Source organism: Lolium perenne, chromosome 1, assembly GCF_019359855.2.
Source record: "Lolium perenne isolate Kyuss_39 chromosome 1, Kyuss_2.0, whole genome shotgun sequence".
Taxonomy (NCBI): domain Eukaryota; kingdom Viridiplantae; phylum Streptophyta; class Magnoliopsida; order Poales; family Poaceae; genus Lolium; species Lolium perenne.
The window spans coordinates 69,897,384-69,967,217 of record NC_067244.2 but is presented as its reverse complement, the minus strand read 5'-3'; the positions used below and the strand labels follow the sequence as shown (position 1 = coordinate 69,967,217).

The window sequence follows — 69,834 nt, the reverse complement described above, 5'->3', positions numbered from 1 at the left end:
TCATTCTGCAGCTTGAAATCCAAAATCCCTAAGCCTCCACTTTTTTTGGTTTGCATATCATTTCCCATGAAGCCAATGACTGGCTGGTATTACATTCTCCCCTTTTCTTTCTCCACAGGCACTGCCTAATGATTCTATTTAATTGCTTAATAATGCCAACAGGTATACTTAATGAACAAAGAAAGAATATCGGCATAGAGCTGAGACATGACTGAATTAGCTGTAGCCTACCACCATAAGCTAACAAAGAAGAACTAGCAGATAATCTCCTTTCCATCCTATCAACCATAGGCAATAGATCTTGCATATTTGGCCTTGTTGTACCCAAAGGTAACCCTAGATAAGTAAAAGGCATGACACCAAGCTTACATCCAAAATCAGCTGCTAAAACTGCCACTTCCTCCTCTGACAAATTTATAGGCAACATGCAAGACTTATGAAAATTTACTTTCAAACCTGTGGAGGAGCTAAAATCTTGTAGAGCCACTTTGAGCATAGATAGCTGAACAGCATCAGCAGGCACAATCAACAAAGTATCATCTGCATACTGTATGATTGGGAAGTCTGGATCACCAGTTTGAATAGGCAACGATATAAGACCTCTTTGCAATAGATCATTCACCACCGTTTGCAGCAAATCTGCCCCAAGCACAAACAATAATGGAGAAAGTGGATCTCCCTACCGAACTCCCCTTTTGCATTTGAACTGCTTACCAGGGACCCCATTGATCAGAACTGAAGAAATGCCAGATTCCAAAATCATTTTGACCCAAGCAATCCATTCCTTAGTGAAACCTTTCTTCCTTAAAATCTCATAAATAACCTCATGTTCAATAGTATCGAAAGCCTTCTCAAAATCAAGCTTCAAAATGACAACTGGTTTCTTAGAAGCTTTGCATTGATGTATATATTCAAATGTCCATGCTAGGCAATCATGAATTGTTCTGCTTTTAATAAAACCATACTGATTTTTGTGAATGCACTTCATAATAACCTTCTGAAATCTATCTGCTGCCATTTTAGTGAGAAACTTTAAACAACAATTTGTCAAAGAGATGGGTCTATAATCATTGACACTCTCAGCTGATTGCTTCTTAGGAACCAAAGAAATATAGGAAGTGTTAATATGCTCCAGATTCATGCTGCCCTGTGAGAATTCCCTAGCCAGATTATAAAAATCATGCTTAATAATCTGCCAACACTTCTTCATGAATAATCCATTGAAACCATCAGGCCCTGGGGCCTTGTCAACAGGCATACTTTTCACCACCAAATCCATTTCCTCAGTAGTAAAAGGAGCAGCCAAATTCTCTAAACCATCAACTTTACTCAAGAGAACATTCAAATCAAATTTCATATCAATTCCCTTAGAAGACCCCATACGATCCTTGTAGCAACTCCATACCATGCCAGCCATCTCATCATGATTACTGACCTGCCTTCCCTCATCAGAAACCAAAGAGGCAATACTATTTCTTCTGTATCTCTCTGTTGCCATAGCATGGAAGAATTTTGTGTTTTCCTCCCCTTGTTTCATCCATCTAATGGTACACCTTTTCCTCCAGTATCTATACTGCGCATGCAATAACTTTTCTTGGTGTAGCTTTACCAACTTTCTGAAATTTGCCTCAGGCAAAAAAAGGTACCTATATTCCTCCAAATTATCAAAGAACAATATTACCATGTTGCATCTAGCAATTAAATCTTTCAGCTTGGACAAACTAACTCTCCACTTCTTAAGGCTTGATCTAAAAAAAGGGGGAGATTGTAAGAGCAAGATCCATATCCCGTGTTTTGTGCGTTTGATAACAACACTCGAACAATTCTAACCGTGCACAAAGTTTGTCATTGATAGGTTTGCAAGATGCACGGTACCCTCGCCGAACACATTATGATCAGAAGACCGAAGCGTTCTTAGGCTTTATGGTTTTGTGTGTGTGTCGCGAGGTAACATGGTAGGAGAGGAAAAGAGGAAAAAGCTGTTTTAGCCATAGCGGTACTACCGGTACCAGGAGCGGTAGTACCGCTACCCCTACTGGTACCGCCCGAGATACCGCTCTGAGGATTGCACGTGAAAATGTCCCACAGAATAGGTTACGGTACCTTGAGCGGTAGTACCGCTTGAGAGCGGTAGTACCGCCCACGGTACCGCTCAAGTACCGTAACGCGTTACGGTCGTACCGCTGTGGTACCGCTTCGGTACCGCTTCGAGTCCAGTAAGGTCTGGACCCTGTTGCGGTACCTCGAGCGGTACCGCAAGCGGTAGTACCGCGATGTGTCCATGTGGACAAGTTCAGTGGGGATTCGAACTCAGAGCGGTAGTACCGCTTAGGCAAAAACAGCATTTAACGGTTGGATTTGGAGGGATCTATATAAAGGCCCCTTCTTCTCCATCCCGTTTCAGCTCTTCTCTCTCTCTCCTCCATTGTTGTTGAGCTCAAAATTGAGGGGATCTCCTCATCCACCCAACCAATCTTGCTCATACTTTGAGAGGTGGTGGACGAGACTGATACGTCTCCAACGTATCGATAATTTCTTATGTTCCATGCCACATTATTGATGATATCTACATGTCTTATGCATACTTTATGTCATATTTATGCATTTTCTGGAACTAACCTATTAACGAGATGCCGAAGTGCCAGTTCATGTTTTCTGCTGTTTTTGGTTTCAGAAATCCTAGTAAGGAAATATTCTCGGAATTGGACGAAATCAACGCCCAGCATCTTAGGATTGCATGAAGCTTCCAGAACACCCGAGAGCCGCCAGAGAGGGGCCACAGGGGGCCCACACATGGTGGCGGCGCGGCCCAGGGGGGCGCCGCCCTAGTGTCTGGTGGCCCCAGACCCCTTCTGACACCGCCTCTTCGCCTATAAGAAGCCCCTGACCTAAGTCTTCGATACGGAAAAGCCACGGTACGAGAAACCTTCCAGAGCCGCCGCCATCGCGAAGCCAAGATTGTCGTGGTATCGTCACGGCATATGCCATAGGGTGGCTAACGAAGGTGGTTCCTAGGAGATCTCAAGGCGGTATCCGGATGCGGGTATGGGGACGAGCGACACGGCGACGTACCCAGGTTCGAGGCCCTCCAATGGAGGTAACACCTCTACTCCTGCTAGAGTGTATATGATGATCACACAATACAAGGTTGCTCCTTGAGCTGTGTCCGGCTGCTCCTGAGAGGCTAGGGAAGACAAGAGTCTCTCTCACAGGGCAACGCTAAGGGTGGAAGTGAGGTGAGAATGATCGATCCCCTGCACGAGAGGGGGTAGTGCGGCTTATATAGGCACCGGCACTTTACATATAAGACCCTATAGTCTACTGGCCGGCTTGGCCGGCTCCGTCTTCCGCTCCTTCCCGAGGCAATGACGTCAGGAGCCGTTGAGGCCTCATGGCCTGTCCCATCCGGCTGCCAAGGTCAGCGGTATGGAGAGGAGATGTCCCTGTCGCCATCAGCCACTGTAGCCAGTACGGATCGACGTAGACCATGATGGCCTGTCCGGCGCGTGGCACTATTGCTCCACAGTGCTCCGTGCTTTACGGAGGATGAAGTCAGCGTGGACTTTGGGAACCCGGATCACCAACCCGGTTCCTTCCAGTGCAAGACTCGCCAGCCTCGAGTCGGTCTGAGGTACAAACCCCCAGTCGGATATGGCTTGTAGAAGCCGGCCCAGCTACAGCATTGGCGGCCGTAGCTAAGCCGACTAGGACCTAGAGCCAGCCGGCTTCCGGACCAGCCGGCCACGGCGCCAGCCGGCTGTTCCTCAGCCGGCCTTTGCCGCGAGCCGGCTGCTCCGCGTCCATTGCCCTACCCGGGGTCTTCCCCCCGACATTAGCCCTCGAAGCTGGCAAGGTCCTGTGTTTAGAAGGACCTAGGCAGGTTTTCCTGGCTTCTTGAATATACTTGACGGCACTTGGAGGGGCCGACTGAGAATTTCCATTCAGCCGGCTGCGCCCTCATCCGGCTCGTTCCGGCCGGCTGCTCCTAGCCGGCCACTATTTACACTTATGCAGCTTTTGCTTTCTCACAAGTTTTGGTGATGTCTCCGCCTTGCTGGACAAATTTTGGGCCGAGGTGAACTTAATGTCCGGCTCCGGCTTGCGGCGCGCCGGAGTCTCCGCCGCCTCGGGTCCTGCACCCGACTTGACCGGTCTGACGTCAGGGCTCTGCCGCCGGTTTTTCTGGTCACATCACTGTCTCCTCCGAATCCGGTGCGGTTGTGGGCGACGTGGTGTGGCAGTTTCCGGTAACCGCAGCGATCGTGGGGGGAGTTACTGCACAGAAGATCCGGGCGACGTGGCCACGTACGCCACTTGGAGCCCAACCGTCCCCCCCCCCCGGGCGGCTATAAATGCTGCGCAGGGGGGATCGAGGCGGCACTCCCACACTTCATCTTCTTCCTCGCGCCCGCGCCCTGCTCCGCTGCGCTCGAGCTCTTCGCTGTTTTCTTCGCGCCCTCGCTCCTTGCGGTTCCGGCGAAGGTTCTCACTGGCGAGCTCCGGCGAACGCGTCTCCGTCAAGCCGCCGCCGCCACTCCGTCGAGCCGGCGCCACGGGGCCCCGAGTTTCAACCGTGCGCCCTCCGCCGCCGTCGTCGCCGCCGCCGTCGCGAGGTTCCTCCTCTCCGTTCCGTCTCTCGTGGTCCTCTTCTTCTTCTTCTTCGTCGATGGCCTCCGCCATCGGATCTTGGAGGGGGTCGTACATGAGGGACGACGACATCGAGCGGCTGGTGCGCCTCCGCCGGATCCCGTCGACGGTGGCCACGAGGGCGCCCGGTGCGGAGGTGGAGCCCAAGCCGGAGCCCGGCGAGTGCGTCGTCTTCGGCGCGCACCTCGACCGCGGGTTGGGCCTGCCGGCGTCCAACTTCTTCCGCCAATTCCTCGACTACTTCGGCTTGCAGCCGCACCACCTGCCGGCCAACGCATGTGTCCTCCTCAGCTGCTACGTGGCCTTCATGGAGGCGTACGCCGGCTTGTGGCCAGATATAGATTTCTGGAGCCGGCTCTTCTACCTCAAGGCGCAGACCACTGACGGCCACCTGCGGACCTGCGGCGCCGCCTCGATCTACACTCGGCCGGGTACGCCCTTCCCCAAGATTCCAACCGTTGACTCGGTGAAGAATTGGCAGATGTCATTCTTCTACGTGCGCAACGAGGGCCAGCTCGTCGACCGGATCAATCTGCCGGAGTTCAACCCGGCTCCTCCAGTCAGCCGGACCAACTGGGGCTACAACGCCCGCACGACGGACCCGGACGCGGAGGTGAGCCAACTCTGGGATTTCCTGGGGGCGGCCGTCGAGAACGGGCTGACCGCCGAGGACCTCCTCTGCACCATCGCCGAGCGCCGGGTGCTGCCGCTCCAAATGCGCACCCACAAGATTGGGCACATGTCCGGCCGGTTTGACCCGAACCGGACGTCCAAGGCGCTGCTCTCCAAGGCCCGGGTGGCCCGCCGGGTGAATAACATCACCAAGGCGAACGTGCCGGACGAGTGGAACTACGGGCTGGCACCCCGCAATAGGGACCTGCCGCCCGAGCTGGTAAGCTTTATGTTCTGGCCGACTTCCGGCTTGCGGCTGCGAGGCCGACTTCTCTTTCTTTCTGCCGACTTCCGGCTTGCTGTTTGCTCATGTCTTCTGTTTTTCTAGCTCTTCGACCGCCAGAACGTCGAGGACGGCGACCTGGCGACAAGGAGGTGGACGCCGGATCACGCCGATCCGGCTGACCAAGCCGGCGACCAGGCCGGCGACGACGACCTGCTGCAGGCGCCTGACCTAGGCGGCCAGGGGGAGCACAATCCGCCCCCTTCACCGGAGCAGCAGGAGGACGAGGAGCCGGCGACGTCCGCCACGGGGCCAATCCCCGCCGTGCCCCTACGCGCGAGGCCGCCAAGCACCACGGCGACTTTGGCGCCCAAGGGGAAGAAGCGGGTCGGCGACCCCCGCTCCACCGTCGCCTTGGAGGCGAAGGCGAAGAAGCTCCGCCGGCAACAGCCGAAGAAGGTTCCGGAGCAGGCCGGGTGAGCTCTCTTTTTCTCTTGTTTGATTCCTTTTCTTTCCTTACTCTTTGTGCTTATCTTTTTCTTATTTGTTCGGCTAGGGCCCCCATCAAGTTCGCTCAGGGCGGCGGCTCCCGGCAAGCCCCGCGTGTCGTGTCGCCGCTTCCGCGACAGAGGAGGGAGTCGATGCCACAACCTCCGCCGCGCGCGCCTACGCCGCCGCCGCCTGCGGGTACTCCGCCTCCCGCAGGGGTGCCTTCCTTCGCCGTGCCACTGGCCACAGCGCCTGGCCGCGGCACGCGGGCCGAGCCGACGCGCCGCCCGACGCCGGACGACATGTTCCCGCGCCGTGCTCGTCTTCTCGGACCCAGCCGCCGGGCCGGCCGGGGCATGCCGCCATCGAGCGGAGCCGGAGCCAGCAGGGCTGCGCCACCCGCGACCGGAGCCGGAGTCGGGCCAAGCGTGGTGGTGTTGGTGGAGAGCCCGGAGGGGGCGCTCCAGCGCCGGAGATGGCTGCGCCGACCGGGCCAGCTGCTTCGCCCGGAGCGCCGCCGCCGCCGGAGCTGACAAGGGAGGAGCCGGCCAGGCGGGAGCCGGCAAGGGATGAGCCGGCGCGCATGGAGGACGCCGACTCGCGCGCACTGGTGAGGACGGAAGCCCCGTCGGCGCCGCAGCAGGGCCTGCACGTGGCCAAGGGCGCCCGGCTTCTGCATGTGCCGTCCGCCTCCGACTCCAGCCTTGGCTCGGCTGGCACTATGGAGCAGGCGTGGCTCCGCGCGGACTCCTACGAGGTGACCAGCCGGGAGGGGAACCCAGGCCAAGCGTCGGTGGAGATGTTTTTCTCCGGCTTGCAGGCCAACCTCAAGGCCAGGGCTGCCGAGGCCGCAGCCAACGTTGCCAAGGTGGAGGAAGCCAGCAAGGTAAGCACTTCATCTGTTTTTCAGTTTGATTATTCTCCTGGTAGCCCTCCGAGGCATGGGCCGGCTGCTCGGAGCCGGTCCGGGTTTCATCTAGTTGACTGATTTTCTTTCTCCTTAGGCTGTGGCGGAGCGGCGCACCAACTTGTACAACCGCGCCGTGACCCACTACCACAAGGCCAAGCTGGACCGGGCCGACTTGGCTCGCGAGCTGGAGGCCGTCAAGGGTAAGATCTTTTTCCTTCCGACTTGATGTTTTCTTTCTTTAGTCTTGGTTGGCTGACGCTTCTTTCTGGCTGCCTTGCAGCTGAAGCCGCTAAGGTCCCGCGGCTGGAGGCGGATCTTCGGGCTGCTCGCGCTCAGTGCGCCGAGAGCGAGGAGGCGGGCCGATCTGCAGCCGCCAAGCTCAAGGTGGCTGAGCTGGAGCTGACGCGGCTGCGCCGGCTTGAGGAGAACCACCTCAAGGAGCTTGCCCTCCTCAGGACGGCTGAGAAGGAGAAGGTGGAGGACCTGAGCTGGCGGCTGACCGAGGTGGAGAAGCAACGGCTTGCGCTTCAGGAGGAGGTCACCACCAAGACCACGGAGCTGTCGGCCACCGCCAAGCGCTGGGTGGACGAGATTGGCGCGCTCGACCGTGGCTTGTCGGGTGAGTACATTTCTTCTTTGTTCCTTTCCCTTTGCCGGCTTTCGGCTGTCGGCTGCCGGCTTTCGTTGGCAGCCGGCGGCAGAAACTCTGATTTTTTTTTTCGCTATCTCCATCTTCGGGTTGGGGGCGGTCGGTTCTTGCCGGCTGCCGCCAGGCTTTTCCTTTTATCCTTCGTAATTTCCATCTTCGGACTGGGGGCAGTCGGCTCTTGCCGGCTGCCGCCTGGCCTACTTTAGGACTTCAAAAATTTGCATTTTTCAGCTTATTTCGGCTTTGACGATTTCTGACGTGCTTCTTCTTGCAGTGGCCTTTCCGGAAACGCAGGATGCGGCATTAGCAGCCGTTGGCGTTGCGCGCGAGACTAGGAGGCGGGCGACTGGCGAGGGCAGCTCGGAGTACTTCACCATGGAGGATTATATGGCATCCATGGCTGCCCGCGTCGAGCCCATCACCAAGCTTGGCTGGGAGCTCCGGAAGGCGGCTGAGGAGCTGGTCCCGATGCTGTGGCCCGCGGAGGCGGTGCCGCAAGGTATCTCCAACCTCATCTCCTTGATGGAGCGGGCGCCGGATCGCTTCCTCGACTGGAAGGAGTCTGCCACGTGCGCTGGAGCCGACATGGCGCTGTCCTTTGTCCTCTCCTGGTACAACGAGGTGGACCTGGGGCAGCTCGAGTACCGGCGAGCCGGCGTGGAGGACAAGCTCCCGGCCGAACACAAGACTGCCCGGCTTGCCCGAGCCAGCGCCATCGCTGACTTCGTCGACAAGGGCCTCTTCATCGCGGACCCGAACCCTCAGTCTGAGGATGAGTACAAGATGGAAGATGAGGAGGCGGAAGACGCGCCTGAAGACGACCCGGCAGCCGGCTCCGCTGACGCTCCTCCGGCTGGTCCTCCTCCAGCCGGTGCTTAGTTTACCTGTCTTTGTTGTTGCTTTTGCCAAGACAATTTGTTAAATCCCCGGGATGCCGGGTGCATATGTATGAATATTATCGTCCTTTTATTATGTCACACTTTAATGTGTTTGTTAATCATTTATGTGCCGAGTTGCTTTCTTTCGACTTGTTCGCTTTTTCCCATCCGCCCCACTCTTTGGCTGTGCTCTTGCCGGTCGTACGTCCGACTTGCGATCCGTCGCCGGATCAAGAGCGGGCCGCTGAGTGAGGCTGACAGTATTTCAGTCGAACGAGCCGAGTTCGGCAATCCGGCACTTTTATGAAAAGTTGCAAGTCAACTCGCTTTTACTCTTTCCCTTAGTCGTCTTTCGCGTGCCGGCTCCCTAGGCCTTACTCCCGCCAGCCGGACAGCCGGGTTGCGGTCTGTAGCTGGATCGGAAGCCGGCTGTCGGAAACCGGATCACGTTACTGAGCCGGCCTCGTGAGAGGGTTTAATCCAATTGGCGGAACAAAGTAGAATACGCGAAAAACTTGTCGGAAACGGCGCTCTTGGCGCGTGCTTTTCATAACTTACAAAAGGGATACAAGGGATACATACATTCCTGCTCTCAAGTGTAAAATGGGCGGAGCAAGTTGACATTCCAGGGACGTTTAGTCTCCTCGTCAGCCTTGTCCGGCTTGTTTTCTCTAGCCTCTTGGGCATCTATGAGATAGTAGGAATCATTGCCTACTGCCTTGCTCACGATGAAGGGACCCTCCCATGGGGATGACAGTTTATGCTGTACGGCTGTCCGCTGGATCAGTCGGAGCACTAGGTCTCCTTCTCGGAATGCTAAGGGCTGGACCTTCCGGCTGTGATAGCGTCGGAGGCTCTGCTGGTAGATAGTGGATCTGGACGTAGCCAGCAGCCGGGCCTCTTCGACCAGGTCGACTCCGTCTTCGCGAGCTTCTTTGGCTTCGGCTTCTGTGTAGAGCTTGATCCTTGGCGCGTCGTGCTCGATATCAGTCGGCAGGACGGCTTCGGCCCCGTATACGAGGAAGAATGGTGTGAAGCCGACTGAGCGGTTTGTCGTTGTGCGCAGGCTCCACAGCACATTGGGCAGCTCTTCAATCCAGCAGCCGGCTGCTCGCTCGAGCGGCTCCACCAGCCGGGGCCGGATGCCGGCTAAGACCAAGCCGTTGGCCTTTTCCACTTGTCCGTTGGACTCCGGGTGCGCCACAGAGGCTAGGGCCATCCGGATCCCCATTTCCCCGCAATAGCGAGAGAAGATGCCTTGGGAGAAGTTGCTGCCGTTGTCGGTGATGATGCTGTGGGGGTAGCCGAACCTCACGATGATTTCCTTGAGGAATGTGACGGCTGTGGAGCCGTCCAGCTTCTTGATTGGCTTGGCTTCGATCCACTTGGTGAATTTGTCAATCATCACCAAGAGATGTGTCATGCCGCCTCGCGCTGTTCTGAACGGGCCCACCATATCCAGGCCCCATACGGCAAACGGCCATGTGATGGGGATGGTTTTCAAGGCGGAAGCCGGCTGGTGTCTCTTCTTTGCGAAGCGCTGACAGCCGTTGCACTTCTTCACCAACTCTTCTGCGTCTCTGAGCGCAGTCGGCCAGTAAAAACCGTGTCGGAAAGCTTTGGCCACTATGGCTCTGGATGAGGCGTGATGTCCGCACTCTCCTTGATGGATTTCCCGTAGGAGTTCAATCCCTTCAGCCGGCTCGACACACCGCTGGAACACCCCACTTACACTGCGTTTGTACAGCTGGTGGTTGATGATTGTATAGGCCTTGGCCCTTCTCTCAATCTGCCTGGCCTGGACTCTATCATCAGGCAGCACACCGTCGGTGAGGTAGGAGAGGAATTCTTGTGCCCATGAAGGTACGCATCTTATCTCGAATACGCTAACCAACAAGGCCTCCTGCGTGGGAGCTTCCGGATTCGACTGCATGGTCGCCGGGTTCGGCTTGCTAGCCGGCGGGTTCGGCTTGCTAGCCCCCGAGTTTGGCGATGAAGCCCCCGGGTTGGACTGAGAAGTCCCCGGGTTCGGCATGGTAGCCGGCGGGTTCGGCTTGTTAGCCCCCGACTTGGGCGATGAAGCCCCCGGGTTTGGTTGAGCAGCCCCCGGGTCAGCCGGCACGAATATTGAATCCGAGTCCGGTGACGGTGTGATGGACGGCTTCTTGAGAACCGCCAAGGCGACACCCGGCGGAATGGCTTGCCGGGTTGAGCCAATCTTGGATAAGGCGTCAGCCGCCTCGTTGTTTGCTCGTGGCACATGGTGGAATTCGCAGCCGTCGAAGAAGCCGGATAGCTGCTGGACGTGGAAGCGGTACGAGGCCATGTTGGCGTCCTTCGCGTCCCAGTCGCCCGATGCTTGCTGTATGACCAAGTCGGAGTCGCCGAAGCAGAGTATGCGACGCACGCCAATCTCCTTGGCCAGCTTCAGTCCATGAATGAGCGCTTCATATTCCGCCACATTGTTGGATGCGGCGAAGTGAATCTGCAGGACGTAGTCCAGCCGGTCTCCCTTGGGAGAGGTGATGACGATGCCGGCTCCCAAGCCGTTGCGCATCTTCGAGCCGTCAAAGTGCATCTTCCAATGTGTGGAATCCGGCACAGGCGGCAGGTACTGCATCTCAGCCCAGTCGACGAAGAAGTCCGCGAGGATCTGCGACTTGATGGCTGTGCGTGGCTCATAGAGGATGGTGTGGGCGGCTAGCTCCAGAGCCCACTTGGCAACCCGGCCGTTGGCGTCTTTGCTGCCAATGATTTCCGCCAAGGGCGCTGTGGCAACCACCTTGATGGGGTGCTCTTGGAAGTAGTGCTTGAGCTTCTTGGCCGCCATGTAGACGCCGTAGGTGACCTTCTGGTAGTGGGGGTAGTTTTGCTTCGACTGGGAGAGCACTTCGCTGAGGTAGTAGACTGGGCACTGAACCAGCTGCTCCATGCCGGCTTCTTTGCGCTCCACCACCAGGACAACGCTAACCACTCGATTGGTGGCTACGATGTACAACAGCATCGGCTCCATTGAAGCCGGCGTTGCGAGGATTGGCGCGGTTGAGAGCACGCGCTTCAAGTCACGGAAGGCTTCATCCGCCTGTGGTGACCAGACGAACTTGTCTGCCTTCTTCATCAATTGGTATAGGGGCAGTGCCTTCTCCCCCAGCCGGCTGACGAAGCGGCTCAAGGAGGCCAGGCAGCCAGCGAACTTCTGGACATCCTTGAGGCACTGCGGCAGCTCCATCTTCTCCAGGGCACTGACCTTCTCCGGGTTGGCTTCGATCCCTCGCTGAGAGACGAGGTAGCCAAGGAACTGGCCAGACGGCACGCCGAATGTGCACTTGGCCGGGTTGAGCTTCATCCGGAATCTTCGCAGATTGGTGAAGGTTTCTCTCAGGTCATCAAGGAGGGTAGTCGTCTCCTTGGTCTTTACAACGACATCGTCCACATATGCGTGAACGTTTCTGCCGATTTGATCCTGCAGGCATTTTTGCATGCACCTTTGGTAGGTGGCGCCTGCATTTTTCAAGCCGAACGGCATAGTCGTGTAGCAATAAGCCCCGTACGGGGTAATGAACGAAGTCTTTATTTGATCATCCGGATTCAAAGGAATCTGGTGGTAGCCTGAGTAGGCGTCTAGAAAAGACAACAGTTCACAGTCGGCAGTCGAGTCTATGACTTGATCTATGCACGGCAGGGGGAAAGGATCCTTCGGGCATGCCTTGTTCAGGCTGGTGTAGTCGATACACATGCGCCAGGAGCCGTTCTTCTTCAAAACCAGGACCGGGTTCACCAACCAGTCCGGGTGCAGCACTTCCATGATGAAGCCGGCTGCCAGCAGCCGGGCGATTTCTTCACCGATGGCCTTCCTTCTTTCTTCGGCGAAGCGCCTGAGGGGCTGCTTCACCGGCTTGGCTTCAGGCCGGACGTGGAGGTCGTGCTCAGCCAACTCCCTCGGCACACCCGGCATGTCTCTTGGAGTCCATGCGAAGATGTCCCGATTCTCACGGAGGAAGCTGGTGAGCTCGCTTTCCTATTTCCTGCTCAAGCCGGCACCGATGGTGACGTACTTGTCCGGCTGCGCCGGGTCCAGCAGGATCTTCTTGGTGTTGTCGGCCGGCTGGAAGTGGGTCGTCCCGGCCGGGTTGCCTGCAGCCGGCATGTCTGTCTGCGCGGCCTTGGCGAGGGCGACGGCGTCGTGGATGAGCTGCTTCTCGGTGGCGATGACCAGCGTCTGGGCCATCTTGGAGCTCTGCGTGGCGCAGTCCATGGAGCGGCGATAGTCGCCAGCTATGGTGATGACCCCCTTGGGGCCAGGCAGCTTCATCTTCAGGTACCCATAGTGGGGTACCGCCATGAACTTGGTCATGGTCGGCCTGCCCAGGAGCGCGTGGTAGGGACTCACGAGGGCCACCACCTCGAACTCGATCTTCTCGGTGCGGAAGTGATCCGACTTCCCGAACATCACCTCCAGCGTGATCCGGCCAATCGGCTGGCAGCAGTGGCCCGGCACGATGCCATGGAAGACGGTGGGGGTGGGACGCAGCTCGGCTTCTTGGATGCCTAGCTTGCAGGCGGTGTCGCGGTAGAGGATGTTGATGCTGCTGCCGCCGTCGATGAGGACGCGCGAAAAACGCACGCTGCGCCGGGTCGTGCCAATGGTGGGGTCGAGGACCATGGCGTAGCTGCCCGGCTTCGGCAGGACAGCCGGTGTGTCGCGGCGATCAAAAGTGATGGCCTGCTCTGACCAGTTTAGGTACTGGGGGACCGGCTGTATGACCGCGTTGACCTCGAGGGAACGGCTCTGCTGGCTCGTCTTGTCCTCGGGCTCGGAGGTGAAGATGATGTAGGTAGCATCTCCGGCCAGGTATCGGCCATGGTGCACTTGGTTAGCCTCGTGGTGCTCGAGGTTGGCGTTCTCCGCGCCGGCTGCGCCACCCGGCCCGCCGGCTGGAGGGGGCGGGGGTGGAGGCGGGAGAGGTTCACCGCTTGTCAGCCGCTTCATGAAGTGGCAGTCGCGGGTGGTGTGGTTGGAGGGGTTCTTGCCGCTGTGGTACTTGCCCGGCGAGTCGAGCATCTGCTCGAAGGTGTACTTCGACTTCCACTGCCGATCTTGCTTCTGGCGGCGGCTGCCGCCTGCCGCGTTGTCTGCCATGGTGGCTACGTGGGCGGAGCCGTACCGGCGGTCCGGCTGATCGCAGTGACGCTTGCCACGGTAGTTGTCCCGCCGGCTGCCATGAGAGGCGCCGTCTGCCGGCTTGTGCTCAGCCGACTTGTGGTGGTCCCGCCTGGAGGGAGCCGGCGCTGGGTCAGCCGTCGCCTTGCCGGCTTCTTCAGCCAGCGCGTACTTGTCGGCGATGGCCATGAGGGCGGCCATGGACTTGGGCTCGCTGCGGCGCAGCTTGTGCCACAGCATGGTGTTGGGCCGGCAGCCGCCCATGAAGAAGCTGATGGCCTGGATCTCGTGCACGCCCTCGCAGGAGTTGCGCATCTCGCACCAGCGCGTCAGGTACGCGCGATCCGTCTCGTCCGGGCCCTGCTTGCACATCTCGAGCTGCTGGGGGCGACCCAGCCGGCGATAGGTGCCGGTGAAGTTGCTGATGAAGGCCTCCTCGAAATCAAGCCAGCCGTTGATGCTGCCGGCTGGCAAGTTGTTGAGCCAGGTGCGGGCGGAGCCGACCAGCATCAGGGGGGAGTAGCGCACCGCCCAGCGCTTGTTGCCTCTGGAGATGCCGACTGCGGTGGAGTAGTCCTGCAGCCAGTCCTCCGGCTTTGGCGGTGCCGTCGTACTTGGGTGTGTCGCGGGGGAGCTGGAAGCCGTCGAGCATGGGCTCGTTGGTGATGCGGGGCCCAAAGCACTTGGGGCAAGCCGGCGCCTCCTCTTCCGCAATGCGGGATTCGACCAGCCGATCGAGGCGGTCTCTGGCGTCGACGGGCTCGATGCGGGGGCCCAGCCGGGAACGTGCCGGCTGCCGGGTGCCGGTTCGCTCTGGAGCCGGCCTGTGCTGGAGCCTTGGCGCCGCCAGCTCGGAGTCATGCTCCTCGTTCCGGTTTGGTGGTGGGTGGCTGCGGCCGCTGTGGCCGCCGTCCAGCCGGCTTGTCCGGCTTGAACCTGCGCGGGTGTCGCGGGAATCTCTGTGCCGGCTTGGTGAGGGCGAGGCGGACTCGGCCGTGTCTCTGTGGGGGTCTTTGCTGGTGCCAGCAGCAGCGCGGACGGGAGGAGCTTTCGAAGCACCATACCTGGGGTCCTTGGTCTGCTCAGCTGCAGCCCGGCACAGGTCAGCTACGCGCTGCGTCTGGCGGCGCAGCTCTTCTCCTTCGAGGAGGGCTAGCTCCTTCGAAGCCGCTTCGGCTGCGAGGATGTTCTTGTCGGGGGTGTTGTAGACAGGCAGCTCTGCGGACGGAGTTGGCGCTTCCGCGCCGTCGCGGTCGATCTCAGCGCCTAAGCCGCCTCCGCGCTTGCGGATCATGCCGGCTCGGCTGGGGTTGTTGCCGCCTGGCGTGAAGCCATGGGCGTGCTCGAACTCGCGCTGGGTGATGGCCAGCTGGCGCTTGGCTGCAGCCAGCTCTTCGGCCTGCTGGAGGAGGAGCTGGCGATGTGCTTCCAGGTCCGCCTCGACGGTGGCGGCGTCGCCGCCTGCGGTGAGCGGGGAGCTCAGCTTCGTCCGGACTTCGTCCAGCCGGGATGGAGGTGGGGGTGCCTTTGGGCCCGAGCCGGAGGCGTTGGGGTCGACGTTGCGCTCCAGGTTGGGGCCACGGATGCGCGGGTTCTTGGTGGGGAGCTCCTCGCCAGCCATCATGACTTGCACGACGGCGGGGCTGGCGGGAGCGCTGCTGCCGGCTCGCGGAGGAGGGCTTGCGCAGCACCTGCCGCGGGTAGCGCGGCGGTGCGACGGTGGCGACGTAGACGTCGTGGCCGCCGAAGGAGATGACGCTGCCGCCGGCTGGGAAGGGCCGGTCGGCGAAGCAGCCAGCGTTGTCGCTGACGCAGTCGAGGGAGCCGAATCTCCAGATCAAGCCTGAAGCGACTCGCTCGCCGGTGGTGATGGTGAGGCCCGTCCGGATGAAGACACCGGCCGAGGATGCTGAAGGCCCCACGGTGGGTGCCAAATGTCGTGGTATCGTCACGGCATATGCCATAGGGTGGCTAACGAAGGTGGTTCCTAGGAGATCTCAAGGCGGTATCCGGATGCGGGTATGGGGACGAGCAACACGGCGACGTACCCAGGTTCGAGGCCCTCCAATGGAGGTAACACCTCTACTCCTGCTAGAGTGTATATGATGATCACACAATACAAGGTTGCTCCTTGAGCTGTGTCCGGCTGCTCCTGGGAGGCTAGGGAAGACAAGAGTCTCTCTCACAGGGCAGCGCTAAGGGTGGAAGTGAGGTGAGAATGATCGATCCCCTGCACGAGAGGGGGTAGTGCGGCTTATATAGGCACCGGCACTTTACATATAAGACCCTATAGTCTACTGGCCGGCTTGGCCGGCTCCGTCTTCCGCTCCTTCCCGAGGCAATGACGTCAGGAGCTGTTGAGGCCTCATGGCCTGTCCCATCCGGCTGCCAAGGTCAGCGGTATGGAGAGGAGGTGTCCCTGTCGCCATCAGCCATTGTAGCCAGTACGGATCGACGTAGACCATGATGGCCTGTCCGGCGCGTGGCACTATTGCTCCACAGTGCTCCGCGCTTTACGGAGGATGAAGTCAGCGTGGACTTTGGGAACCCGGATCACCAACCCGGTTCCTTCCAGTGCAAGACTCGCCAGCCTTGAGTCGGTCTGAGGTATAAACCCCCAGTCGGATATGGCTTGTAGAAGCCGGCCCAGCTACAGCATTGGCGGCCGTAGCTAAGCCGACTAGGACCTAGAGCCAGCCGGCTTCCGGACCAGCCGGCCACGGCGCCAGCCGGCTGTTCCTTTGCCGCGAGCCGGCCAGTGGCCAGCCGGCTGCTCCGCGTCCATTTCCCTACCCGGGGTCTTCCCCCCGACAAAGATCTGGGGGACAGGAGTCTCTATTCCGGCACGCCGCCGGGACGAGGAAGTGCCCCCGGAAGGCTTCTCCATCGACACCGCTGCCATCTTCACCGCCATCTTCATCACCGCTGCTGTCTCCCATGAGGAGGGAGTAGTTCTCCATCGAGGCTAAGGGCTGTACCGGTAGCTATGTGGTTAATCTCTCTCCTATGTACTTCAATACAATGATCTCATGAGCTGCCTTACATGATTGAGATTCATATGAGTTTTGTATCACAATTCATCTATGTGCTACTCTAGTGATGTTATTAAAGTACTCTATTCCTCCTGCACGGTGTAATGGTGACAGTGTGTGCATCGTGTAGTACTTGGTGTAGGTTATGATTGTAATCTCTTGTAGATTATGAAGTTAATTATTGCTATGATAGTATTGATGTGATCTATGCCTCCTTCATAGTGTGATGGTGACAGTGTGCATGCTATGTTAGTACTTGGTGTAATTGCAATGATCTATCATGCACTCTAAGGTTATTTAAACATGAATATCGAATATTGTGGAGCTTGTTAACTCCGGCATTGAGGGTTCGTGTAATCCTACACAATTAGTGGTGTTCATCATCCAACAAGAGAGTGTAGAGTATAGCATTTATCTATTCTGTTATGTGATCAATGTTGAGAGTGTCCACTAGTGAAAGTATAATCCCTAGGCCTTGTTCCCAAATACTGAAATCGCTGCTTGTTTACTGTTTTACTGCATCTGTACTGCCTGCAATATTACCACCATCAACCACACGCCAGTCGTAGCATCAAGCTATTTTCTGGTGTCGTTACTACAGCTCATATACATTCATACCACCTGTATTTCACTATCTCTTCGCCGAACTAGTGCACCTATACATCTGACAAGTGTATTAGGTGTGTTGGGGACACAAGAGACTTCTTGCTTTGTGGTTGCAGGGTTGCTTGAGAGGGATATCTTTGACCTCTTCCTCCCTGAGTTCGATAAACCTTGGGTGATCCACTTAAGGGAAACTTGCTGCTGTTCTACAAACCTCTGCTCTTGGAGGCCCAACACTGTCTACAAGAATAGAAGCACCCGTAGACATCAAGCACTTTTCTGGCGCCGTTGCCGGGGAGGAAAGGTAAAAGGTACTCACACTCCGGATCTCGGCTACTAAGCTATTTTCGCCGTTGTAAGTACTCGAAGCTATGTTCTTTAGATCATGCAATTGCATCTTTTTGTTTCTTGTTTACACTAGTTAGGCATAATGGAAAACAACAAAAATATGAGAGATCTTTATGAACTTTATCTTGAATTAGGACATGATGTGTTTGAAGAGAGAATTAAAAACCCATGGAACTTTATATGCATGCTAATGGGAATGTTATTAATATGAATGCTTTGAACACTATTGTTGCTAATGCTATGGAAAATTCTAAGCTTGGGGAAGCTGGTTTTGATGAGCATGATATTTTTAGTCCCCCAAGCATTGAGGAGAAAATTTTCTTTGATGATACTTTGCCTCCTATTTATGATGATTATAATGATAGTGGTCTTTTAGTACCGCCTGTTATGGAGGATAAATTTGATTATGATTACAATATGCCTCTTATATTTGATGATGAGAATAATAATGATAGCTACTTTGTTGAATTTGCTCCCACTATTACTAATAAAATTGATTATGCTTATGTTGGGAGTAGTAATAATTTTATGCATGAGACTCATGATAAGAATGCTTTATGTGATAGTTATATTGTTGAGTTTGCTCATGATACTACTGAAAGTTATTATGAGAGAGGAAAATATGGTTGTAGAAATTTTTGTGTTACTAAAACACCTCTCTATGTGCTGAAATTTTTGAAGCTACACTTGTTTTATCTTCCTATGCTTGTTACTTTGTTCTTCATGAATTCATTTGTGTACAAAACTCCTATGCATAGGAAGCATGTTAGACTTAAATGTGTTTTTAATTTGCTTCCTGATGCTCTCTTTTGCTTCAACTACTATTTCTTGCGAGTGCATCATTAAAACTGCTGAGCCCATCTTAATGGCTATAAAGAAAGAACTTCTTGGGAGATAACCCACGTATTTATTTTACTACAGTACTTTTATTTTGTATTTGAGTCTTGGAAGTTGTTACTACTGTAGAAACCTCTCCTTATCTTAATTTTGTTGCATTGTTGTGCCAAGTAAAGTCTTTGATAGTAAGGTTCATACTAGATTTGGATTACTGCGCAGAAACAGATTTCTTGCTGTCACGAATTTGGGCAGAATTCTCTGTAGGTAACTCAGAAAAATCTGCCAATTTTTGTGAGTGATCCTCAGATATGTACGCAATTTTCATTCAATTTGAGCATTTTCATTTGAGCAAGTCTGGTGCCTCTTAGAAATTCGTCTTTACGGACTGTTCTGTTTTGACAGATTCTGCCTTTTATTTCGCATTGCCTCTTTTGCTGTGTTTGATGGATTTCTTTGTTCCATTAACTTCCAGTAACTTTGGGCAATGTCCAGAAGTGTTAAGAATGATTGTGTCACCTCTGAACATGTGAATTTTTATTATGCACTAACCCTCTAATGAGTTGTTTTGAGTTTGGTGTGGAGGAAGTTTTCAAGGGTCAAGAGAGGAGGATGATGCAATGTGATCAAGAAGAGTGAAAAGTCTAAGCTTGGGGATGCCCCGGTGGTTCATCCCTGCATATTTCAAGAAGACTCAAGCATCTAATCTTGAGGATGCCCAAGGCATCCCCTTCTTCATCGACAAATTATCAGGTTCTTCTCTTGAAACTATATTTTTATTCGGTCACATCTTATGTACTTTACTTGGAGCGTCTGTTTGTTTTCTGTTTTTGTATTTGTTTGAATAAATGCTTGTGTGGGAGAGAGACACGCTCCGCTGGTTCATATGGACAAATATGTCCTTAGGCTTTACTCATAGTATTCATGGCGAAGGTTGAATCTTCTTCGTTAAATTGTTATATGGTTGGAAACGGGAAATGCTACATGTAGTAATAGGTAGAATGTCTTGAATAATGTGATACTTGGCAATTGTTGTGCTCATGTTTAAGCTCTTGCATTGACAAGGTATTAACTTGTCAATGCCTACGGGTTGTAGACTAGGGTTTAGTTGGAAGTAGAGGGCAAGTAGATCTCGAAGGTTTCAGCCGAAAAGTACTCGACGATTATGAAAACTAGGGTTTGAGAGACAATGATTCGATGATCTCTTTGCCCCTCGACTCCCCCTTATATAGGAGGCGGAGCCGAGGGATTCGTATTGTACAAGTTACAGAGTCCGGGAAGGTTTCTAACTCATCCCGCAAGATTACAAATAATGCTTCCTATTACAACTCTAGCTTTCCTTAATAATATCTTGGGCTTCCGAATCTTCTTATTCTTCGGGTAGTGGGCCTTCAGTAAATCCCGGGTACTATCTTCGGCAGGCCCATTGGGGATGCCTATGTCAGTAGCCCCCGAGATTTTGCTTGAATCGTAGAGTCAGGGAAAATCTCCACTGTTTATTTTTACTCGACAACTTAAAACTTTTCTATATTTCTTCACATAAATTTCTATATTGTACAGGGATAATGGTAGTTGGGGCTAGTTCATCTGACGGATCAGGTACTAGTTAACTGCTCTAGTGGCAATCCGCAAAAACCTACTTCAAGATCACGTCCCTGGACATGATCTCGGGATACTGGTGTAAACTTTGACAGGTGCCGCTTAAGGTCTTACCATTCTGTCGAGTCCCAGTCATATTTATCGGGTACCTAACGCGTCCGTTAGGATTTTTCTTCGTATCTGTTGATACGGATAAAAGTAGCAAACCGGCGTCAGAGACAGCGCCACGCCACACAGAACGGATCTGGGGTCTTACCTTCGCAAAGTTTTGCGGCATTCAGAAATTGATCGCAACTTTGGCGTTCTGAGAATATATTATCGAGTGCTTATTCGGCTGTTGGAATGGCACATTTTATTGAGTCAAAGATGACTTATATTACTCTCCCGCTGGGAGTATATGCAGAGTTATTTATAACTCGAAATATACTCTTTTGCTCTTCTATCTTTCTTCTTCTCGTTCTTTCTTTCTTGTTTATAATTTCATCGGGCACGCGAACAGCGTTCCCGATGGGAGTAGCCCCCGAGGCTACAACCAAGGACTTGTGCTTGGCTGTAGGCTCCACGTCTTATGCCGCTATATTTTCTTTCTCTCCCGAAGTTTTACAATTTCTCGGGTGCGCGAACAGTGCTCCCGATGGGAGTAGCCCCCGAGGCTATGAGCAAATATTTGTATTTGATCATAGGCTCACGCCATTTCTATTTTGTCTTTCTTGATCCTTTCATTTTTTTTTAAAGTAGCCCCCGAGCATTTGATCAAAAACTTGTATTTGATCAAAGGCTCTCCAATATTTTTGCATGTCACCTTTTTATGCAGCTGTTGAGTCGAATTTTTCTCCTGCTAAAGTGACGTTATTGCTGACGATAGCCACGATTGCAAGTCCGAAAATCGTGAAAAGTCCTCTCCCACTGCCTTGCGGGCCTAATTTATCCATTATCTTGACACGTCGTGCAGGTGGGGGACACACGTCCTCCGCTTTTCCTGGTGCACGTACCGTAACTTCTCCAATGTTAAAATACTTTTTTACCCCTGTTTCCACGTGGTTATCATATGCCACACACTTTTTCCATCCAACGGTCCGCCGCTTCACCGCACCTCTATATAAGATCCCCTTCTTCTTCCTCGAGCACTTCCGCTCACGCCGTTCCCCTGCTTTCCTCTTCAAAACTTCCTCCTGCGCCCCACAACTCCCTGAGCTCATCTTCTCCAAACTGCATTCCCGCGCCATTGTTGTTGCCACCGCGTCGGTTGACCAAACACAGCACGCTGGAGTCGTCAATGGCTGCCGTAGATCTGGGAAGCGCGGAGTGGGAAAGGTCCAAAATTTCCACCCAGGACATCAATCTCTTGAAGAAGCTGGGGATCAACAAGAAGCCCAAGGCGCTGTGCTTCCCTAGTGAAGAAAGCTACCCAACCCCTCCAATGGGGTATCGGGTAAGTTTCGTCGACCATCTCATCCGCGGTCTTTCCGCCCCCATTCATCCTTTCCTCCGCGGATTGCTTTTTGTTTATGGTCTGCAACTTCACCACCTCACGCCCAATTCTATCCTCCATATTTCCATTTTCATCACCCTCTGCGAGGCCTTCCTTGGCGTCCAGCCTAACTGGGCGCTATGGAAGCGCATTTTCTTTTGTTGCCGCAATGGCTCTCCCAATGTCGCCTATAATATAGGCGGCGTTGTTATTTCCGTTCGCCCCACAGTCGATTACTTCGACGTCAAACTCCCTGACTCAGTTCAAGGGTGGCGCAAGAAGTGGTTGTACATTCAGGAGGAGAACCATGGATGTGCTGAAGACAACATCCCTCCTTTTGATGGTGCCGAGAAAATCCTTCGCCGCCGCTCCTGGGATGCAGAGGCTACCGAGGAAGAAAAAATATCGACAGAAGCCCTGATGACTCGGATCCATGAGTTGCAGAATACTCGCGGCAAAGAGCTGTCAGGTATTCAAATCACGGCGTATTTTCTTAGAACCAGAGTGCAGCCTCTTCAGGCTCGCAAATACCCTCTCTGGAAGTACGCTGGCGACAAGGACGCAGATCGGTTGTCGGCGGATTTAGAGGTCAAGGACTTAGAGAAGCTTGTCCGAAAAATCTCCTCCCTCAGCAAAAAAGATCCTGTCCCTTCTTCTTGCCGTGTAAAACCATATAGCGCCACCAATGCGCTTCCCAAGGTAACCTTTGTCGATTGATTTGTTATTGCCTTGCTATCTTTTTGTAATTCCTTTTTTGACATCTTCCCCTGTTTTTTGTATAGAACCATCCAAATCTTGTCTCGCTTCCTCCCCTTCCTGAAGGTGGAGAAGTCGATGAAAGGGCCGTTGTCACCAACGACAACCAAGATGCCCCCTCTTTTGTGAATGAACCCGTAGATTCTCAAAAATCTGCGGGATCTTCTGAAAAGGAGGCTGCCTCTGAAGGCACTACATCGGCACAATCTCCTCCTCCTGCTGTTTCTCCAAGGAACAAAAGGAAAAGGGATGATGTCGAAGATTCCGGCACCTCCAAAGCCGAAGAAGCTGTTCCTTCACGTCAGAAGGCAGCTTATGATCCATACCTCGAGGCCCTCATCAGCTCGTAAGTCACTGCTTATTTCCCTTTATTTTTGTACTCGAAGATTTTTGTCTATCTTGCTTTTTATGCTACCGACATTTAATCGCAGTGATGATGAAGAAGAAGTACCAACTTTTGATGTGGCTGCTCGAACGAGTACATCACATACTCTAGTTGTTTCAGAGACGCCAGTCGAAGGAGAGGAATCCTCGCCTCCTCAACAAAACGTCGGCGCTCCTACTCCTCCTTCAAGCCCCCTTGTCCCTTCACCAAAAAGGACAAGAGTTGAAACAATCCCGGAGCCTACCCTCCAATTGGGTAGCTCCTCTAATCCTCTCTTGGATGATGTAAGTTCTTAATTTTCTTGTCACTGTCCATATTTCCTCTGTTTGCTTCTTTATGCCATCATATTTTCCCCATACCGACGTTTTCTTTCTTTTTCCTTCTTTGATAGCCTATGATCAAAGAACTTTTTCGCATCGGTGCCCAATTCATTGGGTACCGTGAGTATGCCAGCAAGACTGAAGGTAATAATTCTTTGCTGGCCCTTGTTTATAACTTCTTGCTCCTGTTTTGTCGCAATTTTGACGATTCTTAACTATTTTGGCAGAAAAACTTGCGGAAGCCAACAAGCTTGTCGACACGCTTGCTCAGAAATTAGAGCAAAGTGAAGCGGCTCGCAAGAAGGCTGAACTTGATGCTGACAAAGCTAAAGCGGAGGCTGATAAGGCCAAGGCAGAAGCTGCTGGTGTCAAAGATCTGCAAAAAATACTTGATGATGCCGAAACTGCTTTGAACGAGCACAAAGCAGCGCAGGCTACTCGTGAAAAGGCGATCATCAAGCGCTTGAACACGCAGATTCGGCGCTTTGTCGGTAATTTTGTCGATCCATTCTATTTTTCTTAGGCTTGCTTTTCTTTACTTACTGTCGAGCAACCTATACTTTCTGTGATAGGTAAAACAAACCAAGAATTTGAGCTTGAAGATCCCGACAACGATCCTCTTCTTGACGCGCTCTCTGTCCTTGAGCTTAATGGAACCGAAGCTCGCGAAGGCATTGAACAGGCTGACGCAGGATTGTCACGGCTGTTCCCCTACTTCTTCCCGAAGAAAGCGGAACCCAAGACTTTCCTTGCTCTTGCCAAGGACTTCAATCCACCAGAGGATCTTGGACTGAAGATGCGCCAAGAAAACATGAAGGTTGCTGTCGAAAGTACTGTCGCCTTGGTTGCCGACAGCCAACAAACTATCGACTGGGCGAAAGTAGGCAACACAGAACAGATAGAGCAAACGCAATGGCGATCGCTGATCAGGGCGGCAAATCCCAACACGAAGAAAATCCTGGCCTATCTCGGAATCAAGCCATCTTCAACTCCTAGCTCATCAAAGCCGGAGGTCTAGTTGAATGCCCCTTCTTTTTATTTTTTTCTGTTTCTTTAGCTATTGTCGCCATATTAGCTTTGGCGACAATTACCTTAGTAGTCCCTTTGAAGAACCCCTTCTGTAATATCCATGTAAATTTCCTGAAGATCAATGGGATTCTGTCTTGTGCAATCATTTGATATTGAAATTTTCTTTTCCAGTTGATATTTGATAACTACTCTGCCAGTCCTCATCCTGCCGATACTTCTCCTGCTTCCTCCTTCTCGAAGAAAGCACTAGTCGATGATAACCTCATCGAAGGTTCTTCAAGCAAACATTTGTCGCAAGATTTGCAAGAACTTCGACAACAACTTCAATCCATGAAAAAACAAACTCTGGCAATGATGGAACAATCTCGAAAAGCATCCGAGAGAGAGAAAATTGCTCTCCAACAAGCAAAAGAGGCCATAGCTGCCAAGGATGCTGCTGTGTCGGAAGCTGAGAAAGCCACTACTCGAGAAAATAGCATGCTCGAGCTAATGTCTGAAGCTAGCGCGGATATGATAGGTATGTTTTTCCAACCTCACACTGCTTCTTTCTTGTTTTACTGTGCCTCCCCTTAGATTTCTTGCTTTGTTGCTTAATAGGCTCGGTTCTCGACGCTGCCGCTGAAGATGAAAGAGTGAATGTCAGGACGAATCTCCTCGTCAATCTTTCTCTTAACCATGGCTGTCTGTTCTGGGCCACCTCTGAGCGAACCCAGCAAATTGTCAGGTTCCAAGATCGCGCTTGTCAAGTGCGCGAATTTCTCAATTTCTGCACGAGAACCTTAACCCTTGTTTACAAGACTTTATTTCCTCGAGATGAGGCTCCCGAAACTCTTCTTGGACTGATGGAGAAATTTAGAGATGCTCCTCGCATTCATAACTTTGTGCGAGCTCAATTGACTGCTGGAGCAAGGTTCGCCATGATTATGATACACATTTGCCATCCAAAGTTTGACTTGACGACGATTGTCTTTGACTGCTTGGCCAAGAAATCGCGGCGAAAAAATAACATTGACTCAATCAATGAGATGGTTACTCCTGTTGCTGAGGCGATGATGGATGAACTTCTTCGGATGGATTCAGAATTCTTCGTCAAGGGGGCCTATGCTGAGCACAAGACAACCAAAGGTTTATCCATAGATAGTATATTAGGCCTTTAACTGAGTTGTATTTATACTGCAAGGAGCTATGTCTATATTTTTGTCGAACTCTTTTGTACATTGTGAAGTGTAGTCTATATTGTGAAGCCCCCGAGCCTCTGGCTCGAGTTTATACTGTTTTGTTATCTCGAAGATTTTTCTCTTGTTGCAAGAAGATATATATTTTGCTGTCAATGGGTACGAGCCCCCGAGTGTCTTGGTGGTGACGTTCTATATTTTTGTTGCGAGGTTTTCAGACCAAAGCAGTAAAATTTTGACGAGTACACTATATTTATAATTATTAGCTCCCGGTGTTCTATTTGGCGAGGTATTCTTGTACCAAGGCGAAATATTTCGGTAAGTCTAGTTTATCTATATTGTGCATATTTTGTAACTTGAAGGCGTTGAACCCCCGAGCATGTCGAAGAATAAGAAGTATATCTCCACTATCTTTATTATATTGCAGCACCGCGAGCCCGCCTCATTAAAAACCTTTCCGGCCCCACTCGGTGCCCCGAAAAGGAAAAGAGTGCGTCTGAAAACTCGCGGGCGTTTCAGTACATTGTATTTTTACAGAGGAGGACTATATTTCGACTCTAAGCGTAGAACCGCCTGAGCTGCGCCACGTTCCAGGGGTTTTTCTTGGGAACCCCTGTCTTCTTGTCCTTGATCCTGTATGCTCCTCCATCGATGACTTCCGTGACGACGTAAGGTCTCAACCATGGTGACTCGAGCTTTTCAGTACTTTGCTGGTTAAGCCGTAAGACCAAATCGTCGACCTGGAAAGATCTGGGCCGCAATCGTCGACTGTGGTAGTTTTTCAGGTCCTGCTAGTACTTGGTGACTCGTGATAGTACTTCATCTCGAGCTTCATCGAGTGCATCCATATCGTCCTCCCGAGCTTTTCGTGATGTTTCCTCGTCATACTCTGTTACTCTTGGAGAATCATGCTCTATTTCAATTGGTAGTACTGCTTCGGCTCCGTGGACGAGGAAAAATGGAGTTTCTTGTGTCGCCGTATTTGGTGTTGTTTGGATGCTCCACAAAACACTTGGCAATTCTTCTGGCCAGGTATGCCGAGCTTTTTCAAGCGGTCCTAGCAGACGTTTTTTAATGCCGTTGCAGATGATACCATTGGCTTTTTCGACTCGGCCATTGGTTTGTGGATGTCCTACTGACGCAAAGTGCAATTTAATCCCTACTTCTGCGTAGTATGCCTTGAACTCCTTAGCTGTAAAGTTAGTACCATTGTCTGTGACAATGCTGTGAGGCACTCCAAACCGAAAAACGAGGCCTTTGACAAACTTTATTGCCGACGCTGAATCTGGTGAGTTTATTGGCTTCGCTTCTACCCACTTGGTGAATTTGTCAACAGCAACCAGCAGGTACTCATATCCTCCTGGCGAAGCTTTGTGCAACTTGCCCACCATATCAAGTCCCCATTGGGCAAAGGGCCATGACAATGGTATTGGCATCAGCTCTGCCGCTGGAGAGTGAGGTTTTGCGGCGAATCTTTGGCACGCGTCGCAGGTTCGCACTATCTCTTTTGCATCCTCTATTGCTGTCAACCAGTAAAATCCTGCCCGAAAAACCTTGGCCGCAATAGCTCGGTGATACGTCTCCGACGTATCGATAATTTCTTATGTTCCATGCCACATTATTGATGATGTCTACATGTTTTATGCATACTTTATGTCATATTTATGCGTTTTCCGGAACTAACCTATTGACGAGATGCCGAAGGGCCGCTTGTCGTTTTTTCTTGTTTTTGGTTTCAGAAATCCTAGTAAGGAAATATTCTCGGAATCGGACGAAATCAACGCCCAGCATCTTAGAATCCCCGGAAGCATCCAGAACACCCGAGAGAGGCCAGAGGGGGGCCACAGGCCCACCAGATGGTAGGCCGGCGAGGCCTGGGGGTGGCCCGCGCCCCCCTATGGTGTCGTCGCCTCGTTGACCTTCTGACGCCGCCTCTTCGCCTATAAGAAGGTCCCTGACCTAAATCTTCGAGACGGAAAAGCCACGGTACGAGAAACCTTCCAGAGCCGCCGCCATCGCGAAGCCAAGATCTGGGGGACAGGAGTCTCTATTCCGGCACGCCGCCGGGACGGGGAAGTGCCCCCGGAAGGCTTCTCCATCGACACCACCACCATCTTCATCACCGCTGCTGTCTCCCATGAGGAGGGAGTAGTTCTCCATCGAGGCTCGGGGCTGTACCGGTAGCTATGTGGTTCATCTCTCTCCCCTATGTACTTCAATACAATAATCTCATGAGCTGCCTTACATGATTGAGATTCATATGATGATGCTTGTAATCTAGATGTCATTATGCTAGTCAAGTGGATTTTACTTATGTGATCTCCGGAGACTCCTTGTTCCACGTGTGTAAAGGTGACAGTGTGTGCACCGTGTGGGTCTCTTAGGCTATATTTCACAGAATACTTATTCACTGTTATGAAGAGCATAGTGAAGTGCTTATTTATATCTCTTTATGATTGCAATGTGTTTTGTATCACAATTTATCTGTGTGCTACTCTAGTGATGTTATTAAAGTAGTTTATTCCTCCTACACGGTGTAATGGTGACAGTGTGTGCATCGTGTAGTACTTGGCGTAGGCTATGATTGTGATCTCTTGTAGATTATGAAGTTAACTATTGCTATGATGGTATTGATGTGATCTATGCCTCCTTTCGTAGCGTGAAGGTGACAGTGTGCATGCTATGTTAGTACTTGGTTTGGTTATGTTGATCTGTCACGCACTCTAAGGTTATTTAAATATGAACATCGAATATTGTGGAGCTTGTTAACTCCAGCATTGAGGGTTCGTGTAATCCTACACAGTTAGTGGTGTTCATCATCCAACAAGAGAGTGTAGAGTCTAGCATCTATTTATTTATTCTGTTATGTGATCAATGTTGAGAGTGTCCACTAGTGAAAGTATGATCCCTAGGCCTTGTTTCCTAAATACTGCTATCGCTGCTTGTTTACTGTTCTACTGCATCTGTACTGCCGTAATATTACCACCATCAACCACACGCCAGTCCTGGACAGTAAAGCACTTTTCTGGTGCTGTTGCTACTGCTCATACTTATTCATACCACCTGTATTTCACTATCCCTTCGCCGAACTAGTGCACCTATTAGGTGTGTTGGGGACACAAGAGACTTCTTGCTTTGTGGTTGCAGGGTTGCATGAGAGGGATATCTTTGACCTCTTCCTCCCTGAGTTCGATAAACCTTGGGTGATCCACTTAAGGGAAACTTGCTGCTGTTCTACAAACCTCTGCTCTTGGAGGCCCAACACTGTCTACAAGAATAGAAGCTCCCGTAGACATCACTCGGTTGCTCGCGTGGTGACCACATATTCCTTCATGCACATCTTTTAGGATTATCCTTCCTTCTTCGGGTGTGACACACCTTTGCAGGACGCCTGAAATACTTCGCTTGTATAACTCCCCTTTGACCACTGTGAAAGCTTTGGATCGTCGAATAATTCGCCTGGCCACAACTGGATCATCGGGTATCTCTTTTCTAAGGATATACGATATGTACGCTTGCATCCAAGGAACTTCTACCATCATCACAAGCTCTTGGTCCTCTTCGTCCTCCACGGCTTCTTTGAGGGGCGCCGAAGTTTTTTCTTCCTTTGCTTTTTTCTGCGCCTTCTTCGGCTTTGTGGATCTCTCCGCTATTTCTTCCCAAAATACACCTGGCGGGATTGGGAGGCACTGCGACCCGATGTTTGCGAGAACGTCGGCTTCATCATTGCTCAACCTACTGATGTGATTTACCTCGCATCCATCAAACAGCTTCTCAAGCTCATTGTACACCTCCTTGTATGCTATCATGCTATCATTGACTGCATCACATTGGTTCATAACTTGCTGAGCCACCAATTGTGAGTCGCCAAAGATTTTTAGTCGAGTTGCGCCGCAAGCTTTCGCCATCTTCATCCCGTGTATGAGGGCCTCGTATTCTGCTTCATTGTTGGATGCGTTTGGGAACGTCATCCGTAGGACATACTTTAACTTGTCGCCTTCGGGTGATATAAGTATTACTCCTGCGCTAGCTCCTTCTACTCTCTTGGATCCATCAAAGTTCATGGTCCAAGTTCTCGACAAATCTGGGGGTCCCGTGTTTTGCAGCTCCATCCATTCTGCAATAAAATCTGGCAAAACTTGCGACTTGACTGCCTTTCTTTTTTCATACGTGATGTCCCGAGGGGAAAGTTCTATTCCCCAAAGGGAGACACGCCCTGTAGCTTCTGGATTGTTCAGTATATCTGAAAGAGGTGCTTCATTGACTACTATTATCGGGTGTGCCAAAAAATAATGGCGCAACTTTCTTGCCGTTGTAATCACTCCATATGCTAGTTTCTGGTACTGCGGGTACCGCTGTTTGGAAGGCGATAAAACTTCACTGAGGAAATATACCGGCCTTTGCACTCCATGGAGTTTCCCTTCTTCTTCTCTTTCGATGACTAGCACCGTGCTAACCACCTGGGGTGTGGCTGCAATGTACAGCAGGAGAGGTTCCTTTTCCTTCGGTGCCACCAAAATTGGTGGTGTCGAGATTGTGCGTTTCAGATCCTCGAAAGCTCTATCGGCTTCTTCGTTCCACTGGAATTTCTCCCCTTGCTTTATTAAAGCGTAGAATGGTAACGCTTTTTCTCCCAGCCTGGCGACGAATCTGCTTAAAGCTGCGACTCGCCCAGTTAATTGATGTATTTCTTTCAATTTTGTTGGCTTCCTCATTGTTACGATAGCTTGTATTTTGTCGGGATTTGCTTCAATCCCTCTTGCTGAAACTAGAAACCCAAGAAGTTCTCCTGCTGGGACGCCGAAGGAGCACTTCATCGGGTTCAGCTTGAGGCAGAATTTGTCGAGGTTGTCAAAGGTTTCCTTGAGATCCTCGATCAGCGTCGCCCCCTTTTTTGACGTTATGACGACATCGTCGATGTACACTTGCACATTTTTCCCAATCTGTGTCACCAAACACTTCTGCATCATCCTATGATATGTTGCTCCCGCGTTTTTCAGACCAAAGGGCATTGTTCTGTAGCAAAACACGCCGTAAGGTGTGATGAACGCTGTTTTTACTTCATCTTCTTCTTTTAACCTGATCTGGTTATAACCAGAATATGCGTCCAAAAAGGAAATACGTTCACATCCTGCCGTGGAGTCGATAATTTGGTCGATCCTCGGGAGGGGAAAGTGATCCTTTGGACAATGTTTATTGAGACACGTAAAATCGACGCACATGCGAAGGACCTTAGTGTTTTTCTTCGGCACCAACACTGGATTTGCTACCCATGTGGCCTCTGTGTGCAGCTCCTTGATAAAACCAGCTTCTCTTAGACGATCAATTTCTGACAGCATAGCCTTGCGGTTTGGTTTCGAAAAACGTCGCAAAGGTTGTTTGATTGGTCTCGCTAGTGGATCCAAGTTTAGGTGGTGCTCGGCAAGTTCCCTGGGTACTCCTGGCATGTCAGCTGGACACCATGCGAAGATTTTCCAGTTCTCACGGAGGAACTCAACGAGCGCGCTTTCCTATGCGAGGTCCATGTCGTTTGCGATGGATGTCGTCTTTTTCGGGTCTGTCGGGTGAATCTGCACCTCCTTAGAATTTTTCTCGGTATTGAAAGTTGACTCTTTATTTGGCCTTCCAACGTCTGGCATCACGTCGTAGTCAGTCATGAGCCTTGACGCCAAATACTCAGCTTGCATCCCGAAGGTTTCTGATATTCGATGAAAATCCTTATCACATTTATCGGCTAGGGCGAAGCTTCCTTTGACTGTGATTGGTCCCTTAGGTCCAGGCATCCTCCACAACAGGTACGTATAATGTGGTACCGCCATAAATCTAGCATATGCTGGTCGTCCCAATAGAGCGTGGTACTGTGACGGGAAATCTACGACTTCAAACTCCAATTTCTCGATTCTGTAATTTTATCGGGTCCCAAACTGAACGTCGAGATTAATCTTCCCCAGCGGATAGCTTGGCTTCTCTGGTGTGATACCATGGAATCTCGTGTCTGTTGGCTTCAGGTTTTCTAGGGATATGTTCATCTTCCTTAATGTATCTGCGTACATAAGGTTTAAGCTGCTGCCGCCATCTATAAACACGCGAGATACGTCAAATCCTGCGATGACCGCTGGTAGTATGAGTGCTGACTGCCCTGGTCGAGGAACTTGCTGTGGATGATCCGCTATGGTGAAGCCAATATCTTGCCCTGACCAATTAAGATACTCGACTGTTGGTGGAGGCATTTTTTCTGCCATGAACACCTGCCGCGAGATTACTTTCTGAGCTCGATTGGATGGCCTTCCCTTCTGAATCATCGAGACCGCTCCGTTAGAGTTAGGATCAACGTAAGGCGGTGGTGGGGGTGCTGCCGCTATTCTGAGCTGATGTCGATTGTCGTCCGTAATCGCGGGAGGAAGTGGCAAGTGAATCTCACTCCTGGGTTCTCGAGGATTTCTCTGTGCTGCCTGAGCATTAGCATGCCCTGCATACCTTAGCATTGCTTGGAAATTGCGACAATCCTTCTGCAGATGTCCTGACTATTTTTTCCTATTGCTGTCGAGGAAAAAGTGCATCTGACATGGCCCGTTCATCATCTCTTCGGGAGACACGAAAGGCCTCTGGAACCTTGGCCCACTATTTTGCCTATTGTTTCGAGAGTCATCTCTATTGTCGCCTCGTTGCTCGTTGCTTCTCTGGTACTCATCTCTGTTGTTTCCTCCTGCGCTTGCTCGGAAACCAGCCGAGATTTGTCCTGGAGCATCATAGCTCGAGTACTGCCGAGGAAATCGTCACCTTGGTTGATAATTTCGACCGCGGTCTTCCTCTGGCGACCTATGTCGTTTGTTGTGAACAGCATCTTCCCCATCTTCCCATCTATTTGCTATTTCCATTAGTGCGGATACTGTCTTTGGATTGGTCCTCCCCAAATCCTCGACAAAATCTCCACGCCTGATTCCTGCGACAAACGCATCTATTGCTCTCTCGTCAGATATATTTTCTGCCGAGTTTTTGATGATATTCCACCTTTGGATATACTTTCTCATTGGCTAGTCTGGCTTTTGTCGGCACGCTCTCAATTCCTCTAATGATGCAGGTTTTTTGCATGTGGACCGGAAATTCTTGACGAACACGTCCTCGTAGCTATCCCAGCTGTCGATAGATCCTGGAGGAAGTTTCTTTATCCAAGATCGTGCGGCTCCACTCAAATGCACATGGATGCTTTGCATAGCTGTTGCTCTGGTTCCTCCTGTGAGCTTCACCGTCTCGAGGTAATCAACTAGCCAATCCTCTGGATCTTGAAGGCCGTTGAATTTCTTGAAGTTATCGGGTAACTTGAATCCTGAAGGGACTCGAGTTTTTCGAACTCTCCTTGTGAAGCACGGCAAACCACACATATCCTCGTCGTTTAACTCTGGGGACTGCCGATGTTCCCTTCTGCTTTGTCGCGCTCTGTCGACCCTTGCTTGTGCTGTTGTGTCCCTTGCTCCACTTGGTCCTTCGGGAGCTGCTGCTGTTGCTGCCGCAGGTCGTGGACTATTTTGCCTTGTTGTTCCTTCGGGAGGTGTTGATACAAACGTCGTCCCCATAGCTCCAACTCCTGCCATTGCCATGTTATACAATGCCTCCATTGGATCTCCTGGGGGTGGTCTGGATGCAAGGATGAAAGCTTGTGTCGCCATATACCCAGCTTCTGGTGTCTTGGGGATGATGTTTCCTCTCGTGTCTATCGACATAAAAGACATGTCGAGGTTTTGAACCAAGTGCTCTCTTTCTCCTTCAGGTACGTTTTGTAACCTTGATCTTGCTCTGTTCCGAGCTTCCCTGTGGCTATCACCCGAAGTTCTAGATTGTCGACTCAGCTCTGCCCTGCGCCTACTTGATGCAGAAGCTGCCTCCTTTCTTCTGTTTAACTCAGCTGTCTGTTTTTCCAATTCCCTTGCAGCTCGCGCGAGCCTATATTGATATGCTTGTAACTCTTCTGGCGTGGCTGTGGTGGCCATTGGTTCTGAGCCATCCATAGCTCTTGCGGCTCTATCCCATGCTGCTTGCGGAAGTTGGACTCTGTCTCGCGACTGTGGCCCGATATATTTATTGCCTAGGCCTCGTCGCAAATCAGAGGGATCGACGTATGGATTTCCCAAATCATCGAAAGCCTCAGATGTTTCCTCCTGATCACGACTTGGCTCTCCGATGACATAAATCTGATGATACTTTGTATTCAGATCTATGTTGGGTTTGGTGACACCATCATGAAGATTGGCGAAGACCTTGCCCACTGTAGTAGATTTGTCGATGAAGTCGTAGCTGTCGACACTGCTTGAGCCATCGCTTATATAGGAGTCCGTAGATGACTCAAACGACATGTCGCTGAAGATCTTGGCAAGTTTTTCTCTTGCCCTGGTGCTGATGAAGCGTGACGACGAAGTTTCTTCCTCTCCTGATTTGGTTGACGATGTATAGCTTAAAAAATCGGAATCGACCGCCGATGATCCCGACGAAATCGGAATTTCGACACGATACGATCCCTCTTTCTCGACGCGAAAGTGAAATCTTCCGAACGTCATCTCCATAGGCTCCTCCAGATACGCATATGCATCCAAACGGGAGGGCGGGTGAGGAACAAAATCGACAAGACCAGTTGCGATCTGTTTACCTCGATCCATCGCGTTGCTTGCGGTTGATGAAGTCGACGATCTTGAACGTGCCATCGAGATCAGATCCTTGACGCCTCTAGTTCCCACAGACGGCGCCAATTGACAAGGTATTAACTTGTCAATGCCTACGGGTTGTAGACTAGGGTTTAGTTGGAAGTAGAGGGCAAGTAGATCTCGAAGGTTTCAGCCGAAAAGTACTCGACGATTATGAAAACTAGGGTTTGAGAGACAATGATTCGATGATCTCTTTGTCCCTCGACTCCCCCTTATATAGGAGGCGGAGCCGAGGGATTCGTGTTGTACAAGTTACAGAGTCCGGGAAGGTTTCTAACTCATCCCGCAAGATTACAAATAATGCTTCCTATTACAACTCTAGCTTTCCTTAATAATATCTTGTGCTTCCGAATCTTCTTATTCTTCGGGTAGTGGGCCTTCAGTAAACCCCGGGTACTATCTTCGGCAGGCCTATTGGGGATGCCTATGTCATGCATCATATACTTTGCACCTATTAATGAAGAAATACATAGATCTTGCTAAAATTTGGTTTGCATAATTGGTCTCTCTAAGGTCTAGATATTTTCTAGTAAGGTGTTTGAACAACAAGGAAGACAATGTAGAGTCTTATAATGCTTGCAATATGTTCTTATGTAAGTTTTGCTGTACTAGTTCATACTTGTGCTTGCTTCAAACAACCTTGCTAGCCTAAGCCATGTATTGAGAGGGATTACTTCTCATGCATCCAAAATCCTTGAGCCAAAAACTATGCCATTTGTGTCCACCATACCTACCTACTACATGGTATATCTCTTCCATTCCAAAGTAAATTGCTTGAGTGCTATCTTTAAACAATTCAAAAGTTATTACCTCTTATTTGTGTCAATGTTTTATAGCTCATGAGGAAGTATGTGGTGTTTATCTTTCAATCTTGTTGGGCAACTTTCACCAATGGACTAGTGGCTTCATCCGCTTATCCAATAATTTTGCAAAAAGAGCTGGCAATGGGGTTCCCAGTCCCAATTAATTAACTTTCATAATTTTACAAAAAAATAGACACTCCTCCATGGTATGTGATTGTTGGATGGCACCCGAGGATTCGGTTAGCCATGGCTTGAGAAAGCAAAGGTGGGGAGGAGTGTCATCTAAATAAAACTAAAATAAAAAGACACTCCTTCGTGGTATGAGATTGTTGGCAGGCACCCGAGGATTCGGTTAGCCATGGTTTGTGAAAGTAAAGGTTGGAAGGAGTGCCACCCAAAAATAAAAATGTTTCATGGGAGCCGCTCTTTGAAGGTTTGTTTGGCAAGGGGGTTAGAGTGCCCACTACCATTCGTTGACAACAACAAACACCTCTCAAAATTCTACTTTTATGCTCTCTTTATGTTTTCAAAACCAAAGCTCTAGCACAAATATAGCAATCAATGCTTCCCTCTGCGAAGGGCCATTCTTTTACTTTCATGTTGAGTCAGTTCACCTATCTCTCTCCACCTCAAGAAGCAAACACTTGTGTGAACTGTGCATTGATTCCTACATACTTGCATATTGCACTTGTTATATTACTTTACATTGACAATATCCATGAGATATACATGTTACAAGTTGAAAGCAACCGCTGAAACTTAATCTTCCTTTGCGTTGCTTCAATGCCTTTACTATGAATTTATTGCCTTATGAGTTAACTCTTATGCAAGACTTATTGATGCTTGTCTTGAAAGTACTATTCATGAAAAATCTTTGCTATATGATTCATTTGTCTACTCATGTCATTTACCATTGCTTTGATCGCTGCATTCATTACATGTGCTTACAATAGTATGATCAAGGTTATGATGGCATGTCACTCCAGAAATTATCTTTGTTATCGTTTACCTACTCGGGACGAGCAGGAACTAAGCTTGGGGATGCTGATACGTCTCCGACGTATCGATAATTTCTTATGTTCCATGCCACATTATTGATGATATCTACATGTCTTATCCATACTTTATGTCATATTTATGCATTTTCTGGAACTAACCTATTAACGAGATGCCGAAGTGCCAGTTCCTGTTTTCTGCTGTTTTTGGTTTCAGAAATCCTAGTAAGGAAATATTCTCGGAATTGGACGAAATCAACGCCCAGCATCTTAGGATTGCATGAAGCTTCCAGAACACCCGAGAGCCGCCAGAGAGGGGCCACAGGGGGGCCACACATGGTGGCGGCGCGGCCCAGGGGGGGCGCGCCGCCCTAGTGTCTGGTGGCCCCAGACCCCTTCTGACGCCGCCTCTTCGCCTATAAGAAGCCCCTGACCTAAGTCTTCAATATGGAAAAGCCACGGTACGAGAAACCTTCCAGAGCCGCCGCCATCGCGAAGCCAAGATCTGGGGGACAGGAGTCTCTGTTCCGGCACGCCGCCGGGACGGGAAGTGCCCCCGGAAGGCTTCTCCATCGACACCGCTGCCATCTCCACCGCCATCTTCATCACCGTTGCTGTCTCCCATGAGGAGGGAGTAGTTTTCCATCGAGGCTAAGGGCTGTACCGGTAGCTATGTGGTTAATCTCTCTCCTATGTACTTCAATACAATGATCTCATGAGCTGCCTTACATGATTGAGATTCATATGAGTTTTGTATCACAATTCATCTATGTGCTACTCTAGTGATGTTATTAAAGTACTCTATTCCTCCTGCACGGTGTAATGGTGACAGTGTGTGCATCGTGTAGTACTTGGCATAGGTTATGATTGTAATCTCTTGTAGATTATGAAGTTAATTATTGCTATGATAGTATTGATGTGATCTATGCCTCCTTCATAGTGTGATGGTGACAGTGTGCATGCTATGTTAGTACTTGGTGTAATTGCAATGATCTATCATGCACTCTAAGGTTATTTAAACATGAATATCGAATATTGTGGAGCTTGTTAACTCCGGCATTGAGGGTTCGTGTAATCCTACACAATTAGTGGTGTTCATCATCCAACAAGAGAGTGTAGAGTATAGCATTTATCTATTCTGTTATGTGATCAATGTTGAGAGTGTCCACTAGTGAAAGTATAATCCCTAGGCCTTGTTCCCAAATACTGAAATCGCTGCTTGTTTACTGTTTTTACCGCATCTCAGATCGCCCGCAATATTACCACCATCAACCACACGCCAGTCGTAGCATCAAGCTATTTTCTGGTGCCATTACTACTGCTCATATATATTCATACCACCTGTATTTCACTATCTCTTCGCCGAACTAGTGCACCTATACATCTGACAAGTGTATTAGGTGTGTTGGGGACACAAGAGACTTCTTGCTTTGTGGTTGCAGGGTTGCTTGAGAGGGATATCTTTGACCTCTTCCACCGTGAGTTCGATAAACCTTGGGTGATCCACTTAAGGGAAACTTGCTGCTGTTCTACAAACCTCTGCTCTTGGAGGCCCAACACTGTCTACAAGAATAGAAGCACCCGTAGACATCAGAGACCCCGATCTATCATTCTACCGAGAGAAAGTTCACCAATTCGTGGTACTCCTTAGTGGATCTTGGTGGTAGGGTTCCTTTGGTGGAGCATTGGAAGGGTTCCTTTGGTGGAGCATTGGAAGAGTTCCTTTGGTGGAGCATTGGAAGGGTTCCTTTGGTGGAGCATTGGAGAAGGGTTCCTATGGTGGAGCATTGGAGATGTGCAGCTATGTAAGCTAGCTTGGTGATGTACTAGCTCCATAGGGTGTTGGGAGCATCCTTGTGTGTGGAGCTCGCCCCAACCTTGTGAAGGAATCACCGCCTCGACCGGTGCCTTAGTGAAAGAGGGAGAGCACCTCCGTGGAGCTCTCTCGAGGAAGAAGGTGAGGCCTTCCTTCGTGGTGTGGCCGTCTAGTCTCTTGTGTGAGACTAGCACCTCCTCAACGCAGACGTACTTCCTATTGTGGAAGGAACTGCGGTAAACAAACCTCGCCTCGCCTCCGCGCCCTCCGGTTGTCTCGCTCCTCACTCTTACTATCTTGTTGATTCCTTTACTTGTTGCACTTGTCCCAGCATCATTGTAGGAACAACACTATTGCTCAAGCTATCACCTTTACCTTCCGTTGCGCTAAAATTGAAAAAGGTTAAAACTTGCCGTAGCGCCATTCACCCCCCTCTTGTTCGCTACGATCCATTCAACGCCCCATCCCCATGGTTGTCAAGCTGGCTGGAAGGGATCAAACCATCGGCGGCAACGAGCCGCCACCACGCCGTTGCAACATTACCCGACCAACCAAGGATCCCAAGCTCTCCTGAACCGAAGCAGACCAAAGAGAGAAACAAGATGTCTTGGTCCCTACTGAGAGCACTCAGATGCGGCCCAAAACCTAGGCCTGTCGGCCTAGATCTAGGCCCGCCAGTGCCATCCCATGGCCACAGCCGAGACAACGCCAGACCGCGCCATCATCCACCAGCATAAATCGGGGGCAGCAGGAGCGCCATCGGGAATCTCGGCCACCTGCCGGAGGCGAAGTAGATCTAGACCACCAGACCTCGAGAGGACGCGACGAGAAGGGTCATCTTCTATCGTCCCAAGGCGAGCACGCGCAGCCCAGGGCCCCTGCCCTTGAACGCCAGACAAGGCGCAAGCCACCAACTGGACGCCGCAACCCACCGAAACGACGAGGCGCAGAGGACGTCCCGCCGCACACCCCCAGTCACGCCGCCCGGGGGGACGTCTCCCTCCCGCGCTAAGGGAACTGTTAGGGCGCGCCCACCCTCACCCGCCGTCTTCGACAGCCGGGTGTGACCGCCACCGCTAGCGGCGGCCTAGCAGGGGAAATCAAGGGGGGGCGGGGGCTTTGGTTTAGGGTTTGGGCCGGGGAGAGAGGGGGGATTATTCTGAGATTGTCTTTACGAGTCCATCAGCGAGTCGGAGTCGACTGCCTGATGGGCCACATCCGCGCCGGGCCCGCTGACAGCTGGGCAGCCTGAAATTGTTTTTCAGCAAGACCGAAATCACGTCTCGTATTCAAATCTCTCGCGATTCGCTCAAAATCTAGCGCAAACCGAGTCGAACACTTTCCCCTTCACGAAATCTGGCGCCAAACCGAGTCCCCCACGGACACGACAGCGCGCGCACAGCTGGAATTCCTCCAAAATTCAAACCGAGTTCGACTCGAGTTCGGACAGCGCCGAATCGATAAATTCCCCTCCCCATCCCAGACCTAAAATCTCCCTTTTTTCGTCGCGCCCGATCTAGCACCGGAAACCCTAGCCCAAATCGAAGCAAGAAGCAGATCGATCGCGCGCCGGAGATCTCCAGCGAGCTCGCTCGCCGGGGAAGTAGCCAAGAAAGTCCCTCTGAGCTCACCTCGTCCGTCAAAACCTCGATCAAAGCCCGGGAATGGAGTCGCCGCCGCAGCTCCGGAAGGTCATGGACCAGATCCACGGCCGGCTCCCCGAAGCCATGCTGATCGCCCTGCGCATCCATTTCGGAACCCTACCCGCCTCCGCCGCCGCGGGCCGCGAGGACGTCGCCTGCTCTCTGCGGCAGCTGCAGTCGCGCGCGCGGCCGGACGCCACTCCCACCACCACGGCGCCGCCCGCGCCGCTGAGGCTGATCTCCGGTTCCTGCTACGTGCCCCAGCACGACGAAGATTCGCACTTCTGCCACGACGTGTTCGGCGTGGTCGCCGTGGCGGACGGCGTCGGGGGATGCCGCGCCCAAGGCGTGGACGCCGCCGCCTTCTCGCGCGGGCTCATGGAGAACGCCTTCTCCGAGGTGGCCACGTCCGAGCTCGGGAAGCCCGTCTGCCCCTACGAGATCCTGGAGCGGGCATACCAGCGCACCGCAGCCTCGGGCACGCCCGCGGCGTCCACCGCCGTCGTCGTCTCGCTGGCCGGCAGGGTCCTCAGGTGGGCGTACGTTGGGGACAGCGGCTTCGCCGTGTTCCGCGGCGGCAAGATGCTGCGCCGGTTTCAGCCGCAGCAGTGGTATTTCAACTGCCCATTCCAGCTCTGCGCCGGCAACGGCATCACCAAGGTCGGCGACGCCGCGGTGGGCGAGATGGCGGTGGAGGATGGCGACGTGCTGGTGGTGGGGTCCGACGGCCTCTTTGACAACGTGTCGGATTCCTCCTTGGAAAGTTTAGTGCGGTCCACCATGCTCCTCGGCTTTACGCCTGAAGAGGTTGCTGGCATCATGGCCTTCAAAGCATATGTCGTGTCCAAGGATCCCACAACGGATTCGCCTTTCAGCATTGCCAGCCGGGAGCAGGGACAGCCTCGCACTGGCGGGAAGGAGGACGACATCACTGTCGTGGTGGCATTCATTGAGTCTCAGGACTCAGGATTCGTTGGTTACTAGTTCAACTTTTTTTTCTGAACAGAAGCTAATAGTTTTTTTTTTATTTTTCCTTTTGTGCAGGTTCAAGATTTGGATTGGGCGAAGCCAGAAGCTCCTGCAGACATGGCTTTTGTGAGTTTCATCATTCTTCCTAGATTTAATTGTTGCTTAGATACGGTAGTCGGAATTTCCTGCAAATAGATGTCCATTTGAGCAAGTGATCTTGAGCCTCTGTGATTGGGAGTGTTTCCTTGTTCTGATACTTGGCGTGTGCCTTAGATCTGTCTGTTAGCGCCTCTGCTAGATTCATTTCGTGCATCCTGGATGTCAAGTCTCCAGAACATCCAAGTTATTTCTAGATTATTGGATGATTTTTACAGCGCCTTATGGTTTTATGGCACTTATTGCTGCAGGATACTGTGAGGGTCAAGGTTGAGCTGACCAAGAACTTTGAGATTGGTGTCTCAAACAAAACTGCTGAATTTGTCATGATGATTCCCCTCAGAAAGGTACATTCACCAGTTAAATTTACAGATAAGTTTAAGTGTTTAATACAGTGATTCAGGAACTAATAGTTTTTTGCATGTTCCTGTCCCTGAGACTCCGGGTGGTGTTATTTTTTAGAGGAATGCTATTGGATGCTATGGTAAACATTGTGCTACACCCTTTGATTTAAATTTACCTTCCTTTTCACTTATTAAACTGTGCGTTTTTATTCCTGAGGTTGCTCGTTCGAAGGGTGAGAACCTTCTTTCGGTGAATCTCTTATTGAACATGTGAGTAATCAATGAAGTAATTTTTCTCTAGCTCAACAAGTTGTAGTGCTTACCTGTAAATGGTTGTGTTCTTGCAGGCAATAGTTGTACCCAAGGCTTGGTTTCAAACACAAAGATCTTCTACGAGGTTGCCGTTAAAAGGTATCATGTCCGTCTTATAGAATTCTTCTAATCTGCATGTCATTGACCCTTTTCAACTTCTATCTGCGATGTTTGTTCATTGTTTAGAAGCCTTGTCCATATACTTTGTAATCTAGCAGTAAAACCAACCGCTGGTCGTTACAAAGTCGTTGAACCAACACTAAATGTCCCTTTGATGTTTCTCTCTGCTTAACTCTCTGCTGCCGTCTCTGTGAGTCATGCAGTTAGTCTGCCTTAACCAATTATATTCCACCTCCTGCAGTTAGACTTGTCTTAACAAATGTTCCTTGGTGCACTAGGACAGTATTTTTTTTCTTTCAAATGTGATTGTAATTGAGGCACTCAGGGCTCTTGTAATCGATGGAGACTAGAATTGGACATACATCATGTTAGCTTATAGCTAAATAATTTAGAAAGTCAGTTTTTTTCTTGTCCTAACCTGGATCCTCAAATGAATTGGAACTCAGATATGATGTCTGTATTTCAGGAGTCTGGGACATGTATGGTATAGACAGTTACTCTGGTTCTGTAACTACAAGTACCACAAAGAGAACACTCTGTCATATGTGGCCCTGAACAAGATTGGCAGGTTCCTATTGTGGATGGATCTGTGCTGGAAGAATGCTTTTGGCAAGATGCTTGTGATTGGTTCTGTGGCGCCCTTCTGGGTCAAGGGACATCCTCATGGAGACCAAACTTGACATCTCCGATGAGGCCCAGAAGGAGCAGCAACGCCATGATTGAGGACAATCTTGAGCTATGTGCCTTCAAGTGAGCGGAGTAGTGCTTGGGGTCAAGACGGCAGCGTCAAAGAACTATGTAGGACCTGAATTCAGTGTTGAAACCATGACCTGGCTGCCCGCATCTCCTCTCTAATCTAGTAGAAGAAGCAAGCGCAGACTACTTTGGTCTTGCCCAGGCTTTCTTCAGACTGGGCTGGCTTGAAACGGCAGTTTTTTTTTCTTTCTTGGGAAGGGTTTGTTTTGTTACCCAATGCCCAATTTGACCAGGTGAAAACCAGTAAAATTTTGTGCTATGCCATTGGTTTTCGAGTCTACTCTCTTGTTGTGCTATGATGAGGTTTATGCATTTGGGTCTTGTGCGGATGGAGTCAGTTATCTCCGTGATATTGTTGCTGTTATTTTTGTGATCTGTGGTGGGGTACAGCAGCCTATCACGTAATCAAGTATACAATGATGTACACAGTAGATCAAGTCATGTACTAAAAGTGCTAATGGCACATAGCACCAGAAACTTGTTAGTGTTCTAAAAGAAACTCAACAGCTGCTTCTTCACATCCCAAGTATAGTAGATGAGACGGATTCTCTGAATAACTTGACCGTGATTGGCCTGCATGTTGTCCAGTTTTGTGTGAATCAACTGGTATGAGTTCTATCAGCAGTACTATGACTTCCCGAATCAGTTTTGCATGAACCAGCAGCCAACTGCCAACTTCGTCGATCGATCAACATCTGTGATTTAACCAAGTTATTCGGCGCAAAGTGTTTGAAGTGAGTTGGAGCAGTGCTTGGGATCAAGATGTCAGTGGTAAAGAAATGTTTCAGTATTCTGAAGTTGCCTACATGTTTGAAGAGTGAAGCCTGAAGGCTTAAATTGAGCATACCACCGCATACAAGCTTACGCTTTGCAGAGTAACATTTTGCCACTAAACTGTATGCATGCTGCTGCGAAGAGAGCTGAAGCCGAGAGGAGGCATGAAGCGGACCACAGCGTCCCTGAACTTCTGAAGTTCTCAGGAGGTTAAGTCGCACGAGCAACAACGACCGTCCTATATGCAGGCGGGAGGAGGTTAAATTGATTACAGAGTACAAGTTTCATCATTTCCTGCTATATTTCTCATTTAACAAAGCATCATCATTTGCTAATAATAGCATGTATTGAAATGAAAAATTACAATAACCTCATCCCCTCAACCAAAAAATTGTTATCATGAATGGCTAGTGAAGGGTGACAACTGACAAATCTACCAAAATGATCACCAAAACTACTGGTATTTTCTACATGATCACCCTGATAGCTAGTATCTTGTATGGCCCTGCTTCCAGAAGGGCCCTTCGTGTCAGTCTTATCACACTTGTGCTCTCCTTGCATTCTGGATCACCCTGTTTCCATTGTGCACTATCTGAATTCCTGCGATGGCTCTTTGCATTAGGCACCCCCTGGATTCTGGAAATGACTCAGAACTGCAGAGTTGAAGCCTATGCCAAACGGAACCATGTTCAGCAAGGATCATCTGTGAAAAGAAGGCAAGCTTGTTAAGAGAAAACTTCAGAGTAAAGCATACATAAAGCATTGCAAAGACACCAACAAATACTAACAATAACTGTGTTGCATGAACTACAAAAGATACTAGAAAAGAAAACCTGAAATGCGGAGCGAGTCAGAGATTGTCACGAGGGAGAGAAACTGTACCAGGTGTAACTTCATTGTGGACCAAAGGTTCAGAAGTCGTATTTTGTTCTGCCACTCTTCAAGATTAGGCACAACATGTCAGATAATTGAGAGGTTGAATTGTAGAAATCCCATGCCTCAAGCATCAAACGCTTTCTTGATCCTTTGAAATGGACAACCTAAGAACATTTTATCAGATTCAGTAAGCTATCATATTTAATAAAAAACACTGCATACAACATGCTCCTGGGAAGCTGAGAGCTTGAGCTTCCCAAAATCAGCACGTGTAACACCGAGAAGTGGCAAGACATGAAAAACACCGTGTACCAATAACAAGAGAGCAGATAACTGTGCAAAGTACTAGCGATAAAAAAAATCATGAGAAGGACATGGATCAAATAAGTTCTTCGAGTAGGAAAATTGCTATACCTTAACATCCAAGGGCATACCATGGAACTGTCCAGCACCCTCAGGTGGAGTCCAATTATAAACCGCACAAGGCAAAAACAGAACAGATGCTCCATTGACTTCATCTGTAAATATTTCAGGCCTAGAAAATTTCCTAAAAGCCGACGGCAGATAAGACTTCACAACCCATGCCAGTGCTAGTTGATCACCAAGCATGCGTGAAGCCTTCATATATTTTAGGTTGTATGCTTCAAGGACTTTTCTGAAGAATTCGATAGCCCTAAAAGCAAAGGAAGGAATCATTTAATGTAATGCCAAGTTGTCATGCTAAGATCTGTTACATACTCACTCCAATCGTATTTAATTGATGCCAAACATGCATGTAGAAGCCACGCGCGGCGATTAAACGCGATCAGAGGTAGTAGATGCTTACTTAGAGATGCCGTCGCTGGTCCCTCTCGCCGCTACAAATCCAGAGTTCAGAGGTTGGCCTTTGTTATTACGAAAAGTAAGAGCAAGGTGACAATGAGGATATCTCTTGAAGATATGTCCAAGATCATCAACCACTGCCATATCAGAATCAGTGAAAATATAATTACTAAAGCTGTTCACTTGGTCAACCTCCACAAGTTTTAGCTCTAGAAAGGCCTGAATATGAACCAGAGACACAAAGATATTAGTCTTTTAGAAGAAAGTAATGCATACAGTTGGTTGCACGGCAGTAATATTACTTAAATCACATAAGCAGCACTTCTGATTTCTGAGAATGCATATATGCAGAAACATGTTGTTTGCATCAAGCACATAGACTTACAATGTAGGACTTTATTCTCTGAAGCATCAAATTTCCTCGAGAATAATTTCCTTCGATAGGAAGTATTGTCGCCCTCCCTTGATGTATTGACAATTTCGATTTAGGATCAGTCAATATTATGACTTTGCTTGTTGGCATTGACACCTACAGAGTTCTACAAATAAGATTAGTCAATATTATGACTTTGCTTGTTAAACAAACATCCTCGCAATCACCAATTTATGTCCCTTTTACTTTGACGATTCAATATTCATATGCCAGAATGCTAACACCCATATTGGATTCTACAAAAGGGGGTGCTAGCTGGGTGCCTGGGTCATAGTGATGTCATGTCAATAGTTATATTTTAGCCTTGCATCATTTGTTCCTCTTTCTCTACTACCATCTAAGAATTCTCTTAGCTGAGAGTTATTATGAGTCATTTTAAGATGATAAAAAAATGTAAACATCCTGGTTTTACCTAGTGGATAGCAGAAACAAGAAGAAAAGGAAGGAGTACCTGTATGAAACTGACGAAAGTGTTCAGAATGGCCATGGACCTTTCCACCTTGCTATAAGAATGCTTCCCAACAGTCACATCATCAGATGGCACTTTGGCAGCTCCAGCTGGGTGAGAATTGTAGGTTGCGAATACTGTGACAAATGAAACAGGTTCTCCAGAATGTTTCCTTTCACTTGCTAAACTGATCTTATTCACAGCTTTAAGTCCTGAGGAAAATGGTAAAATGCAGTCAGTAGCCACACAATAGATGCTGATCACACTCGCGCGCTATACTAGTAGTAGTATGAATAACCTTATGTGGTATCCTGAAGCCTATTTGGCACTGTTAAATGCACATCACAGAAGATCCTAGACTGTGTTCAATCGATAATTTACATGCGGCAGAGCATGTACACTCGTCGAGCGCTGATAACAGTATTCTCGTTTCCTACTCTCCTCAGAGTTGCTTCAAATCAGGATAATACAGAGCTTACGTATGAGAATTGGTTCTGGTGAATCAATTGTTATATGGCACATTTATACTATGCATGGCAGAAAGAAGAGAGAATGGAATCATCTAATTTCTGAATAAGAGGTCAAGAACGATAACTGCATATCAAGCATTGGTGTGGTTCCAGGACTATAATAACGATGTCTGCAAGCTGTGCACTGTTTACTATGGTTTTCATTAGTTTGTACTTTGTACCAACATATGATGGTTTTGCACTACTCCCCAGCTCCCAAGCCCAGCAGCGCAACAACCCCCTGACCACAATTCACAGTGCGAGAACACCGAAGCTAAAGGAGAAAACCTTGGCACTGGATGCGATCGGGGCGGCCCTGGCCGGCGGCCGGACCGAACACGAGGACATCCGGACGCTTCGTAGCGGCAGGATGGGGCAGGTTGAGGCCCTGCTCCGGCGCCCAGCTCAACCGCGTCCTGGAAACTGCAAGGACGGACACAAGATTGGATCGTCACGAGGGCAACAAACCGCGCAATGTGTGCCGGAACTCGAGAGGAGGAAGGCGCCGCGAGCGAGGTCGTACCGGAGTAGATGAGCGGGGCGAGGAGGATCAGGAGGAGCAGCGGAAGGAGGGGGTCCGCCCGGCTCCGGGGCCTCGAGGTCGCCATGGAAGCGGCGGCGGCGGCGTGGTATTTTACATTTAGCCACCGGATCCTCCGCGGATAAAGTTTTCGACGCCACCACTCGTCTCCTCCGCAACCCCGCAGGCAGGAGCCCTCACCTCCCGGCGACCGGCGGCCGGGATGTCCTCCTCGTCCGGGATGCCACCGAATGAAAATAAGTTTGTTCGATGTCTTTGCTTCACCAGGTTCACACGGAGTCATACTTGAACAGCCTCAAGAGCAGCTTCAGGGTTGCAGCCAGCCATTGTGGAGGCACTAGTTGCTTGCAGAGATGAAGTTCAGTTTTCCTAACTGGTAGCAAGTTGTGCTAATGAGGTGTTTTTCGTTTTAGGTTCCTCCTCTAACGCTCATTCCTAATTGGGTGGTGCAGCAAAAGCTACTGTACCCCTTCTGGAAGCAGGTGATGGCTTGTGATTAGCAGCCACCATATGTACTGAAATTAACCAGATGAGTACCAATGAATCTCTGTAAGCTATTTCTTTTTTCCATAGGTGGGTGGGTCCATTGTTATCAGCCAAACTTGTGCTCGAGAGAGGATGGGCCGTTAATGTCGGTGGAGGATTTCACCATTGTTCGGCGGAGGAAGGGGTGGGTTTTGTGCCTACGCTGATATTACACTCTGCATTCAGTTTGCCTTCGTCTGGAACTATTTATGTGACTTGTACCAAGTGATTGCTTGCCCAGCTGTGAATATACTCTGTAAACTATCTGTGTTGATACTCATCCTCTGTCATGTTAATCTTGTTTAGTACAATGTTCTTCCAATTGCATAGGACTAGTGCAATGCAAGGGTTCAAACATATGTATATTGTTTACTCACTAGTTTAGCTTCATATAAGTACCTATCCTTTTCAAACACTTGCAGAGTAATGATCATAGATCTGGATGCTCACCAAGGAAATGGCCATGAAAAGGATTTCGCTAATGATGGTATGCCCTATTGCGTTCTTCTTTGCATTTTATGTTCTCTATGATGACATGGTGATCTCAATTTTTCGCTTGCAGGAAGGGTTTACATTTTGGACATGTACAATGCTGGAATTTATCCCTTCGTAAGCACCACTGTCTAGAATTCTAGTTACAACTGTGGAATTCAAGCTTCTTTTTGATGGTTCAGAACTGCTTCTGGTGTAGAGGTTACTTTTGTAGAATATTTTTCCATGTCATGGTGTTGACAATAAGCTGTGTTCTCAACCCCAGAAACTTATATCCTGCATCATGTTCTCAACCCCAGTATGCTAAAATTATTTGTAATGTTTTATTGCTATGAAATCTTGAACACCCACTGTCCAATGCTTAGTCTGTGTCACCAAATTTAAGTTCAGCCCCTGTCTATTGTCATTCCGTTTTTTGGATGCATATAATGTTTCTGATGTTATATATAAACTGACAGAACTTGTTTTTTAGGACCACGCTGCTAAGTGGCATATTGATCAAAAAGTCGAGTTAGTTGTAAGTTACATCTTGCAAGCTGTTGGTTATTTATTCTCTTGTTTCTTTTCATGTAATTCAAATAAGAATTGAGTGCATTATGTGATTGTGCATTTTAGAGTGGGACAAAAACAGATGATTACTTGGATCAGCTTGACAAGGCTCTCAAGGTATCTGTACACTTACAGATGGAGTGCTTGCAAATTTTGCATTATAAATGAAATTATCCTGTGTGCAATGGCTAAGGAGAATTGTTAGGAGAAACATGGTGTCTTATGTGCCATATTTTGCAATATTCTAGGATCACAGTAAACTGGACATAATGGTGATTTTTATATACTATTTTAGATTGTGAGGTGAAGAGCATAGTGTTGAATAAGTTATTTGCGTCACATTCAACTGAAAGAGGTTTGAGATGGGAAATAATATGTTCAAAATGGGTTGGCACTTGAGCAACATAATTTCTCATGTTACTTTCTGATGACATGTTCATACACAATGGTACAACAATACTTTTTTTTATCTGTTATTGTAATCCAACTTTCCAACTTAATGCACTTCGCAGTGTACTTCTTCCCCCTGTTTGGCAGACTTGTTGCACTTTTAACCATTCACTCTTATTTTATATTTATAATTTCATTTCTTGTTATGAGACTTTCTATTTACAGTTCCTCTTGGATCATGCCGTTTGCAGGTCGCACAAAGTAGATTTCAGCCCCAGTTGATTGTTTATAATGCTGGAACAGACATCCTGGATGGTGATCCATTGGGGAACTTGAATATACTTTTCTAATCGACTCTATATTTTTTTCACAAAGATTAGACCCATGAATAAATAACTTCGCCTGTGCATAATGTATTCTGCAACGGTGCAAAATGCAAAAAGTTTCTTGATGGCATCATTGTACAGAATCTTAACCATAAATGGCAACCAAGACTTAGAGTAGTCCAACAGCTCTCCGCCTAAGCTAGACTTTTTTTGGCTGTAATGCCACACCAGAAAATTGGAAACTAATCGTGCGCTGAAGTATTATGAACACTAGTTTATTTAAGGCATATTGCCTTTGTTTTGCTCGAGTCCCTTGCACCCGTTGGGTCGATGCTGCTGAATCTGACATGTTTTCCCCCAAAATTTCAGATAAGTCCTGAAGGTGTGGTGATTAGAGATGAGAAGGTGTTCAGGTTTGCAAAAGATCAAAACATTCCCCTTCTCATGCTGACATCAGGTGAACCACTTCTCCTATAATTTGCTTGTTGGATGTCCTACAGTTCACGGTAATCCATGGAATTTAGAATTTTGGCTCCTTCCTTTTTGAATCGTAACAGCTTTTGCTGGAAAGACGCTGATGGTTCGAACAGTCCAGCCACCAGCTTGGTTCTGAACTGGGCTTTATCATCCAGTGCGTGAATATGGTGCCAGGTTATTTTAACAAAATTCTACAATGACTGGACCTTTCCTCGGCAGAACAGATTCATTTCATGTCAAAGTTGGAGCTACATAGACAAGCAGGTAAACTACCATCGAGAGGACTAGGCTATACTTCTAACGAATCCCAGAACTACATAGACATATGCCATGATATCTCTTCAGTCGTGATACAGAATAGACTAGAGAAAGAAAAACATAGACGCCGCCACTGCCACGAAACAGAGTCTCATTCCTGCCTCCTTCTCGCCTTCCTGATATGGTCAGAACTGATATCCTATTCAGAAGCTTTGGTTCCGTGCCATGGGACCAGGCCTACAGCGACCCTGGCGGTGCCGCCATCGCCATTGTGGCGTACCACCTTCGTGAGAGCTTCCTTCAGCCAGCCTCCTGCAGCAAACATTTGAATGGTATGCAACACTTTAGTTAAGCTTCATGCCAGGTTGTTGGAACTTCTGCTCCAACACTGTACTTGTCGTTGACAGTGTGGAAAAGAACATCAAGAAATTTGGGCAGATGTAACGGATAGTTGAGGCTACTGGAATGATAAGACAGTTGACGAGGTAATACGTGTGTAAGTGTAGCTGAGAAGGCAATCAATGCATGAAGAAAGAATAGCTCTGTTGGTTGTCCTGGTCAGCTTATAAGCTTGAAACGTGTGTAATTCAAGTATCTATAACTATATAATTAGGGCTTAATTGGTCAGTTGAGTACTCATGTCTTCAGAAAACAATTCAAACAACGTCTGACCTATGTCTAATTTTCAAATGAAAACCAATTTGACCTGCAGTTTTGATCAGAGAAACCAGTGGCTCGCTAGATTCTCTACAGATCTCGTGTAGTCTTTTTTGTGAATACATTTCAGAGATTCGGCGCTAGATTCTCTACAGATCTCGTGTAGTCCTTTTTGTGAATATATATATTTTAGAGATTCGGCAAGAATGGTCTAATCCCAGTCAAGCACACCAACTTTCCCATCTGGTTCCTCTTACTAAGTGATTTAGCAAGAATGGTCTAATCCCGGTCAAGCACACCAACTTTCCCCTCTGGTTCCTCTTACTAAGTTTGACAGTAGAATTCATCAAAGCTAGTCTACCACGAATTATATATAGTATCTACATACCAAATCTAAGACATCCTTATATGGACAGATGTAGTATAATATTACCCCGTTCTGAAATATAACTTTTTTTTGACATTCTAAAAAGCTGACCAGGTGGTAGTACTCCCCTCCGCCCCATGACCGTTCTGAAATACCCCGTTCTGAAAATTAATTTAACATTCTAAAAAGGCTTATATTTTGAAAACAGAGGTAGTACTCCCCTCCGCCCCATGAAACTTTCCTAAACATTTTCAAAATTTGGACATGACTGACGTGACCCTGCGACATTTTATTGCTAAGAAACTTCAGGGGACAAGCTAGGGGTCGCGGGCAGCGGGCAGCGCGCAGCTCATGCTACATCTATTTCTCTTAGAGAAAGAATTAGTCGCAGAGGGATAGGTCTCATCTTCACTGAGGAACTCAGGGTTTGAAATACATCTTTGTCACTTACTGGCATTTTTCTATGGCATTTTATGAACATTATTAACACTTGATAAACAAAAAGCTTGATTTTAATACCATAACGTTAAGTCTTCTTTTTCCGCGAGAAGCATGACTAAGTTTCAACACAGCAGACATATGATGACATACAATTAATAAGAGCAATGTGTATATAGCTAAAAGAAGAAGAAAAATGCATACATTTAATAGGAACTACAGGCATGTATGTACATTCTGATTGTGCATCAGAAAAGCATTTCAAAGAGACACTTGCCCAAAACTTTAGCGCACATTCTTCAAGAGATAAGAGGAAGTTGGAGATCTTCCTAAAGTGCGACATCTGTTATCTTCTTTCTTCTTCACAGGTGTTGTGCACTCGTTAAAATCAAGAATCCTTGCCTCGGACTGCAGAATTAAGTTATGCTCTTAATTAGTAAACATGATTTGTGAACTGAACCAAAAGTTGTGCTGGTTCACACTATGTGGCAGTCTATTTCATTTTGACTGATGTGGTCACACCACTACAGTTTCTGAAGAATCAATTTCAGGAAACATCATAGGAATTTAACATAAGCAACAGAATTTTCACAAAACCTATAATTATCGCAGAACTGAACATGATCAATTGTAATCGTCAGTAATAGTATTCATAATTAGGCACCAGTGAAGTTTACGTACCATGACTTTGGATGGCTGGTTGGTTGTTACATGTTCCTTTTTGATAATAATATGGTCTATGTTTTCCTTATCAGAGTCTTCCTCGCTGCATTGGTTTTGTAAGGTCCCACTTGCTAGGAGCTCATGGGTTTCCTCCAAAGCAGGAGCATTCCGTTCATTTATTTGCTTCACCAATCCTAGAGCATCAAAAGTTGTGCTTGCTGGGCTCATGAAGAATACATCCTGGAAGAATAAAATAGCAGCTACTTTCAAGAACACATGTATTACTCCAAACAGCAAGGTATTTATTGACAATGCAATTATAGCTTTGCCTCTGCGAAGCACTAATGCAAGCAAACTACCTGAAAGTTTTTGAACAAAGGGGACTTCCACGCAGAAGGAGATTCTAACCCTCTTTTGATTCCTGGGGTATCAGCCAATCTGCAACAAAGCAGTTCGGAGTTATGATTTTAATTATGTAGGGTCTTCACTCACATTATTAGAGTACCAACAACGAAAAAATCGTTTTATTCTATTAATGAGGCCACAGCACAAGGTAAATAGTAACTTATAAAAGTATACACAGAGGTATGGTTATAACCAAAAAGAAGATTGTTATTCAACTTAACAGTGAACAATGCGGGAAAGTTCACTATGAAAAGCTAAGATTGTTATTCAACTTAACAGTGAACATTGCGGGAAAGTTCACTAAGAAAAGCTACTGTAAAGCCCAAATGGCATTTCACTTGAGCTCAATTCAGATAAAAATATGTTAACGGTCATAAGATGATTGGAAATATACAAGCCAGGCAGCCACCACATATCCTGCACATCATGGAAACCAATTTTGTTTGAAGATCAAATCAACACAAAATAGGTTAGTCATTAAATGAAAATTTAGTTCTCAATCTAGACTCCCTCGCAATATAAGTTCACACATGTTTTCGAATGTATAAATATAAGATCACGACTGATGATAAATTCAAAAGAAAACAACAGTAACAAGCATTTTAACTTCCACATACCCCCCCTGCAATAGGTGCATTATTCTGTGTTTATTACAAATATGTGTCGCATTATTCTCAATGTAGTCTCCCTTGCAATATAATTTCACATATGTTTGGGAATGTATAAATATAAGATCATGACTGATGATAAATTCAAAAGAAAACAACAGTAACAAATCTTTTAACTTCCACATATTACCCTCTGCAATAGTGCATTATTCTGTGTTTATTACAAATATGTGTGCATTATTCTCCAAATTACCCAACTGAAGCTATTATAAAGGACAGATTTATAAATTTTCAGATACAACTTATATCAGGTAAACATGGGATAGGAGTGTAACAAAAAATAAAGGTTTTTTTTTTTCGTATCCACACCAAATGTTCTTTGAAAAAAGAGAATACAGTAGAAAATATTTAAGCTATGGTTTGCACATGTGTTCCCGGCATGAACTCTCAGTTACTACCTCCGTCTCGGTTTATTAGACTTACGCATACCCCTAAGTCATCAATTTGACAAACTTAATAAAAGACATGTGCAAAAATTATACCATTATCGGAAGGAAAAAGAAATAAAAGATGAATTGGGTTGAACCTCAGAGTCATGAAAAATTTGGTAAATTATATTTTGGAAAAAAGAAATTCAATTTAAATAAAGGGGCATCCAAGCTAAACCAGGCCTCAGAAATCAGAGCATAGAAAAAAGCTGGGCTGGCTCATCAATTTGACAAACTTAATATGAGTTATGTATTACAAAAAAATATTTCATTAGAAACTTTAGGTGTTACACTTTCTAATGGTATAATTTTTGTGTTATAGAATTTATATTATATAGGTCAAATTCACAACCTGTATAATTTGTGTGTTATAGAATTTATATTATATAGGTCAAATTCACAACCTAGGGATACATGGGGGAATTTTATAATATACCACACTTTACTTGTGGAACTAATAAACCCGGGCGGAGGGAGCAGATAAAAACGATGCAAAAGCATCACTATACAGATCTCTACAATTTCATATGCCAATCAAACAAAAGAATTGCTTAGGCAGAAAATATGAGAGAGTAAACCTTACATGTTTACATACTCATAATCAGCATTGATACACGCTGAAGATTTTTCAACAAGAAGTTCTGCTGGTTTTGATCGAGAAGATATTATGTCTTTAGAAAAAGATTTTGCAGTGGTATTTAGCTTCCGACTTTCTGGATTGGGGCCATTCTTAGGTGTAGTGAAGCTATTGGCGTTGCTCTCTGTTAGAAACCCCGAGGACACCTGCATTAAACCAAATTGGTAAGAACAAGACCAGGCAAAGACAACATTGTATAAGCATGCTACTCATTTAAATTTAACAGCTTTGCATTAGTCTTGAAATTTATTGCCAAATGCTTCATTATTGGGCTAACTGGCCATGCTCCTTGAAATATGCTTTCTCCCCGCTTTATAAATAAAGCCACATGGCCAAACCGATACAAAGTAATGAGGGAACCCTCTTACAAAGCAAAGCACAAATAAAACAAAAAACATAGGAGTAGCTACACCCCACAAGCATGCCTCATTTAAATTTAACAGCTTTGCATTAGTCTTGAAATTATTGCCAATTGCTTAATTATTTGGCTAACTGGCCATGCTCCTTGAAATAGGCTTTCACCCCACTTTGTAAATAAAGCCACACAGCCAAACCGATACAAAGTGATGAGGGAACCCTCTTACAAAGCAAAGAACAAATAAAACAAGAAACATAGGAGTAGCTACACCCCACAAGAAGCGCCCCGACTACTTATTAGAGGTGACACTGCGCCTTCTTGTGAAACCACCGGACATTGTTGCACTACACCAACCAAGCTGTCGCCAAAGAGGACCGCCTGTCCTCTCGCTCCGGGCCATGGAGCGCCGATCCTGCCAGCAGACCGTGAGAACCGAGAGTGGTGGCAACTCAGTCACGTGTAGAAGATAGAAGACCGAGACCGCCCCACGCCAGCACCAAAGGTCTTCGAGATAGGATCTAAGCTTGCTCGCCAATGACGGCGAGCCATGACCGAACGTAAACAGTCAAGGGTTTTCACCCGGAGCTTTGGCAGGGAGGTAACCGCAACAGCGGCCCCAAGAGGGACACGACGCCCACAGATGCTGCCGCTGCTGGCGCCGAAGCGCTGGGCTTTCGCCCGAAATCACAACCACACCACACCGAGGTACCATGGTCAACCCACCATCAACAAACCAGGCCTCCAAGTCATGCTCTAGGAGCCTCCACTGCCGACCCCTGGATCCCCTGATGTTCACTCCTCGCCACCCACATAGCCAAAGAAACAAACCATCACCACCGCAACGTCGCTCGTCGGAGAGCCAACCGTGCAGTCCACCTTCCAGGGCCGCCGCCCCGGCATCCAAGGGCTCACACCGTTAGGGTGGGAGATACAACCACATCAGACCAACCAGGACAGCTATGAACGATGGCGGCGGATCCAGGCCCACATGGCCTAGCTCCAAGTGGCCATGCTACCCCATAAGAGTTAACATCTTACCAGAGCACATGTCATGCCAGCTATGTATTTCCATGTTGACCAGTATTTCAGACAAAGGGAATTTTCCCACTGTGTGCTACACACAATGATTGATTGGCAATGTTCTTTGTTGGAATATTATGGAATGAAATATATAAGAAAAATAGTTGTATGAGAACACTTACTACATTGTTGGTGGCATCCCTCACTGAACATACCTCCCCTTTCTCCAAATTATTTCTCTTTCCATTTTCTTCAGTTTTACCCTGATAAGTGGCTTCTTTGGAATTTTCCTCATTTTCATGAGAAAACAAATCAAGTGATTCATCTCCAGTGGCATCTACACAAGATATCTCAGTTCTTGTGAATGGCATGGCTGACTTACCACAATCCTTTTCAGTATCCATTTTCTTTGCACGCCTTACATCTGGAATAGGTGAAGGGAGCTCTCTCTGCCGCTTCTTCATTATTGACTGTGTGCATATAAAGCTTGTGGCAGCACTTTTCCGCACATCATCAGGACTCCCATCACGAGTAGGAGAGCCCCATAACCTTAGTGGAGTGGAGATGTTCATGGATGACCTCATCAACTCTCGAATGCCAAAAGGACTATATTCTGGGAGGTCACTGGAGCTTACGAGCTCACAGCTGACAAATGGAACTTCAACACCTGAGAAGCAAAGAGGTTCATAGCATTCTGGATGCTGCTTTTTGTCTATCACAGATTCACTATGGATTGGTGATGCTTCTCTCCCCATGGTTGTAGGTTCCAAACATGACTCTTCAACACTTGTCAGCTGTTGCTTTCTCGATTCTGGTACCATAGGCGGATCACAGGAAACAGTCTCGTTTTCACTGCCTGAACAAATAAAGGATGGTGCTAATGATGTATCAGAACTCTGATGATGCACGGCGCCTGCTATGCCTGATGAGTTCAGTGTCTGCAATGGATAAAGTGGTTCTTCAAAATTGTTTGCAACTTCAGATGAATATGCACTGTGCTGGTAATTTGAACTCAAGAAAGAATCGGCATTGACGGAATCTGGTGCATTAAGAAGATTCTGAAAAGAAATATCCTGCCACAGTTCGGACTGAGGATCAAAGTCGGCTTGAGAAAATTCTTGCTGCAAGTGTTTATCTAGATCATTTTCAGAGAAAGATAGCAAGTGGTGAGTCTCTGGTAAAGCAGAAGCATCACTATTGGCGTTATTATAGCATGTGTCCTGACATGAAGAGTAAGATTCATGTGCTCCTTCATCATTGAAATGCACTAGGGCATGATAGCCCATAGCCTCATCAACTTGCTCCACTTGAGAACAAGAAACATTGGCAAATGCTGATTGACTAAACTCGGAGGAATCTTCTACCTCCCGAATAACATTCAAACCGCTACCTTCACTTTGCTGGGTTACTGTAGATGACGAATCAACATTTAGGCTCCCTGTAGGATATACAACAGCTTGTAGGCCCTGAAACTGAGCCAGTAAACCTTCTGCTCTATATGATTCAAATTTCTTCTTCACTGAGCTGTGCCAATGATTTTTTATTGCATTGTCCGTCCTGATAGGGAGATATTAGAACACTAGTTCAACTATCTTTGTAATGATGCACTTTTTTACTTGTATACAAGTATATTAGACATAGAACAGCATTAGGTTTTTAATTGTAAGAACATAACTCTAACTGGAAATAAATTACTATTACCATTCCATAAAGCATTCAGTTTTTTCTATTGATATCATTTACTACCATTTCTTTTTAGAAAAGCACAACTAGTCAAATTCTAATTTCACAAGCAGATGGTAAAATTGCTACCTTCCTGGTAGATATTTTGACAGTTCAGCCCATTTGTTTCCATAGACTTGATGAGCTTGAATGAGTCTTATCTCCTCTTCTTGTGTCCATGCATCTTTATTTATCCCAGGATTAAGGTGATTGTACCACCTACATGCAGATATCTGATCAGGAACACATGATTTTTTGGTGTTCAGTTTGAAGTGATTTGCAAAATTACACCACACTATTACTTTGCACTACAAATGTCCCTATAAAGGAATGCATGCTAAAACAAAACAATTCTAGAAACAATCACCATGTGATGATTTGGAGTAACCGACCAAGAGAACACCTTGAGTAATCCAGTATCACGGATAACTGGTAGAATGGGTAGTATATATAGAACCATAGGCTGCTTTGTGGTGTAAATTAAAACATATGCTTCCATGGATGGCACAATAATTCAGCTGAGCTTCCCACTATAAGCGGACTATACTTCAAATATACTACTGATACTACCAGTAGTATATACCTTGGACTTGGGAGTTGATATTATCGATACTTAACGTGACATACCTTTCACGGCATTGCTTTCCAATGCGTCCTGGCAAAGCTTGGGAAATGGCTGACCATTTTGTGGGTCCATATTCCTTTACCATCTTAATAATAATGTCATCTTCCTGGAAAAAGGAAAATGAAAGGAATAATGTGGCATACTGACGTGTGATGTAGTTCATTATAATCCGGGGATTGAACAATTAATTTTTCTAGAAAATGATATACATACAAATGAAAGCCATTAAACTATAGATCTTACTTCTTTAGACCATGGCCCTTTGACTAGCTCAGGATTCAAAACCTTCTGCCACCTATGCAAGCATTGAACGTCGGTCCTATCAGGAAAACACTCAGCTGGACGAAAAACAGGTAGTTTGTCAAGCATCATATTATGACAGATACAACAAAAATTCTCATTAACAGGCAGGGAGAAAAACTCATGCAAGAAGAGCAATGAACATTAAGTCTAACTGTAATGAAGTCCAAGGGACAAGTAAAATGTACGTGCAGATATGGGTGCTTGAATTTAGAATTTAGATACTTGTTTGTTAAAAAACATATACATGCATCATGTCACAACAAGTAGGCGTAGCAGCACTTTTAGGAACTGCTCACTAATCATCTAACAAAAGGAAAGTAGGTGTACATCACTGTTAAATAACTGTTGAATCTTTTGTTTTACTGCCCAAGGTATGTTTTATCACATCTTTTCACATTTTACTCTAGTTGGCAATATCTAAAATGATATGCCATCATATCTACAGAATACTGAGCAATCTCTTGTATTAGATCGGTTGTAAGATGGAGTGCATATTATGGAAGTTGAGAATAGCATTGACAATATTTTTCTCGAGAGTGTGCAAAATAAGAAAAACACACGCATTATCCAAGAGGGGCATATTTATCGTTAGCCCTTGGTAATAACATGATATATGTGCATTAGTTAGGCATCGATCAATTCAGAAGATATATAAAAAAGGCATCCATTTAGGCTATATGTGCAGATTGAGTTGGCTTCATCTTGGTGGTGTTCGAGCATCCTTTTATCCCGTCCTTATGTGATATACATACAATTCCTACGGTTCCCTAAAGGTTGTCGTTTCTGATAGAGAATGTGAACTTTTGGAACTTTGACTTCCGATGTGTTCAATAATATTTCGTTAGATACTTGTAATCGTATGTACAAATTTGTCTTGAAAAGTACTTAATGTTTTGGGGTTCTATGGATAATTACGACAGAGATTAGTGGTTAAGTTGTGTTTTGGACAGGGTGTAACTGTCCTAAGCGGCAACTCTTATGCAACCCCAGAGGGGGTACATTGTATCGCCTCATTTCAGATAGTCCTTTTAACTGGATACTTGGAACAAAAATCAACAAACCATAAAACAAACATTGGGAGAGGAATTTCAAGTTGTACAGTGGCAGAGATTAAAGCAATGTAATAGTAGCAGCAAATACAATGACCAACAACTTTCGTGCTGTTATGTCGGGTTAACAAAAGTACCTATTTTTTTCCAGTTTTTTCCTTTGTGGATTTCAACAGCCTTCCGAAGTATATCATCCTACATTTGAGTAGCACATAGAAAAATCAGACAACAAGAGTGCACTTGCTTTAGAGGCAACAAATTCAGTACTATTCATATCTGTTATACATTCCTATGCACTGTTTATTGATTAAATGTCTTCACAATTATCAAATATGTTACAAGAATAGAACCTATGCCCTCCGAAAAGAAAGGTCTTTCAGTAAAATTACACAAAATTGAGTTTGGACAGTTTACCTCTTCCAGGGTCCAATTCCCTTTGGTTGAGCGCCTTGCTGGACCTGTTGTCCTCCTAAAGTACAAATAATCAGATCCATAAAGTTACATCTATAATTCAAAGTCTGGTACATGGTTCTAATTTGATAAAATTTTACCCATTGGGCAGCCGTCCCTTCTTCCGTCCACTGCTGGCTCCTCCATCAGGCACAGCCAAAGCAGAGGGTGAAGCCTCAGCAGCCTTCTTTGAAGTCCTTCCTTTGTCACTTGTCATTATGAGTGAACACTAAAAATTCAATTTCCACTCTGTAGTAGAAGCCAGGGAAGGGTCTAAGAATCATTATAATGTCAAACCCCCAGTATGTCCTTCACGAAGTTGCGTTGCAGAAGGAGAGTAGGTCATAGACTGCCAAGGGAAAGACAAAAAAAAAATTAAAATAACTTCAGGAAATAGCAATGGCAACAGCCGTAAGGAAAAGGAGCATATAACTTGCAGGATATGGTGCAGAATCACCATTTCACCAAAAGGTAGATATGCAATTTAAAATAACCACCATGTACGAACATTTCACGAATGAAATAAAAGGTAGAAAGGGTGGATACCAGTCACGAACATTTCACAAGCATACCAGCCAAACCCCCCAGGCGTGGCCATACTATGACTCCACCACTAGTGCCATATACCACGGCTTCATGACCCTTGTTGCTACCAAAACCCCCCATCATGAGACATCACTGCTTGACCACATGAAACCTGATGCTCGTATGTGTATGGTCTGTGTGAGTTTTGGCCCATAGGCCCATACTATAGTATATGTAATGTACTGATACACCTAACAAGTGGATTTTGAACTAAGGGCCACTTGGACAGACATGCGACCATGGTTTTAAGGCATCCGCCTTAGGAAGCTTAAGCGATGCTTAGGCGATAGAGCGCCCCACAAGATTAACATTTCCTTGTGGCTATTTGCTCAAATAAATTGATTACTATTCTGGGAGGACCGGTGGATCGGGGGGCACGCCGTCCGCGAGTTTGCGCCGCAGCTATACGATTGCATCCCCAAGCGGCGACGCAATACCACGACAGTGGCAGCCGGGCTCGAGACAAACAGCTGGGCCAGAGACATCCACGGTGTGTTGGGCGTGCACGAGGTCGGCCAATACCTCTGCCTCTGGCAAGCCATCGCCCACACAGAGCTCACCACCGACAGCGACCGCCTCATTTGGAAGTGGTCTCCAAACGGTGTCTACTCCGCGCAGGGCCCTGTTCCATGGCTCGCTTCTCTCCCAGAGCTACAAACTAATTGGGAAGACTTGGGCGCCGCCGCGCATCAAATTTCACCATTGGCTTGCAGCACAGGACCGGTGCTGGACTCCGCACAGAGACCTGCTGAAGCCGATGCGCAAGGGACTCGCCACCATCACCCTGTTGACCCCCTGGATGATCTGGAAGCACAGCTGCGTCTTCGATAGGGCGAAACCCTCCATGCAAAGCTTGCTTGACAAGATCAAGGATGAGGCCTAAGGGATGTGTGGCCAACAACCTGGGATGTCCAGTGATATGTGTTTTCTTTTCGGTTCGCCTGTGACCTCTTAGGAGGATTGTAAATCTGAACTCTGCCTTTTCAATGCAATGAAACACAATAGTCTATTGCGTTTTCTCGAAAATAATCTGAGCAAAAGGAATATGAAGAAACCTCTAAAGTGTGTATGTTGTGCAAAGAACTTGAATCTAGATATCATCTGTTCTTTGAATGTGTTGTGGCAAGATATGTTTGGGCAAATTTTGCCAGTTTCTTTGGTCTAAAGGTTAATGACTTGAGTGATGTTTCCAGGCAATGGCTTAATATCTAGTGCCCTATCTGAATGCACCACTATGCCTGACCTTGGCAATCCAACCTGGATGAACCTGGGATGAGATGAACTGGAGAAAGCACTGATGGAGCAACAGAAGACACCAGGATCGCATGAACTGTTAAACTGGGGCGCCCGTTAAACTGATACCTCCGTCAGATGCAAAGCACATACAGCCCTTTGAAAGCAACATGTTTTCGATCCAATGAATCTCACATTGCCCACCCCCAAGAAACACCTTGCAGGCAGGCTCCCAGCACCACCAACATGCTTTTGATCCACGCCTCAGGCAGAAGCAAACATTTTATTTTCTTGATGTGCAAAAATCCACAGAAAATACTTTGCAGGAAACGCCAAGATCCGGCAAATCCCCGTCCCACCTAGCGGGCGGATGCCATCTGCATCTCCGGAGGGCCGGCCGGCGCCGGAAAAGCAAACGCCGATTTCTACCGTTCCTTGGCAAACAAGATAGACGGGGAATCTCTACTCCGGTAAACCCAAGAAAGCTCACCTCTCCGGCGGATCGGACGCGGCGCGTCCGCCTAAGCTCTGCTCAGTGGCGGTCGATCCGCGCCGCACCGGGCCCTTCCTGCCGTGCCGCCTCCGCCACCCGAAATCCCGAATCCCCAATCGCCGGAGGAGCGCAAAAGGGAAAAGTTTCCTCCTTTTTTCTTTATCAGGATAAAAATAAGCCCTTCTCTCTGTGCTTGGGAGATTTTAATTATGTTTTGGAAGACGACGGGGTGGGGACCACAGACTGGAGCAGTAAAGAAAGGAGTGAGACGAACGGCTAGGATGTCGGTTACCGGCAGAACCGGGATACGAGCCGTTCGTTCAACGGCTAGCCTGCCGCTTCCGCAAGTTTTGAATACAACGGCTGGCTACCGGAGATAGTCGGTGGGCGGGGGCGTCCAGAATCTCCACACAGCGGTTCTGCCGGTCGTTTTGGTTTGGGCTTGTTGAGAGCACTACACCAGTTTAGACCATAGGCAACGGAACCATTTCTAGGTCTTGCCGGCCCACTCATCTATCTCCATCTCTATCTCTATCTCTATCTCTATCTCTATCTCTATGTATCTATATACATTGGCGGACGCAGCGGGGGGGCTGGGGGGGCCGTGGCCCACCCAGAATTCTGCCGGCCAACAAATAGCCCATGGAGAAAAGGCCCGATTCGTGGTCCTGACTCGTGAAGAAGTGAAGAATTGGAGCCTGGAGCGTCCGTCCTCCTGTCGACCTGTTGGCTCCGTGCCTCCGTCCCGATTCCCCACGCGGCCACGCCCCGACCGCCGCCGCCGCTGCTCCGCGCCTCCGCCCGGCGCCGCGCTGCCGCCGGCGGCCGGCTCCCGCCGCCCGGACTCATGCTTTGCCCCGGCCGGCGCTCGCCGCCCGCCCGCCGCCGCACTCTGCGATCATGACCGCCAGGTCGCCGTCGCGCCTTCTACGAACGTCGAGCGCCGCCCTTGATCTTCCCAAGCCGAGGCCACAAGCGATGCTTGATAGGGTGAGGCCGGTGAGCTGTGAACATTTTCTGATTTGCAGCTATTTGCCTATTTCTCTGAATGAAACTATGAATGTATGTCCCTGTGTATGTCTATTCTCTGTTACTTTGTAAGTTTGTATCTTAAGAAGAACACATAAAATTACTAAATTGGTAATGTTTAAATATTTCAATTGTGTAGAAATGAAGAGAAATAGCCAAATTGCGTTACTTTTTCAGAAACAAGCATCAAAGAAGATTGCATCTCCGGTCCAATCTGATATTGTACACAATGAAGAAGTCGAATCCGATATTGGGAGTGAGATTGACATTGAAGATACAACACCACACCCACCTTCACCCCAACAACCAAATGCAAGGTCATCTGATGCTCACTTTTTTCCACATGATCCGGGGGAAGGATTCCCATATCAAGTTATGATGTTAATATTCAAGATGATGTTCGGAGAGGATATATCCTAAAAGGTCCATGCCAACCATATGAGCATGCTTTCGCAACAACAAAAAAGAAGGGCAAAAATCGACACTTTAGCTGTGTTTGGTTTCATCACTACAATTGGCTAGAATATAGTATCGAAAAGGATGCGGCATTTTGCTTTGTGTGTTTCTTGTTCAAAGAGAGAGCCAATGGAGGTCCCGGAGGAGATGCCTTTGTTAAAAATGGTTTTAGGCAAAGGTTTTTCACATTTTGGGGGTGCGAAAAAAAAAATTAGGGGGTTTTTCACATCACTACAATTGTTCATTATTCATTATGCAAAGGTTTTTCACATTTTGGGGGGTGCGCAAAAAAAAATTGAGATGTGCCCCCCCTCCAATTCTTTCCTGCGTCCGCCACTGTCTATATATCTACATATATATCTTTACTAATAAGTTATAGATCGGTGATGTTGGTAGGTCAAAAAAACCAGAATAAATTTCCGTCTGTTAAAAAACCGGGACTCTAGTGCCTTCCGATCTGCAACCGGGCCTCCCAGTGCCTTTCGATGTTTCGTCCGTCAGAAAGATCGGACGTGCTAAAATTTTCCAAGAAAAAAACCGCTTCTGGTTGGAAGGCGACACAGCTACGAACCAGGTCTTGTCGCTGTGTTCATTGACTCTCTCTCGTCCGTCTATTCCCACCGTCCAGGAAGAAAAAACCGACTTCAAACCGACCTCGTGCGATGGAAGTTGATCGATATTTGCTCGTGGAATCAAGCACATACACGACTTGGACTAAGCTAAGTACGTGTTGTCTTATCTTACTACTGCACCGTTCAAGCCCAACTATCCAGACAATAAGAGTCCACATGAGTTCTATGATCGTCAACTCAAGGCCACAGCTCGTGACAAGAAACGAAGTGTACTTCACCTAGCTCTTCACAATCAAGTTAGTGACCTTGAGTCCTCCAAAAAGTTTTGGGATCAAGTTGTTCTCATTGAAGAGGGAACCTCCCTCATTCAAAGAACCAAGTATTAGGTGGCTGATGTCTACGCACGCTTCTATTCTTGTAGATAGTGTTGGGCCTCCAAGAGCAGAGGTTTGTAGAACAGCAGCAAGTTTTCCTTAAGTGAATCACCCAAGGTTTATCGAAATCAGGGAGGTAGAGGTCAGAGATATCCCTCTCAAGCAACCCTGCAATTACGATACAAGAAGTCTCTTGTGTCCCCAACACACCTAATACACTTGTCAGATGTATAGGTGCACTAGTTCGGCGAAGAGATAGTGAAATACAAGTAATATGGATGAATATGAGTGGTAATAGCTGATGTCTACGCACGCTTCTATTCCTGTAGACATTGTTGGGCCTCCAAGAGCAGAGGTTTGTAGAACAGCAGCAAGTTTCCCTTAAGTGGATCACCCAAGGTTTATCGAACTCAGGGAGGAAGAGGTCAAAGATATCCCTCTCAAGCAACCCTGCAATCACGATACAAGAAGTCTCTTGTGTCCCCAACACACATAATACACTTGTCAGATGTATAGGTGCACTAGTTCAGCGAAGAGATAGTGAAATACAAGTGATATAGATGGTGGTAATATTGCAGGAAGTAAAGATGCAGTAAATAAACATGTAGCAGAACTTGTTGAAAACGGTGCCAGAAAATAGCTTGCTGGCGTGGGAGGCAATTCTCTGTGGTGTAACTTATTCGGAAACAAGGCCTAGGGATCATACTTTCACTAGTGGACACTCTCAACATTGATCACATAACTGAATAAACAAATACTACTTTCTCTATACTCTCTTGTTGGATGACAAACACCATTCATTGTGTAGGGCTACAAGAGCACCTCAATGCCGGAGTTAACAAGCTCCACAACATTCGATGTTCTATTTAAATAACCTTAGAGTGCATAATATATCATTGCAATTATACCGAGAACTAAAATAGCGCACACACTGTCACCATTACACTATGAAAGGGGGAATAGATCACATCAATACTATCATAGTAATAGGTAACTCCATAATCTACAAGAGATCACAATCATAGCTTATACCAAGTACTACATGATGCACACACTGTCACCATTACATCATGAAGGAGGAATAGACTACTTTAATAACATCACTAGAGTAGCACATAGATGATATTCAACTAGATCACAAAGCTCATGATCACATAAAGATCACATGGGAGAGAGAGATGAACCACATAGCTACCGGTACAGCCCTTAGCCTCGAGGGAGAACTACTCCCTCCCCATCATGGGAGACAGCAGCGGTGATGAAGATGGCGGTGGTGTCGATGGAGATGCCTTCCGGGGGCACTTCCCCGTCCCGGCGGCGTGCCGGAACAGAGACTTCTGTCCCCCGAATATTGGCTTCGCGATGGCGGCGGCTGCGTAACTTTTCTCGTCCCGTGGCTTTTTCGTATCGAAGATTTAGGTCAGGGAGCTTCTTATAGGCGAAGAGTCGGAGTCGGAAGGGCTACGGGTGACCCACACAGTAGGGGGCGCCCCCCCTGGGCCGCGCCGCCACCATGTGTGGTGGGCATGTGGCTCTCCTCTGGCGCCTCTCCGGTGTTCTGGAAGCTTCGTGCAATTATAAGATGCTGGGCGTTGATTTCGTCCAATTCCGAGAATATTTCCTTACTAGGATTTCTGAAACCAAAAACAGCAGAAAACAGAAGCGGCACTTCGGCATCTCGTCAATAGGTTAGTTCCGGAAAACGCATCAAAACGATATAAAGTGTGAACAAAACATGTAGGTATTGTCATAAAACAAGCATGGAACATAAGAAATTATAGATACGTTTGAGACGTATCAAGCATCCCCAAGCTTAGTTCCTACTCGCCCTCGAGTAGGTAAACGATAAAAAGAATAATTTCTGTAGTGACATGCTACTTACATAATCTTGATCATACTATTGTAAAGCATATGACATGAATGCAACGATTCGAAGCAATGATGAAGACAATGAGTAAACAAATGAATCATATAGCAAAGACTTTTCATGAATAATACTTTCAAGACAAGCATCAATAGGACTTGCATAAGAGTTACTCATAAAGCAATAGGTTCAAAGTAGATGGCATTGAAGCAACACAAAGGATGATTAAGTTTCAGCAATTGCTTTCAACTTGTAACATGTATATCTCATGGATAATTGTCAACATAAAGTAATATAACAAGTGCAATAGGTAAACATGTAAGAATCAATGCACACAGTTGACACAAGTGTTTGCTTCTAAGATAGAAAGAAGTAGGTAAACTGACTCAACATAAAGTAAAAGAAAGGCCCTTCGCAGAGGGAAGCATGGATTAAATCATGTGCTAGAGCTTTTTAAGTTTTGAAATCATATAGAGAGCATACAAATAAAGTTTTGAGAGGTGTTTGTTGTTGTCAACGAATGGTAATGGGTACTCTAACTACCTTATCAACCAGACTTTCAAGAGCGGCTCCCATGAAGGACGTTATCTCTACCAGCAAGGTAGATCATCCCTCTTCTCTTTTGTTTACACATGTACTTTAGTTTAGTTTTTTATTTTATTTATGGATGACACTCCTTCCAACCTTTTGCTTTCACAAGCCATGGCTAACCGAATCCTCGGGTGCCTTCCAACAATCACATACCATGAAGGAATGTCTATTTGCAAAATTAAGTTGCTTATTGATGAATCAGAGCAAAACATGTGAAGAAAATTATTAATGCAAGTTAATTAATAGGGGCTGGGAACCCCATTGCCAGCTCTTTTTGCAAAGTTATTGGATAAGCGGATGAAGCCACTAGTCCATTGTGAAAGTCTGTCAGAAGTAAATGACAAGATCGAAAGATAAAACACCACATACTTCCTCATGAGCTATAAAACATTGACACAAATAAGAGATAATAGATTTTGAATTGTTTAAAGGTAGCACATGAAGTATTTGCTTGGAATGGCAGAGAAATACCATGTAGTAGGTAGGTATGGTGGACACAAATGGCATAGTTTTTGGCTCAAGGATTTGGATGCACGAGAAGAATTCCCTCTCAATACAAGGCTAGGCTAGCAAGGTTGTTTGAAGCAAACTCAAGTATAAAACGGTGCAGCAAGACTCACATATGAACATATTGTAAGCATTATAAGACTTTACATCGTCTTCCTTGTTGTTCAAACACCTTAACTAGAAAATATCTAGACTTAGAGAGACCAGTCATGCAAACCAAATTTTAACAAGCTCTATGTAGTTCTTCATTAATAGGTGCAAAGTACATGATGCAAGAGCTTAAACATGATCTATATGAGCACAACAATTGCCAAGTATCAAATTATTCAAGACATTATACCAATTACCACATGCAGCATTTTCTGTTTCCAACCAAATAGCAATTAACGAAGCGGTTTCAACCTTCGCCATGAACATTAAGATAGAACTAAGAACACATGTGTTCATACGCAACAGCGGAGCGTGTCTCTCTCCCACACAAGCATGAATTTATTCAAACAAAACAAAAACAAACAGACGCTCCAAGTAAAGTACATAAGATGTGACCGAATAAAAATATAGTTTCAAGAGAAGAAACCTGATAAATTGTTGATGAGGAAGGGGATGCCTTGGGCATCCCCAAGCTTAGATGCTTGAGCCTTCTTGAAATATGCAGAGATGAACCACGGGGGCATCCCCAAGCTTAGACTTTTCACTCTTCTTGATCACATTATATCATCCTCCTCTCTTGACCCTTGAAAACTTCCTCCACACCAAACTCGAAACAAACTCATTAGAGGGTTAGTGCATAATTGAAAATTCACATGTTCATAGGTAACACAATCATTCTTAACACTTCTGGACATTGCCCAAAGATACTGGAAGTCAATGGAACAAAGAAATCCATCCAACACAGCAAAAGAGGCAATGCGAAATAAAAGGCAGAATCTGTCAGAACAGAACAGTTCGTAAAGACGAATTTTTTACAGGCACTGGACTTGCTCAGATGAAAATGCTCAAATTGAATGAAAGTTGCGTACATATCTGAGGATCACGCACGTAAATTGGCAGATTTTTATGAGTTACCTACAGAGAACCCTGCCAAAATTTGTGACAGACAGAAATCTGTTTCTGCGCAGTAATCCAAATCTAGTATCAACATTACTATCAAAGACTTTACTTGGCACAACAATGCAATAAAATAAAGATAAGGAGAGGTTGCTACAGTAGTAACAACTTTCAAGACACAAATATAAAACAAAAGTACTGTAGTAAAATAAACACATGGGTTATCTCCCAAGAAGTTCTTTCTTTATAGCCATTAAGATGGGCTCAGCAATTTTAATGATGCACTCCCAAGAAAGAAGAGTTGAAGCAAAAGAGAGCATCAAGAAGCAAATTAGAAACACTTTTAAGTCTAACCCACTTCCTATGAAAAGGAATCTTGTACATAAATAAATTCATGAAGCATAATGCAACAAGCATAGAAAGATAAAACAAGTGTAACTTCAAGATTCTCAGCAAAAAGAGAGGTGTTTTAGTAACACGAAAATTTCTACAACCATATTTTCCTCTCTCATAAAGATTTTTCAGTAGCATCATGAACAAACTCAACAATATAACTATCACATGAAACATTCTTATCATGAGCTTCATGCATAAAATTATTACTCTCCACATAAGCATAATCAATTTTATTAGTTGTAGTGGGAGCAAATTCAACAAAGTAGCTATCATTATTATTCTCATCAAGTGTAGGAGGCATAGTATAATCATAATAAAATTTACTCTCCATAGTAGGCGGCACCAAAAGACCACTATCATTATAATCATCATAAATAGGAGGCAAAGTATCATCAAAGAAAATTTTCTCCTCAATGCTTGGGGGACTAAAAATGTCATGCTCATCAAAACCAGCTTCCCCAAGCTTAGAATTTTCCATATCATTAGCAACAATGGTGTTCAAAGCGTTCATACTAATATCATTGCTACTAGCATGCAAATAAGATTCCATAGGTTTTTTAATTTTCGCAGCAAACAATTCTAACTCAGGAAAAAGATTAAAAAGCTCACAGTTGCTTTCCATTATGCCTAACTAGTGAACAAGAAACAAAAAGATGCAATTGCAGGATCTAAAGGAAATAGCTTCGAGCACTCACACACCGGCAACAGTGCTAGGAAATAGCTTAGTAGTCGGAGGATGTGAATACCTTTTACCTTACCTCCCCGGCAACGGCGCCAGAAAAGTGCTTGATGTCTACGCACGCTTCTATTCCTGTAGACAGTGTTGGGCCTCCAAGAGCAGAGGTTTGTAGAACAGCAGCAAGTTTCCCTTAAGTGGATCACCCAAGGTTTATCGAACTCAGGGAGGAAGAGGTCAAAAATATCCCTCTCAAGCAACCCTGCAATCACGATACAAGAAGTCTCTTGTGTCCCCAACACACCTAATACACTTGTCAGATGTATAGGTGCACTAGTTTGGCGAAGAGATAGTGAAATACAAGTGATATAGATGGTGGTAATATTGCAGGAAGTAAAGATGCAGTAAATAAACATGTAGCAGAACTTGTTGGAAACGGTGCCAGAAAATAGCTTGCTGGCGTGGGAGGCAATTCTCTGTGGTGTAACTTATTCGGAAACAAGGCCTAGGGATCATACTTTCACTAGTGGACACTCTCAACATTGATCACATAACTGAATAAACAAATACTACTTTCTCTACACTCTCTTGTTGGATGACAAACACCATTCATTGTGTAGGGCTACAAGAGCACCTCAATGCCGGAGTTAACAAGCTCCACAACATTCGATGTTCATATTTAAATAACCTTAGAGTGCATAATAGATCATTGCAATTATACTGAGAACTAACATAGCGCACACACTGTCACCATTACACTATGAAAGGGGGAATAGATCACATCAATACTATCATAGTAATAGTTAACTCCATAATCTACAAGAGATCACAATCATAGCTTATACCAAGTACTACATGATGCACACACTGTCACCATTACATCATGAAGGAGGAATAGACTACTTTAATAACATCACTAGAGTAGCACATAGATGATATTCAACTAGATCACAAAGCTCATGATCACATAAAGATCACATGGGAGAGAGAGATGAACCACATAGCTACCG

The 69,834-nt window shown here is 47.4% G+C and overlaps 4 protein-coding genes across 10 annotated transcripts; 2 read left to right on the top strand and 2 right to left on the bottom strand.

The window, feature by feature from the left end:
* Positions 1 to 38,815: 38,815 nt before the first annotated feature.
* Positions 38,816 to 42,071, top strand: LOC127296576 (putative protein phosphatase 2C 24). 4 transcript variants are annotated; one of them, XR_007848573.2, is made up of 7 exons: positions 38,816 to 40,073; positions 40,179 to 40,229; positions 40,511 to 40,606; positions 40,722 to 40,743; positions 40,821 to 40,873; positions 40,951 to 41,014; positions 41,502 to 41,595. XR_007848573.2 is itself a non-coding variant. In XM_051326700.2 (6 exons), exons 1-6 carry the CDS (start codon positions 39,156 to 39,158, stop codon positions 41,588 to 41,590), a joined length of 1,233 nt encoding a protein of 410 aa, XP_051182660.1. In that variant the 5' UTR covers positions 38,822 to 39,155; the 3' UTR covers positions 41,591 to 42,071. The 4 variants fall into 4 exon arrangements, 1 of the variants encoding a protein (XP_051182660.1); XR_007848571.2 differs by having other exon boundaries at positions 40,511 to 40,743; XR_007848570.2 differs by having other exon boundaries at positions 38,819 to 40,073; positions 40,722 to 40,873.
* Positions 42,072 to 42,833: 762 nt separating this feature from the next.
* On the bottom strand, positions 42,834 to 46,421 carry LOC127296566 (uncharacterized). The gene is made up of 8 exons (XM_051326687.2): positions 46,177 to 46,421; positions 45,942 to 46,076; positions 45,148 to 45,356; positions 44,649 to 44,792; positions 44,268 to 44,482; positions 43,856 to 44,114; positions 43,448 to 43,605; positions 42,834 to 43,268 (listed from the first exon to the last, which is right to left on the bottom strand). Exons 1-7 carry the CDS (start codon positions 46,259 to 46,261, stop codon positions 43,477 to 43,479), a joined length of 1,176 nt encoding a protein of 391 aa, XP_051182647.1. The 5' UTR covers positions 46,262 to 46,421; the 3' UTR covers positions 42,834 to 43,268; positions 43,448 to 43,476.
* A 150-nt stretch (positions 46,422 to 46,571) lies between these two features.
* LOC127296585 (histone deacetylase 2-like) lies at positions 46,572 to 49,195 on the top strand. Its single transcript, XM_051326724.2, has 7 exons — positions 46,572 to 47,206; positions 47,282 to 47,328; positions 47,684 to 47,728; positions 47,827 to 47,877; positions 48,402 to 48,491; positions 48,849 to 48,933; positions 49,034 to 49,195. Exons 1-7 carry the CDS (start codon positions 47,146 to 47,148, stop codon positions 49,087 to 49,089), a joined length of 435 nt encoding a protein of 144 aa, XP_051182684.1. The 5' UTR covers positions 46,572 to 47,145; the 3' UTR covers positions 49,090 to 49,195.
* Positions 49,196 to 49,226: 31 nt separating this feature from the next.
* On the bottom strand, positions 49,227 to 61,513 carry LOC127296554 (transcription factor MYB3R-1). 4 transcript variants are annotated; one of them, XR_007848552.2, is made up of 13 exons: positions 61,310 to 61,512; positions 59,103 to 59,350; positions 58,966 to 59,020; positions 58,689 to 58,746; positions 57,443 to 57,537; positions 57,202 to 57,305; positions 56,665 to 56,793; positions 55,035 to 56,409; positions 53,421 to 53,620; positions 51,696 to 51,774; positions 51,355 to 51,576; positions 50,878 to 51,081; positions 49,231 to 49,523 (listed from the first exon to the last, which is right to left on the bottom strand). XR_007848552.2 is itself a non-coding variant. In XM_051326673.2 (13 exons), the coding sequence occupies exons 2-12, from the start codon at positions 59,216 to 59,218 to the stop codon at positions 50,959 to 50,961; spliced, it is 2,556 nt and encodes an 851-aa protein (XP_051182633.1). In that variant the 5' UTR covers positions 59,219 to 59,350; positions 61,310 to 61,512; the 3' UTR covers positions 49,231 to 49,523; positions 50,951 to 50,958. The 4 variants fall into 4 exon arrangements, 3 of the variants coding, with proteins under 3 accessions (XP_051182637.1, XP_051182633.1, XP_051182629.1); XM_051326673.2 differs by having other exon boundaries at positions 50,951 to 51,081; XM_051326677.2 differs by lacking the exon at positions 50,878 to 51,081 and having other exon boundaries at positions 49,227 to 49,523; positions 61,310 to 61,513.
* Positions 61,514 to 69,834: the final 8,321 nt, after the last annotated feature.

Coding starts and splice junctions, on each gene's coding strand:
- LOC127296566 (XM_051326687.2), bottom strand. CDS start 46,261: ATGGCGACCTCGAGGCCCCGGAGCCGGGCGGACCCCCTCCTTCCGCTG. Junction 46,077..46,176: donor CGCCCCGCTCATCTACTCCG/GTACGACCTCGC, acceptor CCGTCCTTGCAG/TTTCCAGGACGCGGTTGAGC. Junction 44,793..45,147: donor CTTTCGTCAGTTTCATACAG/GTACTCCTTCCT, acceptor AGAACTCTGTAG/GTGTCAATGCCAACAAGCAA.
- LOC127296554 (XM_051326673.2), bottom strand. CDS start 59,218: ATGACAAGTGACAAAGGAAGGACTTCAAAGAAGGCTGCTGAGGCTTCA. Junction 57,538..58,688: donor AAAAAACTGGAAAAAAATAG/GTACTTTTGTTA, acceptor TTTTTCGTCCAG/CTGAGTGTTTTCCTGATAGG. Junction 56,410..56,664: donor TCAAAATATCTACCAGGAAG/GTAGCAATTTTA, acceptor TCTCCCTATCAG/GACGGACAATGCAATAAAAA.
- LOC127296576 (XM_051326700.2), top strand. CDS start 39,156: ATGGAGTCGCCGCCGCAGCTCCGGAAGGTCATGGACCAGATCCACGGC. Junction 40,074..40,178: donor AGGACGACATCACTGTCGTG/GTGGCATTCATT, acceptor CCTTTTGTGCAG/GTTCAAGATTTGGATTGGGC. Junction 40,230..40,510: donor CTCCTGCAGACATGGCTTTT/GTGAGTTTCATC, acceptor TTATTGCTGCAG/GATACTGTGAGGGTCAAGGT.
- LOC127296585 (XM_051326724.2), top strand. CDS start 47,146: ATGATCATAGATCTGGATGCTCACCAAGGAAATGGCCATGAAAAGGAT. Junction 47,329..47,683: donor ATGCTGGAATTTATCCCTTC/GTAAGCACCACT, acceptor CTTGTTTTTTAG/GACCACGCTGCTAAGTGGCA. Junction 48,492..48,848: donor CATTGGGGAACTTGAATATA/CTTTTCTAATCG, acceptor AAATTTCAGATA/AGTCCTGAAGGTGTGGTGAT.